Below are 72,089 nucleotides of genomic sequence, written 5' to 3' on the forward strand. Positions count from 1 at the left end.
GCAGGTCGACAGACCAACAATTAGACTCAACTGTAATTTGGTCGGTTGGGACGGGCCGACCCGCAATCCGCCACAACCCAACATTAAGCGAGACACGACGACCCGCCATTAGTTGCATTGAGAAATTGTTAACTTAACCTACTTATTTTATATAGCGAAACGGACAACCCAATGAACCTAATTCTTTTTCGACAACTCGACTCGTGTAACCCTACTCAACACGAAGGGGGTTGGCGGACGGGGCTCGAAATGCCAGCCCTGTTATCAAAATTTCTTTTAGGAAAAAAAGGTTCACAGAATATATTTGATAGTTTTTTTTTTCATAGGAACATATTTGTTTTTTTTGAACATATTTGTTTGGCAGAATATACTTAATAGTTTTTTTTAATAGGAATATATTTATTTTTTTGGTATTATTTAGTTTAATAAACAATAAAAAAAAATTCCTGTTTTTTTCCCTAGTGCTAAATTGCTAATCCTTGAAGTTGAATGGCGTGAACTCCGCCGCTCGGCTCCTTTTTCTTCTCCTTTCAAACGCACATACAAAGATTACATACACAACATGTAATCTGCGCAATCTCTCACTAGGTTTCTTCTCCTCTGCTAAAGGAGGAAGAAATTCGCTAATTCATACGAAAACCGCTGTTGCGCACGCATTAATTTGTCAAAGATTCAGCCAAGAGATTGTTTTTTTTCCTCTAATGGTTATTGAGAACAATGGTGGGTCCGGAATTCGGCCAAGTTGTACCGGTGGAGACTCCCATTGCCGTTGGAGGGTTGAAGAAGAAAGGGGCCGGGGCTCGGAGCTGGATTTTAATGGATTCTATGGGTGGAGAAACGGTTTTGGATGTCGACAAGTATGCGATCATGCATCGCGTGCAGATACACGCGCGTGATCTTCGCATTCTTGACCCTCTTTTGTCCTATCCTTCCACCATTCTCGGCCGTGAGAGAGCCATTGTTCTTAATCTTGAGGTTTTATTTCATTTTGCAAATAAACTTCTGCTGACCGTTTTGGTGCTTGAATTATACAATTGAAGGTCTTTTTGCTCTGATTATAACATGTTCGCTCAGTTCGGATTTATTTATTTGGAGGATACACATTTTTTTTCCCACCGTGTATCTGTTGTCATGATCGAGTTTTAAAACAAAAATTCGATATTGTGTCTGTTTGAATTCAAGATATGTATTTTTTGGATGTTAGTTTTTATGTACTTATTTGTTTACTTTTTCTGTTTGAATGAATACAGCATATCAAGGCCATCATCACAGCAGAAGAGGTAAGCTTGAAATGATTTTTTTTTATCCTCACTATTTTCTCTTCCGTTCTTCAATTAAACAAGGTTTCCAAAAAGTAAGCATTTTTTTGCGCGAGTTGGGGTAATTGAATTGATGGTGAGATATCCTTGGCTACAATTTGTTGCTCATCACTGCTGAACTCTTTCACAAATTCTCCTTGCCAGATTATATATATATCTTGGCTGGATATTTACTTTGTGAACATTGTTTGATATAATAAAATATGCTGATGCTGAGGTAGCTTATGACTTCCAATATCCAAGTGAAATTGAATTTTGAATCTTTGTTCTTGTGGCCCAAAACTTCAAATAATGTGACTCTAATGTGATTATGACATTCCCAAGATGAAAAAAGAACGTGTTTCTCTCTTGTTAACCAATATCTGGTAAAGTTTTTGAGGGCACATTGTTGCAGGCTGATGCTGAGTTTGCTATTGGTTAGGTGTTACTTCGCGACCCATTGGATGAGAACGTTGTTCCTATAGTTGAGGATCTTCGAAGGCGACTGAAATCGTTAAATGCAATTCGGGATGGTAATGGAGATGGGATCAATTTGACTGTGCATCATGATGTTGAAACGGGTGAAGAAGATGGTATATATTAGAGATTTTCCACCCTTTTTTGGAGAAGTATATAACATGTTATTCTTTGTACTTGTGATGGCTGAGTTATGACTCCATATTGCAGACTCTCCATTTGAGTTTCGGGCTCTCGAGGTTGCATTGGAAGCAATTTGCAGTTTCCTGGCTGCCCGTACTATAGAATTGGAGAGTGCTGTTTACCCGGCTTTAGATATGCTCACATCAAAGGTACATTTATTTTGGTTTCGTGTGAACAAGTTGTTTTGATCTAAACAGAATCCAATCAGGGAATGAAAGAGGTCTAATTATATGCCTTGTAACAAAATTATTTGTCTTCTGCATTTGCATATTCAACTTCTTACTTTGAAAATAATGTATCTGGCTTTGGAGGAACTTGTGGATGCATTCCATTTTCCAGGTGACTGACTGAATCAAAAGCTTCTTTAATCCCGACACGATACTTTCCTCTTTGCCATTTATTGGTGTTAATCATATGTGCATTCCGAGAACTGGATTAATTGTCTCCTGAGCTTTCTTTCTTTGTGTGGTAATGAACTTCTAGTATTATTGGTTTTCATGCATTACCCTACTTGTTTGCAGATTAGTAGCCGTAATTTAGATCGAGTGCGTAAGTTAAAGAGTCAAATGACAAGGTTGACAGCTCGTGTACAAAAGGTGGGGCTCTGGTTTTGTTGACAGCTAAACAAATCCATTACGTAATTCTTCTCATTTCTTAAGTTTGTTGTGGCCAAAAAACTTGATTATTTAATCCACATATAATCCAACCAGTTAATTATTGCCAGAATTTGGGCACCTGAGGATATCAGTTAGTACTTTATTATCCTCTTATGGATACATCTGTTTAACAACAGATTTATCGAGTTCTTGACGTTATTTAGAATATTTCGTCAAGTATTTGATGCAATCTAACTATTAATCCAACACTGCCATACTGGGTAGTTTAAAGACTGCCAAACAGGGATCCCATGAAATTCTGTACGGTGTTTGTTAGTGCCTTTTCTTTTTACCGTCACTTGTCATTTCATATGGAGTGTTCACTACATTGGTCGTTAGTTCCAGTTTAATTTTACAGCTTTCATGCAGGTGAGAGATGAGCTAGAACAACTTTTGGATGATGATGATGATATGGCAGATCTTTACTTGTCTAGAAAGTTGGCTGGTGCATCACCTGTGAGTGGCTCAGGAGCTGCGAGTTGGTTCCTTGCATCCCCTACCATAGGCTCCAAGATATCCCGAGCTAGTAGGGCCAGTGTCGCAACTGTTCGAGGAGACGAAAATGATGTTGAGGAGCTTGAGATGTTGCTTGAGGTGGTATTAATTCTGCTCATTTTACGGTTGATTTTTATGAAGTTGTTTAATGAAGAATTGTCGCTTATATCTATTGCAGGCGTACTTCATGCAAATTGATGGAACATTCAACAAATTGACCACGGTATGTCAATTACAATAATTTTTAAAAGTTAGATATGTATTTTCAAAGTCCAGAATTCAATCTCATTACAATAATTTTTAAAAGTTAGATGTGTATTTTCAAAGTCCAGAATTCAATCTCATTACAGTGCATGCATAGAATTGCATTGTCATCGAGGTTATTATCATGTATGGAAGAGATAACTGTGCTTAATTTGGAAACGTTAATTTTTCTCTGTTTTTGTTTTGAATGGAACCGAGAACGTCTGGTCTTTGGTAAGTATGTAACATCAACGGTAGCATACACCTTCTCTAGTATAATTTGCGTTAAATATCATGCTGTCCAATTATATATTCTCATTATTTCCATGCCTTCCCTGCTATACATTTGCAGCTGCGTGAATATATTGATAACACAGAAGATTACATCAATATTCAGGTAAAATATTAAACAAAACTAGGTATTTCATAAGTATTTTGTTTTCGGATCGATCTAAATCCAAATATATGCCTTTTCATTCCAGCTTGACAATCACCGGAATCAGCTCATTCAGGTCCGTCTCCTGCAACTTTCATGTAATTATCTAGTGCTTGCCAATTTAAATTTATTTTTGTTGCTGCAGTTGGAGCTCTTTCTCAGCTCTGGAACTGTATGTCTATCCATTTATTCACTGGTGGCTGGAATATTTGGTATGAACATACCCTATACATGGAATGAAGATCACGGCTTTATGTTCAAATGGGTACGATAATTTTACATTTTGTTTGATACTATCATTTTTAGTATTTCTCTGTGAACGATTCACGGATCTGGTTCGATCTTTTCAGGTTGTGATTGTCGCAGGGGCGCTTTGTGCGGCAATCTTCGTGCTAATAGTCGCTTATGCTCGCGCCAAAGGACTTGTCGGATCTTGATGCCAGGATGATATAGCGATACTAATTTTATCAACCTTTGAACAACTTGTACAAAAGTTTCCATACCATTTTTGGATGCTCATGCTAAAACATAATTTCAAGATTCGTATTTCATGAAAAGCTCAACAAGTAGCTATCTCACTAGTCAGACGTGCCTTGTGGTGGTCTATACTTGGGTCACAACTCTGTAGTGTATTTTGAATTAGTTAGGCTTGAATACTTACGTTTAGTATTCTTCAATGGTGCCACCACTTGCTGAAATGTAAACAGTGATTTGAATTTCCTTTTAAATTCTGAAATTTGGAGAATAATGTACAATTATTAAATTGTTTTTCTGGACATATGTATTGTTTAAAATCTTATTATTGCATGCTAATGCATATGAATCATACTAATGACTGCACACGCAGTTTTGATGCTGTAAATTACTAATATTTTTATGTAATTAATTTAGTAATATTTATCAAAAGTTTGAAAAAGTTGATTAAGCAAAAGTAAAGTTCTTTAAGAAATTTCTAGCGGCAACAAGTCAAATTAATTATTGACGCTTTTGCATAAAATTTGTGATTTTTCAAAAGAAGTAATTTATATTTTTATATATATTTGAAAATAAGTAATTATATTTTAATTATATATAAATATATATTTTTTCCATGCATCCGTTGTTTGAGTGATTAAATTAAATAAATTTAAACTAAATAATTTCAATGTTCAGAAATATCCTTATCCTCATAAATTTTCTTCACATATAATTATATCAATTGTGTTGGTAGATTTTGAAGGGTCCCGGCAGAGTGCTGAACTCGTATTCTCGCCGCCGAGGCTGGGGACTTCTCCATATTTTCATCTGTTATAATTTCTACTTGTATAATTTCAGTGTGGGCGGAATTTGAATATGGCTATCACCTCTAGCTATCAAATTTATCCTAGAAAAGCCCTTTCTTTGGATTCATTACAGAGCTCAGTCAGCAAACTCCATTTCAGAACAACCTTACAGTTCGTCCGATATAGTTCCTCAATTCCATTCAAGAAACAATTTATTTGTGCAGCCCATGATACATTCAACTCAGACTTCAATTCACCTGAAAACCCACCGAAAAGATCCAATCTTTTACCGAAGATTAAGAATGACAGGCCACACTCAGCAAGGGATATAAACGTGTCGCCTAGTAATTCTTGGTTGGATAAATGGAATGAAACCCACAAGCCAAATTGGCAAAAAAGGCCTCAGTCAGTATTGGATTATAAGAATAGGGGGCAGAATTCGGATTCCGAAGAGAGTACTAGTACTAGTACTGGTGGTAGTACTATGGAGAGGATTGTTGAAAAGTTGAAAAAATTTGGTTACGTGGATGATGTCAGTGAGAAGGATGGGAATGCCGGGAGAGTGATTGAGAAAGGGTCTATAGAGGACATATTTTATATTGAGGAGGGGCTAATGCCTAATACAAGAGGTGGATTTTCCAAAGATTATCCTTTTGGGGATAAAAACTTGGTTAAAAGTGGTAATGGGAAGGTAAGATTTCCATGGGAGAAAAATGTAGTGGATGATGAGAAACCGAGTCTGGATAGCCGGAAGAGCAGGAGCCTGGCGGAATTAACACTTCCTGAGTCGGAGCTCAGGAGGTTAAAGAATTTAGCTCTTCGAATAAAAAACAAAACAAGGATTAGCGGCGCAGGGGTGACACAAGAGGTTGTGGAGATGATTCATGATAAATGGAAATCATCTGAGATTGTCAGATTGAAAATTGAGGGAGCACCAGCACTAAACATGAAGCGGATTCACGAAATTCTGGAGGTGATTTTCTTATGAAACTTTGGTGGTCTAACTTATGTTAACTTCTTCTTTTTTTATTCGTTGCGGAAAGTTTAATGTTTTCTGTTGTCTCTATGCATTTTCCATGAATTCATGGAAGAGTTATGAAGATGATAGAGAATGATGGTATGGGTTGTTGATCTGATTCTTCCAATAATTTGTTCGAAAATATAGAGAGTGCAAAAAATTATATTGATAGGGTTTCAATTTAATAAACCTCTATGTTGTAATTCAGAAAATAATTTGTTAGAATGCAGGAGCTTAGGCCTCTGCAATAATTACTATTGTGAAGTGGAGAACTTGTGAAATTTTCTTCTATTAGGTTTCTCAGAGACGAAAAAATGGCAGATGATATTCGGGACATTAAGCGGTGCCATTTGCCTCCTAGTACTGTTATACCTTTTTAGTCAAGCTTCAAGGGGCAAAGGTGTAGTTTCTTCTAATGATAAATTCAGTTTAGAATCATTTGCTGCCAAATCCGCTAAGACTTTCAGTAAGCATTTGCAAAGCCTCATAGCTGCTTTTGTTGTAGCTTATATTTGTATCTCGTGTCGTATGCACCAGATTTTTAAGAAAAGTAATTTTCACTTGTGTTACAAATTCCAGGTGTCAAAGTATTTAACACCTATAATCATTCTACTGATTACCGATTACAAATTTCAACTGTCAAAGTATTCACCTGTGTTACAAATTTCAGGGGTCACAAATATTCAAAACCTCTATAATCATTCTAATGATTATTGATTACAATGTTAAGTGTCAAACTAATTTTACCGGATTTTTAAGGAAACTAATTTTCAATTGTGTTACAAAGTTCAACTGTCAAACTAGATTTACAAATTTTTTGGGAAACTAATTTTCACTTGTGTTACAAATTCAAGCTCCTGCTGTGAAATTGTTGATGGTTTCTTGATTTTTTGGTTCAGCGAAAAACTGGTGGACTGGTTATTTGGAGATCTGGCACTTCCGTGTCTATTTACAGAGGTGCAACTTATGAAGATCCTACGCTGAAGTTAAAGAAAATAATTTTCACTAAAAATGAAATTTCTACTGGTTCTGATAAGGCTGGTCAGGATTCTTCCGAATTTGGTCCTTTGGGTCACACTGATGGTCCACAAGAATCAGTTGGTGGTGACATGGAGGATAAAAGCCCTGAAGCACCATCTGTGGTGAAATATGAAGACGAAGTTGAGGAACTATTAGATTGCCTTGGCCCAAGATATACTGATTGGCCAGGAGAAGGTCCACTTCCCATTGATGCCGATTTACTTACAGGAGTTATTCCTGGTTTTCAACCTCCCTTTAGATTACTCCCTTATGGTGTGAGATCGACTGTTGGAACGAAGGAAGGAACTGCTCTACGAAGGCTTGCCAGAGTTTTGCCACCACATTTTGCACTAGGTATGCAAGTTTTCTTATAAACAGGACATTTAGTGAGCAAGAACCTTTGCGTAATGGTTGGCATCTTCAGGAAGAGGCAGGCAACTTCAAGGGTTGGCTGTAGCCATGATAAAGTTATGGGAACGGAGTTCAATTGCAAAAATTGCATTAAAACGGGGAGTCCAGCTAACAACAAGTGAAAGAATGGCTGAAGATCTCAAGGTAACATGCGATGCCCATTTTGAGACCTTAACATTGAAATAAAACTCAATTTGTGAAACCGTCAATGCATAGTAGTGAAGGTTGTTAGTATATGGGAGTGTTATTCTCAATAATGTAAAGGTATATCAATTGTAATGCAAGAATACTCAAATTTGAAATTAATTAATTGTCTTCTGCTTACAGTGATTGAAGATATGCTCTCCAATATTTGATTTACCGTAAGCACTGAAATAGTGCATGTAGACTTACAATACTTGAATATGCTCGATATTAACTTGATGCAGAAATTAACCGGTGGCATGCTACTGTCAAGAAACAAGGACTTCCTGGTATTTTATAGAGGGAAGAATTTTTTGTCACCAGATGTTGCCGAGGTATTACTGGAACAAGAGAGATTGGCGAAAACTTTACAAGATGAAGAAGAACAAGCTCGGTTTAGAGCATTATCCTTAGTGTCACCAGCTTTGAGAGAACCTAATGAACTTGGAACTGCGGGTACACTCAAAGAAACTTTAGATGCAGACTCTAGATGGGGAAAGCGATTGGATGATGAAAGCAAGGCAAAAGTGATGAGAGAAGCAGAATTGGTGAGGCATGCCAACCTTGTTAGAAAGCTGGAGAAGAAGCTTCATTCTGTGAGTTTCATAAATTTAAAATCGTATAAATCCCGCCTCCTTTCAACTGTTTTATGCATCATACTTAGCAATCAATAAAAAGCATTACTAATTTCTCATGTTGTTCCTTCTTCTCATCTATTGATGCAAATTTGATAAATTTCTCCGACCAGGCTGAGAGAAAGCTAACAAAGGCTGAAAGAGTGGTCTACAAGGTCGAGGAATCTTTAAATCCGGCAGATTATCCGCAAGATCCAGAAAGCCTTAGTGATGAGGAGAGATTTATGTTTCGGAAACTTGGTCTTAGGATGAAAGCATTTTTACTTCTCGGTAAAAAGATTCGTATTTTTTCCAAGAGTTGTTTTTGGAATCAGTAAATTTGTTGTCACACATTATTTTCTTCAGGTAGGCGTGGAGTTTTTGGTGGTACTGTGGAGAACATGCATTTGCACTGGAAATATCGTGAATTGATCAAGATCATTGTGAAGGCCCAAAACATTGAGGAGGTTAAGAAAATTGCACTCGCTCTCGAAGCTGAGAGTGGTGGCGTGTTGGTCTCGGTGGACAAAATATCAAAGGGCTACGCAATAATTGTTTTTCGGGGTCGTGATTATAAAAGGCCCTCATTGCTAAGACCCAAGAATCTCTTAACAAAGCGAAAAGCATTGGCACGCTCAATTGAACTTCAAAGGCACCAGGTACCCCAAGCATTTTCGTAATGTTTATGTAAAGCTCGAAGAAGAATACTTACGGTGCAGCCTATGCTGTTCATTTGCAGGCCCTCGCGAAACATATGTCGACGGTCCAAACACGAGTAAGCCAGCTGAGAAGTGAACTGGTACATCTTATCATTTTCTTTGTCGGCTCATGTTACTGTCGAGTGCATTATATGTTTTGTACCTTTTTTAACCCGTATTTGCATTTCCTTGGGGAAACGTTTATAGTAGAATCATTATCTTGGAAATTACAGGAACAAATGGCCGCTGTGAAAGACAAGGGAGACGAAGAACTGTACGATAAACTCGACTCGGCTTACTCTACAGAAAATGAGGACAGTGAGGTTTGTAGCTGATATCATTCCCATTACAAAATCACAAAAAGTCGTCGATCTCCATCTTGTGGAAATGATTTTCAACTTTTGCTCCAAAAATCGACTCTTATTCCTTTTCCTTCTCTTTAATCCGTCGCAATCAGGTGGAAGGAGATGGCGCTTACCTCGGCTCCTACGACAGCGAGAACGAGGTAGTAGATGAAACTAATGATCCTGATCCCAACGACTGTGAGGAAACAAATTTTTCGTATGATTTTGACGAGGATTCAGAGGCGGAATCTGAAGAGATGTATCGACAGAATAACATCAGCAACACAAGTAAAAATCTGAAGACGTTGTTAAATGGAAGAGATTAAGTGCTGCAGAGAATTATGCCATAAACATTAGTGAAGCTAGTTTTGTAGAATTTACCAAGAAATCTTGATTTCCAACTTGACTACGTACTTGTTTTGTCATTGTTGTACAGAGCTTGAAAACGTTCTTGTATATCAAACAATAGATATCGACAATAAAAATAATATTCGCTAAACTTCTCATAATTTGTTTCACATTTATTTGGTGGTTGCAAAAGCTTATTTTAAGTGTTTATCAGCTTCTGGCATATAATTTCCAAGCATTTAATCGGCTATAAGTTTGAAAATACCGCCTTTAAAACCCTGTTCACCATAATTTGATGAAGCTAGTAGAGACTGTAGAGTTTGTATACAACTACTTCAAATCCACTCCATTATGATAATATAATATAATATTCAATAATAATTAACATGATGTTTTAAGGATAAATGATTTAAAAATCCCTACCAACCCTTCAAACTTTATCTTAACTCCCTAACCACAATTTTCTTTATTTCAACTCCCTAGTGATCCCCATTTTTAAATTAAATATTATTTAGCAACTAATCCTTTGTACGTGACATTGTTAACCTATCGACTATCAGTTACGCAAGGTTTCCAGCCGATATATTCCGAATTAGGGTCCAACATGCTTTCGTAAGATGAAATAAATTTAAATACCTCTTTGACCAAAATGTCGTCGGGTCATACCTGCCGAGTTTTACGAAGTATTCCTCATACTCCAACCACGCAGTCGCAACAGATGGTTTCTGCACAAGCTCCTTCAACGACACCCAACACAGTCTTAATTCGTTTTCTACCTTAAGACGTATGACATATAAATTTAATTATAAAATATGAGCATGAAAGAACAAGAGGCTTTAAAGAAATTATTCAGACATGATATTATTACATAAATCAACTCCTTTGAAAAGGAGAAGACAACTTGTTTAGCTACTTATAGTAGCCTTGTTCTTGTAATACATAAAGAAAACTTAATACAATAGAGAAAAAAAATATTACAACAATTTATTTGTAAGAAAACTGAAGGAAATGATCGATATCTTCAGCTTCCTTGAACGCTTGTATTTATAGCTGAGGTTCCACTCGTTTCACCGAGAAACTTCAGGAAATCTTACAGCTATCTTCTATTTCTTTATGCCATTATTGATGGCATCTTTTACTAGTGGAGGAGGCAACTGTCTTGTATTTTTTATGTCATTATTGATGACATCTTTTACTAGTGGAGGAATCACATGCCTGCCACTTTTTTTTGGCTTTATTCTCCTCACATGCCTGCTTTATTGTTGTCGGGACATCTTTTGCTTTTGAAGTAGGCCCCTGTGAAAACGCATCTTTGGTGGTCCTTGTCCACTTTTGCTTGTCTCGGAAAAATCTTTTCGATCTGTTCAGGGTCTGAAGTTTTTTTCGAATTCTGGCTCCTTCTGGTTGGGACACTCTGGGCAGATGTTCTCTGACCATCTTCCGATATGAGCCATGTTACAAAATTTTCGGCAAGTCTCTTTACTCCCCGGCAGCTTGTTGTTACATAAAAAGTTTCTCTTCTTTTCGAAGAGTTCTTCCATAAAAGTCGTAGTTTTTCCTGTCATTGTGTTTAACAGGAATGATCCGTGCACAGAATTCTGATAAAATTTGAACGTAAACTTGACCTTGTCCATCTCGGTGAGACAAACCCAAATACCCCATGCCCTTCTGGTTGAGATTTTATTTTCTCCAAAAGTGGACACTAATGGTATTTCTTCAGGAATAGGGTCCTTAATGAATCTTTGATTATTCATGTCAGGTCTCCTTAGCTTGATGAAATAAAAGGGTTCGTGTGATCCTTTCCCTGTTGGTTCTGGAGCTGCACTAAAGAAATATAATTCAAGCACATCTCCTCTGGACAAATGGTCGTTATTTGCCCATATTTCTTGGACTGTTTCCTAAATCCATTTGGGTAACTGTGATATCTCCGGGAAGTTTGGTGACGTTGTATAAACTGAGGCCAAGGCTCCAAATTCATACCAAAACTTTACATCCTTAGGATTGACATTGTTTTTTAGCCATACCCTTGGATATATCCCTGCAACATCAACCCTGCAAGTGTTAGGGTTAATTTCACTTCTTGTACTTAATTTCTCCCACCTCTGTTGATAAACCTGAAATGGAGAAATAATAGCTGGATTAGTATCGATCTTAGATTTGCCCTTGTCAGTGTTGGACCTAAGATTGATCTCTTCCTCTTTTATCTCAGAGGCGGAGGGTTGACTTGATGAGGAATGCTCATCAATTGTTGCTTCATCTAGATCATCAAAAGCTGATGATAGATTAACACTTGTTTCTTGAGTTTTAGCTTCCTCAACATCTTGTTTTCCAACCGGTGGTTGTATTTCTTGTTTTTGTAAAACCAATAGTTTTAGCATATCTTGTTTATGAGAAACCAATGGTTTCTCTATGGCCTTCACAATTGGCCCTTGAATAACAGCCCATAGTTGTGTTTGAGCTTGCATACATCCTGTAATTCGATTAGATACTTTGATCCGATCCACTTGTTGTAACCTGCCGGCCATTTAGCATTAATGGCTAACTGGTTGAACTTGGTTTGAAGCAACCCAAGGTGTTCCCTGAGATGCCTCTGCATATTCATGATGGAATCCACGTCACTGCCTTCCATCTCTTGTTAAGAAATCTGCAAGGATATTTTCATGAGATTTAATAATAACAATATCAAAAATATAATTTTGACATAATGCTTGCCATTTTAATAACCTAGCTTTCTCAGGTTTAGATTCAATCTTATTTTTTAAGAAAGCTTTTACCTGGGTGTTATCAACTTTTAGCGTGAATTTTTTAGCAAGTAAAAATAATGGCCATTTTTCGAAAGCCCTTTTAACTGCATAAAATTCCTTTTCGTTGATATGCCATCTGATGGCCTCTGATTCTGAAAAAAGACCGCTACAGTATCTGCATGGTATTTCTCCATCCGGAGTGATCTTGGTAAGGACTGCTGCCCACCAATCGTCCTTTAATTGGTTTACCCCTTGAGTATGGTCTTCTGTCCATATAAACCTAGCATCTTTTTTTAACAAAGGACTGAGCACCTTTCTGTACATTGCTAGGTTGTTAATGAACATCCCTGCGAAATTAACTACTCCAAGAAAACTCTGGAGTTGTTTTATGTCTTTGAGTTTATCTGAAAAATTCTTTACATTTTCCACAATATGGGGTTGTAGAATTATTCCAGTTTCATCAATCTCAATACCAAGGAATTCAATTTTCCTTGTTGCTATGACTGCTTTCTTTTCAAATAAGACCAGTCCTTCTTGTTTACAAATTTTAGAGAAAATCTCTAAGTGTTTAACGTGTTCGTCTATATTTTTTGATGCTATAAGAATATCATCAATATAAACAAAACTAAAGTTGAAATAATCTTTAAAAATGTTATCCATCTTTCTTTGAAATATCTGGGGTGCATTAGCCAATCTCATAGGCATAACTTCCCAAATATAGTGTCCTTGTGGAGTAGAGAAGACTGTGAATTTCTTACTGCCTTCTTCCATTCGAATCTGGTAAAATCCAGACTTACAATCAAATTTTGAGAACACTCTAGCATTTCGTACACAGCTAATTAGGTGTTCTCTACTCGGTATGAAGTACCCATCAAACTCCAGAATTTTATTAATACCTTGGTAGTTAATAACTAACCTGAGTTTCCTTCTTTTTATTTCACCATGATTTTTGACCAGAAATCCTGGGCTGCTATATGGTGAAACTCCTTCTTTGATTAGACCAAGGTCCAAATGTTCCTTGATAATTATTCTCATATCCCTTTGATCTGTTATGTTCATCGGGATAGGCTTATATCTGACGAATTCATACTCTTTGCCTTCCTTTAGAGTAAGACTAGCTTTGAGTTGATTTCTATCCCACCATGCCAAAGGATGCTCGTTGTAACTTTCTTTGAGCCTCTTTTTGACATCTTCAAGGGATACCTTATTTTCTAACTTTATATCTCTGTAATTTAGAGTCACCTTGAGAAGCTCCATATCCTCTGTTTGGAGTTCTTGTTCTGTTGTTATTTTCAACATGGTTTCTCCAAACCTTCTTGGATCTTTCATTTTTGGGTGAAAAAGTTGTCCTTTATCACCACGCTGGCTGCGAAATATTATCGGCAATTGTCGATAAAAAACAACTTTGAGTCTTTGAACGATAATTTTATGATCACAAATTGTAGTGAACATAAGTCTTCTTGACTCATTGTCTTGTGTGTACTTCTTAAACATTTGTAAGAAGTTATTTCCCAACAGGATATCAGCTCCTGTATCATGGAAATAGATTTGTGGTGTCTTTATCTTGGACCAAGGTGTTTGACCTGCTCCTCCCATGAGGATTTCTGCTTGTTTTATTCCTTTGCAAAGAATTAAAATTCTTCTAGAGAAATCCCGTCCTGCAATTTTTGGCAATTCTTCTTTACATTCTTTAGGGAAGACTCCTCTTTTTGCTGTACAAATTCCTGCTCCCGAGTCAATATAAGCTACAAAGTATTCAGCCTTATATTGTTCATACAACATTCCTATTGGAATGTATATGGAGAAAGGACTTGTTGTCATTTTTTAACGGGATTACTAAATGGCCCTGCCATTTTTAACAGACTGTGTTGCAACTCAGTAATCCGATTAAGACTTTTCACCTTTAGTTTTCCTCAGGCTTCAGAAGGTAGAGTATGGTTACTTCTTTCTACTTCTTCGATGCGTCCTAGTAAATCATGTTCATGACTTACTAATTTCAATAGTTGCTTCTTCTTCAGTTTGTAAACAGAGTTTTTGAATCTTTTTAAGGGATTGTCCCTTATCCAATTCTCTTGGTTTTCCATCTCGTAGAATTTTTATTGAATCCTCCAAGTCTTCTCTTTTGCCATAAACTCTATTCCTTTTTCAAGGCGTTTCCATGGTTTATGGTCCTCCAGAAATTCTAGACCAAGAATGAGCTGATCCATTTCTTTTCCTGGAATTCCACATATTTGAACTTCTAATTTTCCAATATTTATCACTTTTTGGTAAGTTCCTTTTTCTTGTTGTTCCAAATAGTAAATCGAGTTACAAGGGAACTGATTCCGATGACTTGTAATTTCGAATACTATTTTCACTTCTTTCCATCCTTCTGGAGATCTAAGTTTTCCTATTATAGAAAACTCATTTTCTTTTGGTGGAATTTCTTGAATAGGAGATTTGTCCCATCTCCTACTTGTTATTCGGTCTCCTTGGAAAGATAACCTTCGGGGTTCTATTTTAAGTTCTCTGTATAGAACAGGTCTGTCTTGAATTTGAATGTCTGTTTTCTGAATTAAAGGAAACTCGATTCTTTTCGGGTATATTGCATGAGCAACTTTCCCAAATATATCTGGAATTTCAATGAACTCATTTCTAATAAATAATTCAGAATGGTGAGTATTAGAAAGAGCATATGAAATTTGATATGTAATAGAATATGACCTATTACCTTCCTTCATTAGTCTTTTTTCCTTGAAGTTTTGATGCAACGTCAAGGCTCGACTAAAATCTCTATCAGTTAAATTGTAGGCTATTCTTGGATAAATAACTCCCACAATTTTTCCTGCGCACAAATTTCCTAAGATAGTTCCTAGAACCGCATCTTGTATATTCCTTATTTTTTTATCGCATACTACGATATCTATGGGTGAATCTATTCCTTCTTTAAAAGTAGCTTTGATCTTAATCTGAATTGCTCCAATATGAATCCAAGACATTGTCTTTGCTACTTCTGCTTTTAATTTCTGTAATTCCTCTCGAATTTCTTCAATCTCGCTGAGGGATTCTCCTGCTAAGATCGATTCCTTCGTATCTGGCATAGTCATCTCCCATGCGATCTTGACAGATCCCATTAGACTCATTTCTAGAAGTTTAATGAATCCTTCTTTATTGAGATCTAATGTCTCTGCTGCAATTCTCATAGCTGACGTCCAATTATCTATAAGATCTTCTCTGTTTTTGAAGTCCAAAACATCAAGGTTTAACATAACCCCATAAGGATGTATCGGGTCTAAAACAGTTTTTCCATAAGGAGTTTGATGTAGTGGTATTTTACTCCTTCTTGATCTGGTTCCTGCTGGATGTGAATTTTCTCCCACATGGAACTCACTATGTGGTTCTTTTGTTTTTACCACATTTCTTGGGGGATTTACCATGGGTTGTTCACCCTCAGAAAAATTCATTTTTAGATCTACAACTTTGAGATTCGCAAAAGAATCCGCAAAATCTTGTAGATCCTCGAGATTTAATCTTTCTAAAGTATTCATCAGATAGTGTTTTTTTCTGATACTGTTTTTATAAGATTAATCATCATTTCATTATCAATTAAAGATTTTTGAACTATTTTGGTTTTACCTTTCTGATGTAACAAAGGTTCGGTACCAAACGAGAGTGGTAACCTTCCTCCTGTATTTCCTTTTCTAGAACCAGAAGTATGTTCTAGGTTTAGGATTTTATTTTGAAGATCCTTTAGAGTTTCAAGAATTTCTTCTTGTTTCTTAAGGATTTCTTCAATTTGGCGAGGTATTTCATACAACTGATTTCTGTAATATTGTACCGTCTTTTGAATTTCTCTAAGATCTCTGGAGAGTTTAGAGGAATCTGGGGTAATCACTAAAAATTTAGAGTTAGAAATCATTTTTCTTTATCTCTTCAAATTTGAGAGCATTAGTCGCAACCTGTTGTAAGTAATCTATTGTGAATAGATTAACTTGTTTATAAGATTTCGTATGAATAAAATCCTCTTGATTCAAACCTTCGTTTGAATCATTTTTTTGTAAAATCTTCTCCTCAACAAAGAAAAGCATGAATTAACGAATAATATTATGTCTGAATAATTAACCTAAAGCTCTGATACCATTTTTCCGCATAATTCTTTATACTGCAAATGAGCACAAAATCTCCAGATTCAAGCATAAAACCTTTACAAGTTAAACATAGAACCTATAGATTTCAAACATAAATTAGCATAAATCCAGCACAAGAATTAAATATTAAAATATTCAAGTTTGGTGGTCCTAGGGAGTTATAGTGAAAAATCTTTGGCCTAGGGAGTTATAATAAAGTTAGGAAGGATATTAGGGATTTTAGGACAATTCACTCATGTTTTAACGTAATAAAAATCTATTCACACGTTTTTTTTTTATTTGAATATATCAGATTTTGTTCTTCAAATAATACAGACGAGTATAAATTTATTGTTTCTTGGATAGAATTCATTCCAAATTTACATTGTTATTTTTATTTATTTATTTTTTTTGATAGAACTGTGAAGAAAAATTTATATCTAGTCTAACTATTATCCACACACATAAGATATCTTTTAAGAAATTGAACTCGTACCTAACACAATCCAAAAAGATTATCTTTATCTATATGTTAAACTCCAAATATATTAACCACCCGACATGAGATACCATTAACACCAACAATTAGACTCAGACCTAATTCGATCCAAAAAGATCATATGGATCCGAGAGCCGCACTTCAGTCCACTAGACCTGTAGATTTTTGACAATTAAATGTTAATTTATATAATAGAAAATTGTCTTTCTCCATGACGTGTAATGTATTCTCACCGAAAAAAACAATTTCCTGTTATATAAAACTAACGACCGAATTGTGGAAATGGAATGAATTCTATAATTTCAAGTCAACCTTCGTTGCTCTTACTCGTGTACGTGTGACATATATATAGCTCTTACTCGTCCCCCGGCGTTCCTATTTCTCAGGGGAGCTAATCAATTTTAAAAAAAACTGAAACTATTATTACATATTATATATATTGGGAAAATGGCATTTTGGTTTTGTATATTTATATTTTGGCTTTTCGTGTTGTCAAATTTCGATAATAATTGTGTATTTTTCAAATTTTATTTTATAATTTCGATCATTTTTCGACGGGTTGCTGATCCGACACTTCTATGTAAGCACCAAGTCGAAAGAATGATTAAAATTGTAAAATAAAAAAAACACACAGAGAATTAAAATCGCAATGAGATAAATATAAAAAAACCAAATATATATCCTCTCAAAAAAAAAACCAAATATATATTTTTCCTAAGTCATCATAATTTGGAATCGATGCAACAATTTATTATTCTCGCATTAAAAATATATTAAAATCGAAAAAATTAATTTTTTGGTCCATTAACTTATATATATTTTTTGTTTTGGTTAATTAACTTTTCAAACTTTTGTTTTGGTACACTAACTCAGCTATTTTGGTCAAAATGCTGATGTCATGTGACACCGAAAATACTAACGTAGCATCGAAAAATGATGATATGACACCAAAAAATGTTGACATGTCAAACTTACACGTTAGCAATTAGAACAAAATAACCAAAAATAAAAAATTAGTGTTTAAAAAAAAATATTTGGAAAAATCAATCGATCAAAATCAAGAATAAACAAGTCAATGGATTTAAAAAAAAAGTTCATTTTCCCTTTAAAATCTACCATCACATATAAAACAACGTTCACGAATATATATATATAATTATCATTTTCAATAATAAATTTACTCATGTTTTTTTTATAAAAACAAAAAAACAAAAAATAACGAAGAAATAATTTAGTCACGTTTAATCTGTGGACACGTTTACTGGGAGAAAGGTCCACACAGCGCGACATGGACATTGGACGCAAACCAAATTCCTCTACGTATAAAAGCCCTTTGATATGCTCCGACACTGCTCAAAATAGCTAGCCGTTAAAATTATGAAAACACTCTCTTAATTAAAACAGAAACAAAAGAGAATAATTAGCCGCCATCGAATCCATGGACGAATTCTTGCACCTCTCTCCAGGCAGTGTGTCATGGATTCAAGAGGTACTCACCATGAACCACCACAGTAGCACTGCTTTTTCAACCTACACAAACGAACCCATTAATATTGCATCGAATGGATCCACGACTCGCGGAAATGCGAACAAAAGGATGATTCAGTTCTTGAAGAAGAATTGGAAGACGTCTAATACTACTGCAGGAGAAATATTCATGATCAGTAGAGGGAGAGGGAAGAAGCACGTGATCGGTGAGAGGTTAAGAAGAAAGAAGCACAAGCGATGTTACGAAGCTTTGCATGAATTGTTGCCACCAGGAACTAAGGTACGTATAATTAATTACCTTGCCTTGCCTTGCATAGCATTCATTATTAATTAATTATGTATACGAAAGCATGAATTATTTTATGTTACATCTGGAGTACTTCTCCCCTCTATGATGTGGTCAAATGTCAATCATTGGATCATTAACACACATATGTCAATTTTTATAAGGGTCCCACGTGATCTAATGATATTGAAATAAGGAGAAAAACACTCCCGGTGTAGCATAGACTAACCCCAAAAGCATGAACACACACACACATATATAATATATATATAAACATTTTTAGGATTTTCTATTTAGATAAAATCCGGGTTTTCTCCATGCAACATCCAAGTTCACTATCTCAGTTGATTTAGATGGTGTTTAATTTGGAATTGTTTTAAAAAAAAAAGAAACTGATTACGAGCTTAACATTTCCAAACACTACCTTAATTGATTTAGCGAGAGTAGACTCGGAAGTACATTGTGTGTTAGATATATGTGATAGTTGTTAACAAAGCTTCTTTAATTTATCATCTGCACTAGCTAAATATCATCGTATATATTCAGCTTAAAATTTGCATCAACTGTATAGTTTATTTTTTTCTTTCTTGATCTCAGAGCGATCAGAAATCGATACTGGAAACGACGATCAAGAAAATCAAAGAGCTGCAGGATATGAAGGGAGAGTTGGAGAGGAGAAACGGTGAGGCAGAGATCATTTTGGGTGCAAGGGATGAAAATGAGGTAACATTAGAAAAGGCTGAGATACAATTACAAGTTGGGAATCCAGCTTCTGGGATTGATTCCATGTTGGGAGTTGTCAAATCTTTGAAATATACCAATTCTACGGCTACAGCCATACGCTCCGATTTTTCCCAACATCAATTTTCTGCAGTGCTGGAGTTTGAAACAAAGGTGTGTTTCGTCCTTTATGTCATTATCAATGTTTTAAAAAACGATATGGGGTAGGCGAGCGGTCACCTATCGTCTAGATGCTTAGACAGTTTTTTTTTTTTAGGCTAAATATATAATTATTCTAATACGATTCATCTTAATATTTCTCAAATAATTTTTTTTATTTAATTCATGTCTAAGTGGTGTTTTTTCAAGTCTAAATATCTAATTATTCATGTTCATTTTAGGTAGTGTTTTGCAACCTCTAAAAATAAGTGATTATGAAGATTCTCTTAGCAAATTTGTTAAGAAAATCTCTATAATCACTTATTATTAGAGGTTACAAACACTACCTTAATATTTCTTCAAAAATTTCTCTTTATCAAATTCAACTCGAAATACATGACACATTTCTCGTTTTCATCCGATACAACTCGACATACAGATATGTCAAAGAATCTTTTTTAAAAAATTAAAATTAAAAAATATATAAAATGTTATATGTTAATTTAAGCTGATTTTGAGACTTCTATGCGGCCTAAACGATCATTTAATGCAATAAATAACTCTTAAAATCTTTAATTGTCTAAAAATCGAGACGGTAAGCAACCGCCTAGCGCCTAAACAACGCCTTTTAGAACATTGGTGGTTATTATTATTATTTAGTACTATAATTAATAATATATAATATAAATATAACTATTATAAGTTTCTGAGACGCGTAGTACTGGAGTAATTGGGTTGGTTTGACAGATGAAAGCAGTGGACGTGGAAAGGGAGGTGCGGAGAAGTTTATTTCAAGTGGAGAGGAAATTTCTTAGAAACAGATTTTGAATTTTTGTCAATAATATATATTTTAATCGGAGCAAAAATTGTGGATATGCTCGAATTTCGTATACATCACTGTATGATCATTTGTGTTCTACTACAAAATTTTATTAGTCACATCAGCTTTATCTTTCAAAAAAATATACATTTATTCCTGATTTTTCTGTTTTCATATTTGTCTATCGTTTTCTCAGCTTACTGCAAATTTGTACATATTTGTCCTTTGTGGCCTTCTTGGACGCGAAGTCATCCATGAGGCGACTGATTATAGCTTTCCGAAGCATCAGTCCTCCGGCATCCAGATTCATGGCACAAATCACAACATTCCATGAAAGTGTTGATTTTAAATACATTTTTTTGTTGATACAACCTATAATTACAATAGTAACATAGGTGTAAGTAATCGTAGTAATATTTGAACACAGATGCATTAAAAAAATTACATGACAATGCTATTATTATTAGCAAGTGACTATCAGACTATGAGAAAACTATGGCATTAATGTTCTCTTTTTCTTCTTCCACCATAGAACAAAGCATAAGCTGACAAAAATTAGTGTAAAACCAAAGAAGCACGTGGTGTCAGCACCTCAAATGAAAAAAATTAAACTAAAGAATATATTTCAAAACTTTTTTAAGGTATATGAATATCCCTCCTCAACTTCCGACCAAAGATTATACAAGACATAATGTCAACTACCAGTCGTGATAATTAAAAGATCCCATAATATCAAGCCATTTCATATCTTTAAACTCTATTAACTTATTCCAAACAGTTTACTTCTAAAGTAAAATTGGCTAAATTGGCTTGATTCTTTTTACTTTTTCCCGGGAGCTGGGGTGCTATCATCATTCGATTGATCGCAGCCACGCTCCAAATGGTGACTTAAGAACCAATCTATTTATTTTCTTACCAATGTGCAATGTAAATAACAGAACATAGATCGCAAATAGCAGTAGCATTTTTCATTTATTGACATCACAATCCAAAATCTGAGATTTTTGAAACAGAAACGAGGTACAGAAAACAAAGGCAAAAGGAAAATGCAGAAACCGGAAGAAGTCCAAAAATCAAAGCCCAAGATGAAGGACGATGAAATTAAGTCGATTTTGCAGGGACATAAAATTTGATTTTTTTCCTTAACTTGTTGGGCCGAAACACAAACACCACCTAACCAATGTAAATTCTTCAGCATTTGCTGCTGCTAACACCCAAAAAGGGAGAGAAAAATATGCACGGGCATCACAAAAGGAGAAGAAAAAAAGACCCAGCAAATGAATTTACCAAAGCATTAACTAAATATACATCTTTTAACCATTCTCAAAGAAATCACGAGGGGGAGAATCAGTGAACACAGTGAAAATTACACCCGATTAAAGCTAAACAGAAGAAGATTATATTGCCGTCCTTTAAGTGTTTTCTCTCTTCTGGTCTTCTTTTTAATTCAATAGATAGATCTTTGATCGAAAAAATTATATTGCCCTTGCTTTAAGTGTTTTCTTTCTTATCCTTCTCTTCTTTCACGTCTCTTTTAAGTGTTTTTTCTCTCCTCCTTCTATTATTTCACGTCTCTGCGTTGTTTTTTTTTTTTGTGTTCTTTTTTCACTCTCCTTCCTCATTTTCCCTCTTCTTCTTCTTCTTTTTTTTTTATTCACCAAGCGGTCGATTGCCTTGAAAAAACGGTCGACCGCCTTGGGAAAGCGGTCGACCGCCTTCCCTGCCCAAGTGGTCGATCGCCTTGGGAAAGCGGTCGACCAAGGCTTGGGCTTGGTCGACCGCTTGTCGACCAAGCCTGGGTTGACCCAAGCTTGGGTCGACCAAGCCGGGCAACCATTGTATATATATTTTATTGTGTAGTATTATTATCAAAAATATTGGTGGTTTAGTGGTTAGAGTCCAGAAGGATAGAGGTGAGTCAGGTTCGAATCCTGGAGAGGAGAGAGGGAAGGGAGAGAGAGGAGGAAAAATGAGTATTGGACATATGGCCTCCCAAAAGTGGATTAGGGCAAAATGGAGATATTAACCCGGTGTTATAAGGGAAAAATAAGGGATATAGACCTGGTCTTGTTTTTAATTCAATAGATAGACCTCTGATTGAAAAGACTATATTACCCATGCTTTAAATGTTTTATCTCTCCTCCTTCTTCTTTCACGTCTCTGCGTTGTTTTTTTTTTCTATCTTCTTTTCTCTCTCTCCCCTTCCTCATTTTCCCTCCTCTTTTTTTTTTTTTTGTTATATTCACCAAGCGGTTGACCGCCTTTCCTGCCCAAGCGGTCGACCAAGACTTGGGCTCGGTCGATCGCCTTGAAAAAGCGGTCGACCAAGGCTTGGGCTCGGTTCACTGCCCAAGCGGTCGACCGCTTGGGTCGACCAAGCCTGGGTTGACCCAAGCCTGGGTCGACTTAGCCGGGCTGCCCGGCTTGGTCGACCCAGGCTTGGGTCAACCCAAACCATTGTTTATATATTTTATTGTGTAGTATTATTATCAAAAATATTGGTGGTTTAGTGGTTAAAGTCTAGGAGGAGAGAGAAGTGCCATGTTTGAATCTTGGAGAGGAAGAGAGGAAAGGGAGGGAGGAGTGAAAATAAGAGTTGGACATAATTTTTTTTTTTTTACAAAAAAAAGACCAAATTACTCTTAATTGAGACCATTTGACTGAATTAAAAAGTCAAGAGTCCCTTTTATTGAATTAAAAACAAGACCAGGCCTATATATTTAAATGGCTCGTGTTATAAGTATGAACAAAAAGATTATATTGTCCATTATTTAAAATATAATATTTTTAAAAAAAACTATATTGTTTTTCATTTAAAATATTAAATAAAGTGGGTGCATGTTTTTTTTCTCTCCTCCTCTGCTTCTTTCTTCTTCTGTGCGTTCTTTTCTTTACTCTTTCTTCTTTATCATATTTTTGTATTTTTTCTTACTATTGTTCTACGCATTTTTTCGGTTTTTTTTTAAATATATTTTTAGCAAAATCGTGAAGAGATCGATCATCATTGATTTTTCAATTCACATGAAATTATTTCTAATTCATATGAACTGATTTTTGAATTTTTTTGGTTCACAAAGACTGATTTTCGACCGATTTTCAATTTATATCGAATGATCTCGACCGAATAGGTTGAGTTTGACTGATTTTGAAGAAATCTCGACTGGTCTCGACCGCCTTGTCGACTGATCTCGACCGAGTATGTTGATTTTGACTGATTTTGAAAAAATCTCGATTGGTGTCGATCGTTTTTCACTGCTTTTTGACCAATCTCGACTGCCTTATAATTGTGTATATATATTTTTGTTAGTAATAATAAATAAAAGCATTTGTGGTCCAGTGGTCAGAACCCAGGAGAAGAGAGGATAGCAGGGTTCGAACCCCTGAAAGAGCATTATAAAAAAAAAAAATAATAATAATAACTACCCATAAATTAATACCATTTGACTGAATTAAAAATTCAAGAGTATCTTCTACTAAATTTAAAACAAAACCAGGCTTATATATTTAATTAGCTGGTAAAGTACCTCCGATTTACCAATTTATTATTTTTTGTATTTTTCCCATGAACCTGTAACCCGGTTTCCCCTTCATCCACAAGTCGGAACACCATTACATAATTTTATGGGGGAAAACCTCGGTTCAGTTTTAAATGTTTGGACACATTCCTGGTTCAGTTCTAAATGTTTTTACGTTCCCGGTTACATCCCAAATGTTTCAAAAAAATTCTCGGTTCAGTTCTAAATATTTTTATGTTCCCGATTTCGTCCCAAATCTTTCACAAAAGTTACCGATTCGGACCTTTCGTCTACTCGTGGTTAAAACTAACAGAATACATCACGTGTCATTCAGACGTTGTAAAAGCCCCAAAATCTCATATTGAAATCCATGACTTTCGTTTCACTTATTCCATAGTTTTGTTTCTCACTCTGTTCACAATTCTCTGTGTCATAGTTGTCTTTCTGGCTCCTTCGACACCGCAAATGGCTCACATGAACACGATCATCATTCAAAAACTCCATGATTTCTTCCTCGACCTGTCTTCTGGATTCAAATTCCATAGATGGTTTGTCATATATGGACACCATGGATGGTGGAGGGGCGGGACAAGCATAAACGATGGAATTCCTATCTTTTCGGAGTTTTTAATGTCTCGTGCAGTCATCTTGGCATTCTTTTCTACCGAGTATCGCACGATTATACTCCAAACCTTAAGATCATCGTGCTCTCGCAAGATCCATATGGCCTCCTCGAGCTTCATAGTTCCTTCATTTGACCAATCGACGACAACATCCGTAGCTCTCTCCACACGAAACCAAGCCTCTTCAAGCCTTTGATCCAAATCGTGTTTTTCCTCTCCAAATAACGGATTTCATCTCGCAGTCCTTGAATGTTGTCTCCGAGGGACCACCAATAACCAACATGGCGTTTGACGAAGGCTAGAGGCCATATGTAACTAGGGATTTTTCTACTTTTGTGAGAAAGAAACAAAACTATATATGAAACAAGTGAAACGAAAGTCAGAGATTTCAATATGGGGTTTTAGGGTTTTTAAAACGTGTGAATGACACGTGATGTATTCTGTTAGTTTTAAGTTTTAACCTACGAGTAGACGGAAGGACCAAACCGGGAACTTTTAAGAAACATTTTGGATGAAATCGGGAACATAAAAACATTTAGGACTGAACCAAAAACTTTTGGAAAATATTTGGGACACAATCGGGAACGTAAAAATATTTAGGACTGAACCGAAAATTTATCCAAATATTTAGGACTGAACCAGAATTTTGTCCAATTTTGTGACGTTTAAGTTGGAGTGGTTCGATTTTTTTACGAATATTTTATTGTTATAAAAAAAATAAATTAAAAATCAATAGATCAATGTAGTTCTATGTTTACAACGCATGCGTTTTTTTTTTTTTTTTTGCGATTGATCATATTTATTTATTTTATATAGTAATCTTATAATCTTAATGGCACAGACATTAATGCAATCTATTTGAAAACCAATTTTCAGTATCCAGAAAACCCTTTTATGTTTTCGAAAAAAAAAACCACCCCCCTTTTATTTATTGATTTATATATTATATATTCTCAATTTATTCCATGTTTTTTTTAAAAGATGTTTTCAATTCATTCGATGCGTTTCAATGCACATTAAAGACAAGTTGGCAAAAATCCCATTTAGACTAGTAAACTGCAAATTAAAACACGCTTTAATTTATTTGATTGAAATGCATATCTTTAGGGCAGTGGGGTTTCAATCTTCTTGACCACAGTTTTGAGCTCCAGTTGAAGGCTGTGTCTTGTAGGCAGCAACACTATATCTTTCCAAACCGAACCCGGTTTGTTTATCTGGTCCGGGTCTAATTTGTTAAGCTCGTATATACATTCCGCTTCATCGTTCAAATTGGTTACTAAATCCAAACACTTGATATCGTCTGTGTCCACTAATATTTTGCTGGTTCCATCTTTCCATGCTATCAGCTGCATGCCCATACAATATAGTCAGTAAAAGAAAGATTCATGTACGGGGTCAAACGAGTGTTTGTAACCTCTAAAAAACGATTATATTGCAAGGAAAGAAAATTAAACTATCGAAGTATATATATATGTATATACCCTTGGTGGACCTCCAGGAGCATTTGTACAGTATAGTCTTGCATTATCCACAAGTTCACAGTATCTGGGAAATGCACTCGCGAATCTCTTGTGGGATTTCAACTGCGAATTCACCCTCACTGCTCTCCCTATTTGTATAGCTCTCCTGCACCACCATTAATTGAACCTTCTACATCTCAAAAAGCGGCCTCGATCGATCTTTTTTTTCCAAGAACACCGAATTCTAATTCAACCGCTCGTCAAAATACGCATGTTGGATCACTTAAAATTTTTGTACCTGATACCTCTGACGACAGCTAAATAAGCATCGCAAATGACTCCAACTAGCTCGATCCTATACGGCTTTCTGATCATGTTTTCTTCTCCCAGCTCGTCTTCTTCCAACGGAACCCAATAATTTTCGATAACCGTGCCGTCATCTGCAACCTTGTATCCTTCTCCCATTCTATACCGGTGCTTGTGCACATTTCTTGCCATGGTGATGGTCTGCTCGACGAAGGGAATCCATGATAAGGTCCCGTCCATGATCACGTCGCGCCCTTCGTTGAGTGCGGTCACTAGCAGTGATGATGCAGCATCAGTTGATGATTGATGTACCTACATATAATATATCATCAAGTGGAAGCATGCATGCATTGCATTGCACTTCAAAATCAATGCTGTCACAGTTTTATAATATCTACTCAAATGTATTATATAGTGTTGGTATATTAATTGTGTCCTACATCGGTTAAGTAAATATCCTGAGAGCCCTTAATATAGACAAGGGCAACCCTCACCTCTTGAGCTAGCTTTTGAGGTGAGTTAGGTTCAAGTTTAATTTCTAACATGGTATCAGAGCCCGAGTTCTACCATTATGTGTTGGACAGCCCATAGTTGGCCTCACCCGTCCCAAAGTTGGACACCCGTTAATATCTCCACGCTCTAGCTTTTGAGGTGAGTTAGGTCCAAGTTTAATTTCTAACATATAGTGAGTTAGGTTCAAGTTTAATTTCTAACATACAGTGATATGAAAGATATCATGAGACATTAATTGAACTCACAAGTTCAGCAGTTTGGAGCATGTCTCCATGATGACCACTTGAACTCAGAGCTTTGTATATTACATCCGTTTCTTTAAACGCATCCGCCTCCACAACCACCGCATTCGCCGCTGCTCCCGACCAAAATGGTCTAGTCCGAATGATCAAAATCAATAATGACCGAATAATTATATATATTAAATCGTAAAATAATTATTAAGAGTATGAAATATTTAATTAATATATATATGTTACTCTTTCATGATGTCTTTTAGAACAGTGCTCTTGCCGGCTCCCATTCCGCCGCCCATGAGTAGAAGAACGGGGCATCGCTCACTTAGAGCAACCGGTGCCATCACAGAAGAAGTATTCAGATCACTTGATATGTTGCCAATGGCTTTCATCTCTTCCACTAATGTGGAGAAAACCCTCGTCACTTTCAAGTTCTTTGTTATTTTATCGAACCTTTGTTTCCTGAAACCACTTAATTAATTCATGGGCAAAAGGAAACGTAAAATTAACATTCATCCAACGCGCAAAAATATGTACCGAGTTTTCCCACCAAAAATAATCGACCTACTTCGACCAGAATTTTGGAGCTCGAGTCAAAGTCCAATTCTAATTAATTCGAGTATTAGTATAATATTGGTTTCTTAGAGAAAATCACTCGAAATTAATTACGAGATGGAGATGGAGCTCGGGTACTGCTAAATTTGTTTTCAAGTCGAGCTCAAACAGTATTAATAGTATTAATTGTATCAATGCATGCATGGTCTAATAATCAAGGTTCTAATTAAAAGCGCAAAACATGACCAAACATTACGGTCAAGCTTCAAACTTCACAAGTTTAAGCGAGTTTAGAATAAGTTTTAAGCGTGAAGAAGTGTTTTTCATTTTTTGTATAATTTTACTTATATGAAATTATTTAATAGAATAATTAACATAACTTAAAGATTTTAAGAATAAATACACAAATTTTCAAGTTATAAAAATCGTAAATCTCAAATAACAAATTATCTAAAATAAAATGTTTGTGTTATGTCAAGTTTTATCTCTGGTAGTAAAAAAAGAAATGTATGAATTAGCAAATTTGTTTTTGATGCGTTGAATGTTTTTTTTTGAAAAAAAAACTTATGTTATTAAATATTTATCATTTAAAATAAAATTTAAAATAAAAATTAAAATTAAATATTATTTTTTTAAAAAAATTAATTTTTTTCAGGTTTTTTTGTACTTAATATGGTCTAACAAAGGGTTGACTACTTTTTTCACGTTTTTGTCAAAAGCGAAGCTTTTTGCTCACGTTTTACGCTTAATCGTATTTAAACAGCACTTTTTTGCGTTTTTTAGAACACTGCTAATAATTGATATTTGCACAAATTTGTTGGGCAAGAAAATTTTTAAGTGAGTTTTTGAAAATGCACAACAAGTGCATTGATTTCAAACCAAATTAAATATGAAAACAATATATTAAGAAGTCGCGTTTTCGTCCCGTGATCCCGTCCCTGAGTTGATTCCAATTTTTACTTCAAACTTCTCTCTAACAGAAAAAAAAATGAAAAAAGAAAACACAGAGTAACGGTGAATACGCTTGAAGAAAAAAGATCGAGTTTTCAACGAAAACTAATATTGAAACCACTTTAAAATGTGGATTCTTAAAATGTGGATTCTGATAAAGTAGTAGTTGTTTCTTTGCTGCATTCGTAACGGTTTCAATATTAATAGGGCCGATCAAGTCTTAGCCCATTGGCTAATAATGAGACTATGAGACCAACTAATGTCAAGTTCGATTCTCGTTTGTGAGTAGTTTTTTTTTTAAATTTATTTAGATAGATTTGCATGTTTTTTTTGTAATTTATCTGTTCGAGATAAACAAATCTTGAGTTCATGCTCAAATCTTATCAGTAGTGTAAACAATTATATTTTTTGTAATATGAATTAAGATTATACTTGTACTCTCAAAAAATATATATCATTAATAAGGTTGTTCAAAATATATCTATAACGAAGATCACACAATACATGGTTATATACTTTTGAAATTAAAAAAATTATTTCAAATGCACTAATAAAACGATCTTTTCCATGAAGAATAACTTTATAATTTTAAAGACAATATATGTAGGGATGAAAATTTTTCTTACGATTTCAAAGATCCGCGGGAAAAACCCGAAATGAGACGGGTATGGGATAGTTTTTCGAATATGAGTTTGGGTTCGGGGATTTTTAAAAATCCCCAAAATATTTTGGAACGAGTATATCTGAACCCGCCCCGATAATAATAATAAATATAAATATTTTTTTTTTATTAAATTTTATTAAATCTTTGAATAACATATAAATTATACTAAATAGTAAAATTAAAAATAATTGTATTTATTAGTTTGTATTATTTTTATACATTATATATAATGCATGAGCGTATGATAGAATAATTTTTATAATATAAAAATATTATTTGATTACGTAATATAAATAAACTATTAAGATTAATCATGTATATTTATTATTTATTTGAAAAATTTTGAAAAAAAAATATATTCTTACTAAAATTTTGATAATAATATTCTATTTTTTTAAAAAAAATTCATTCACTTAAAAATAAAATCTTGATTGATAGAGATATTTCTTATTCAAGATATTGTGATTAATTTTAAATTTTAATTTTACAATTAAATTTTGACACCAAATTTTTTTTATGTATTTTACAATAAAATTGACTAATAATATATATAAAAATAAAAATATATTTATATATATTCGGATACGAGGACGAACATGAAGATTACGGTAAGGTCGATGTCACCCGCAGGGTACTACCCTGCGGGTGACGTGACGGATCATGATTGAGTAAAATCAATGGACCCCACGTGAAACCCACTGATTTTAACCAATCATGATCATCCACGTCACCCGCAGGATAATACCATGCAGATAGCATTTACTAAACCGAAGATTACATCCCCGTATATAAAAATGGGAAATATTCTCAATTAAAAATAGCAGGGATGTGGACGGATTTTGTAACATCCGAAATTTTTAATACTTAAATTCGCATGCATAATTAGGGATTTTATTTATTTAGAATTTTAGATTATGGGTTAAATAATTATGTGAAATTATTTGTGCATGTTTTAAGTTATTTTAAGCATTTAACCCATAATTAGTGATTTTCATGATTTATGGAAATTTAATTGTTTTGATCGCGGAGACGGGACCGTGGACGGACGAGATACCAAAATATTTAGCCAAAAATATTTTATGAGTTCTATGAGCCTTAAAATAATATTTTAAGATATTTTGTCAAGAAAATTTTAGTATTTATTTATATATTTAATTAAGGATTGATTTTTAGTCAAAATTAGTCCCTTTATTGACTTTTATTAAATTTTAAAATTATCCTATATTAATATTTCGAGATTTGAGATATTTTATCAGATTGTTATTTTTATTTAAGAGTTTAAAATATTTTGTTAAGGTATAATATCTTTATATTGAGTAATATCTATTATTATTCAATTATCTACCAATATTTTAAACCTAAATCACTCCCTAATCTATTCTCAAAACCCCATCAGCCGACAACCCTTCTTCTCCCACCCCAATCTTCAATCTTTTCATCGGCTTCCCACAGAAAACTCCATAGCCTCGTTTGTTCAAGCTTCAAGTTAGGTTGTTCGTCGTCCCGGAATCGTCACCTTCGCCTTTTTTCTCTTCAAACATCGGTGAAAGGCATGTTTTTCTTCCAAATTTTTGTACCTATCAGATATTATAGAGTGTGTATTGTGTAGCATCGATTTTTCTTCAAATTTTCAGATTTAAGGATCGGTTTTGATGTTCATGACATGTTTATGCATTTGTTTGATCATGACTCACGTTTTCTTCCAACATGGTACGACCAACTGCTGGTGCATGTCTAGGTGGGTGTGTTAGGGTCCCTAGGGTCGAGATTGGTCAGGTTTTATGGGTGTAACAGGCTGGAACCGAAGCCATCTATTTCTGATGCGCAACAGGTTGCAGTTTGAGCGGTTTTAGGAGAATGGTTCGTGTGCACTGGTGAAGACGAGTTTGAGGGTGATTCCAATTGGGTTAGAACCCCAAGACCTTGGGGAAGGTTGTACAAGTAATTTTTCCGGCCGGTGGTTGCCGGAGATGAGCGGCCGAACGGCCTGAAGCCTCTGGTCGCGTTCTGCGCGTGAGCAGAAACTAGGGGTAGATTGTTTTGGTTCGTTCTCCCTCTACAGAGATCCGTTTGAGGTAAAATTTATGGGGTTAGAACCGTCTTGATGTTGGTTAAGTATGGGCGGTAGTTTCATGGCCAAAGGTGGCCGAAGCAGGCGGCACGGTTAGTTTTTCTAAAGCCGTTCAGGGCTGCTCACGGCCGCAGCACAAGGAGAGATAGAGTTTCGGGTTTTAGGGTTCTAGGTGCTTTCCGGGTCGGGTCATGGGTCCGGGTCGGTTTCAGTAAGTCATGGGTCAAGTCTAGTGGGTTCGGGTCCGGGTTAAGTTAGTCGGGCTCGGGTATTTTATTTTTAAGTTAATTATTAAGTTAAAGTGTTTTAATTGGGCTAATTAGATTAATTAAATTAATGGGCTACATTTAAGTTTCTTAATGGGCTTGAATAATTTTTTTAAGTTAGTCCAATAATTTTTATGGGCTTTGGAGCCCACGGAAATTATTGGGCCAGTCTTTGGGCTTTTAGGCCCATTGAGCCAGATTAAGTTGTTATTGGGCCAAGTATGTGCTAATGGGCTTTAATTAATTAATTGGGCTTAGAAATATAATTTTGGGCTTAAGTATGTTAATGGGTCAGTCTCAGTATTAATGGGCCAGATTTAAGTAATTGGGCTTGAGTGTTAGGGCCAGCAGTCAGTACAATCCATGAGAAATTTGCATGTGTCCTGAATATATATATTTAATTATTTTTATGCATGGAAGTTATTTTAATAATTATATGTTAGTATGAAATTTAAATTAAATATATATGAAGGACACACATTTTATTTAAGTACATGTATTCATGAAATAATTTTTATGCATGATTTAATGTTTAAGGTTGAGCAAAAGAAAATATTTTATGTTGGAAGTTGAAGTAGTGTGACAATTTAAGGGGGACTCGTCCCCATATGTGAACTATTGAAGGGCAGTTTACTGCCAATTTGAAAGGTGATTCGTCACCGCCACGTACGTTGGTTTCCACGCTGATCAGTATTTAATGTATGATTTAAGGTTACACTATGGATACAACCATGCGATGTTAGAAAATACTTTGCTCAACAATGTTTATGTATTATTATGATATTCAAGTTTAATTTAAGTTTATGTTATGTTCATGATATTTTAAGCATGCTCATTCATGTATATGTTATGTATTAGTATTAAAGTGATTTAAATTATTTTAAACCCTTGATATGTTAGCATGTTGGGCCTCTAGGCTCACTACACTGGTATGGTGCAGGTGAGTACGTAGAGGACATAGTACCCACCGGAGGCGAGGACATATGAGTGGACATGCAGTGATCCCCCGCGGCCGTCGTCTGAGTCTTTATGATTATGTTTTTATGGAATATTAAACATGTCGTTCTTTTTATTCATTTTCAGTGGTTGGTACTAGTACATATTTTTATTGAAATATTTTCAGTGCATGCAAACTTTTATTTAATTGTTTAGAACAACATTTTTATTTAATGCATGACTCAGACATTTAATTTATTAAATGCTGCATTTTATTTGAGCTATTTTTAAATCTGTTTATTTTTGTGCATATATATATGGACATGTATGTACATCTATTTTAATTAGTATTTTAAATAAAAAAAAATTCCACATTTATTAATATTAAATGTTTCAGATTTTGTATTCGGGCGACGCGAAATACTAAATAAAAAGCATTAATAGGCGCAGTTGACTAAGGGCTGGGGTTGTTATTTGTGCCAACAGCTAACCACTTCGTACGTTGAACTTTATTGATCACAATAATTTTTTGTACTTAATTCTGAAAATATGCGTGGTCATTTTTGGATCTATTTATTATCAATAAATTAGATGTTTTTATTTGGTTTGAACAGAAAGATCAATGTAACATATAATATTATGAAAGTTTTTGTGCTTCACAAGGCAGTTCGGATCGATCCTTTATTTGAAACAATATTATCTACTTCATTCAAAAATAAATATCACAATATTCCTATAGTTTATTTCATCAATTTTTAAAGAGTAATTCCGAAAAATAAAATCATAATAAGATTAATATTAATTTGTCATAACAATATTGTTTGCGTCGTAGTTAATGAGCTGTCATTTTTATATTTTATTGTTTTGGTCACATCAAATGGTACCGTGCATTAATTGAATTTGTTTGAGTGGATGGATTTCAGATAGGGACATCCTAAGCTTTATGACCAACTTTTATTTAAATTTTATTACACGCCTATATATATTTAATCTGGAACTCAATAATTACAATTATAAATCAAGTTATTGGCAGCTAATCAAGTAATTGACTTCAATCTATTCTTTATTTTCTTTTGAGATTAGTTAAATAAATGCAGAACAAAAAGGTGGGTCCCTTCTGCCAACCAACTTGTAAAAATATTACTATAGTCCGAGTATAGACACATTTTATTTGTTGATATTATAATATATAATTTATGTACCAAGATATTCACGAGTACTATAAATAATTTGAATATATATTTTTTAAAAATAAAAATTCATGAAGAATCAAGACTGCTAATGAAATACTAACCTTGTAGCTGCCAGCACCAAATTTTTAAGCCTTTTCTGATCATAATCAGCACTCAATACCTAACGAATAAAAAATATATTAAAGTTAATTAACAGCACATGATCAATTCCATTAATGATTAATTATTATATATCAATCATTCAAGAATATTATTAATTGATCTTCTTCCTTCTGAATCTTCAACATATGAATATCCTAGGAAAGAAAGAAAATCAAAGATATGAATGCAAATACGTAAATTAGAATCAATTCAAGAAACTATCTAGAAACCTGATTGATCATAACAGGAGCTTGACTCCAATGAAAAGCGAAATATCCAACGATGCATCTCTCGAATTCTTCAACTAATTTGACATACAATTCCTCAGCATTTGCTTCATTGTTCAAATACTCGTATATCTTCTCGTCAACTCCTTTGGACCTTTTCAAGTATTCGTCCGCTAGTTTTATCAACTGCGGACATTCTTTTCCATCTTCAAATCCCATTTGCCTTGCTGCAAATTTATTAATAATATCATGTCTATATGTATAAGCTGATGACTGTTTTATAATTTATGATACTAAAGTAGTGTTTTAGAGAACTAAGCACTTTTCAATTTTCTTTTTTACAAATTTTGAAATTTTGTAAAGGAAAAGTTGAGAAATGTTTTTTAAAAGTTCTCTGGAACGCTACCTAGCTAATTACCAAGATAATGCGAGAATCTTTCGATCTTGGCAAGGCGGCCGGACCCCGTCCGGTCCAAGAGCGGAGCAAGGAGGTTATCATGATGATGCTCGGCGGGTTTCTCCTTGCGGCGGTGGAGATGTATAATCACGGCGGAGAGCAACCCAATGGATGCCGTAGCTGCGAGAGGAGCAAAAAGCCTCCCGCCGCCGCCGTAACCTCCATCTGCAAACAAATTAATTAAATCGCACATTATCTCTGAAATCAATGGATTATTGCACATAAAAATTAATCAAAGAGATAAAAAAGATTAATACCCCCATGCATGGCTACTGAGTTGACTCTCTTGGATGGGAATTACTCTTCAGATCTGTGGTGATGTTAGAAATCTTTAATGGCCTACACACAATGATTTTGATTTTTGAGACACCATCTCTTATCCAATTTTTATGCCCAAATGATAGAAAATAAATAATTAGTCTACGTTCTCCGGGTGTTCACCTGATATTTTGTCAGGTCAACTTCACGAAAAATTTGATTGGTTTTATTTTTAGTAAATCATTAATGATTTCAATGAGAAGTTCCTAAAATAATTATCTAGACTGTTAATTCCTCAAAAAAATTATGGTTAAATTCGTTTATCATTAAACGCAAAAGTAAATATAAAAAAAAAAATTAAAACTAATTTTTATTGATATTTTTTGTGTTAATTTATATACGTTTGTCCAAAAAAATAAAATTTGACGGTGTTTATCAAATTTCTGTAACAAATGATGTTCCGTTTTTACTTTTTAAATTTTTATTACATATCTTCGTAAATTTTTTATTATATCTTAAAAAACTAAAAAAAAATTAATTAAGCATAATATCTGTTGGGATACAATAATTGTCCTCGTTGGGTAGAGCGATCGAATCATGGTGCTTGGGCTGATGTGCGGTCTAAAAGATTTGAGTTCCACCATTACCACCAGTTATAACTTTTGGTAAAACGACAAGTATTCGGTCCTACAACATCTTCAAAAAATTATTAATGTGTGAAAAAAATTATTTATCATAGTCATAGTTAATATATTTGTATATTTATTAAAATTTTATAAAATAAAAGCAAAAATAAACAAAAATTAATATTATTATTTATCCACATAACGTAAATAATTCAAAGGAGTTGACGAGAAGATTTAATAACATAGAAATCTTAATTTTATCTTATGTTAAGATAATGTGTATAATATATCAAATTTATATAATATGTCAAATTTAAAAACAAATTTGATATATTATTATTATACACAATATCTTAACATAAACCAAAATTTTTCACATCCATTATTTCATATATTTTCGTGAAAACAAAAATTTGTCTAATATTTTGTATAACCATACCTTAGCAACATTTGGGATCAATTATAAATAATTTATGATCAAAATAAAATATTTTTTATTTTATTTATATATGATAAAATATTATGGAAAACTTTTACAAATATTTAACTTTAAGTTGTTGACATATAAAATTATTTAATTTGATGGTTTTTAAGGTCAAAAAAGATTTTATTATATAAGAAAAAATATTATAAGGGTAATCATGTCTAATAATATATTATTTAAATAAAGTGTAGTGTTATTATCAATTTTTGGAATGTAAATATTAACAATATCCTAAAAATAATAATTTAACCTAAATTTAAGAGTTTAAATTTGGTTTGAACACGTGTAATTTATGAAAATATAAATTTTTAGATATCCAACTATTATTCTTAATCTTAACCTAAAAATATATTGCCAACTAGAGCGGAAGGTTATTTTTTTTATCGGTGATTCAGGGGAATTAATGATATGTTATAATTCCCAGCTCATAAACGTTAATGGATTAAAAATTGCTTTTGCTTTTGCTTTTGCTTATGCTTTTTCCGATTAAAGCTATGATTTGTTTTGTGCATTATTGTCCTTGAAGCTTTTATTAAAACAATATATTGAATTTGAATTGGTGCATTTAAATAAATCAATTCCTCGTCAACTAGCTATAGAATCATAAGCTAAGACACCGTTCTGTTCACCATATTATGTATAATTCATATCATCTCATCTCACGTTTTTCTTATCATATTATTTATCTATATATTAACTATTTATTTTACATCATCAAATCATTAATTATTTATAATAAATCAATCAAATCATTGAATTTAAATTACTATATTACTCTTATAAATAATATAATTTTTATTTTATTTATTGTTAGAAGGACAAAATAGTCATTTAACATATTTATATAAAATTTAATCAATCAAATCAAATAAACTATAATCTATCAATCAAATCTAATACTATTTTAACTATCATTTCTTATTACATTATATTATTTATCTATGTATTACTTATGACTGACTGATTTTATAATATTCTCTGTGTTTCGACCCGAAATGACCCTTTTGGATTGCTTTCCATTTCTTTGTCTGGGAGTTTTGCAGTCAAGGGCGGAGCCACACTTGTGGCTAGGGGTGGATTTTCGGTATACCGTATAAAAAAATATTGATATGAAAAAAATTCATACTGGTACCGATATCAAAATTTTGAAATTTTTGTATAGAAAAATCCAGTCTCATACCGTATAGATATAAAAAAAAAATCGATATACAAAAAAAATGTCTATATATCGAAAACATTTCGGTACGGTATCCCAAAAATTCGGTATTTTTGTTCGGTATCCCAGCCTTAATTGTGACAAATTTTTTCAAATTTTTGTATATATAAATTTTGAAAATTTTTGGATTAATTTAGTATTAGCCCGGGTAGCTCAATTGAAAATATTAAAGGATTCGAAAGCTTAAAATTTTAGCCCGGGTAGACTAGGAATCCTGGCTCCGCCATTGTTTGCAGTGATTCTTGTTAATAAGGTGTATTCCGAATTCTGAAGAACTTGTACAACAACAGCAACAATAGCAGCAACTAGTTGAGGCGAGAGAATCTCTCTATCCGCAAGACGAAATTGCCCGTTAACAGTGCTCAATGTTGGCGACAATCGTCCCTAAGATACAACGACTAACGATCGTGATATAGCAGCACTACAAATATCACGAACTTCAGCGAACAAAAATAAGTTTCAACTTTTGTTTTTTTGAAAGTGAGGGAGAGATTTTGCAGAAATCTGATGTATACGTTATCAGATGTTTCTATATCTCATTATACGTTATAACTGATCATATAGATAGCCTAAGACTTCAAACAATACGTCTTATGGCCTAAGGATGCAACCCATGACAGAAAAAGCCCAGAAATAGATGCAACTTTTCGGATTGTAGAGGGCGCGCTCGGTCGGTTATTTTTTACCGATCGAGCGCCCCACTTTTGACAGACTTTCTGTCTCGCTCAAATAAGGGTGCGCTCGGTCGGTAAAATTTGGCGGACCGAGCGCCCAACTTTTCTGAATCCCACTGTCTCGCAAGGTGAGGGCTGCGCTCGGTCGGTCATTTTTGACCGCTCGGGCGCATTAAATTTTTTTTTTCTTTTATCAATTAAATTTTATCCAAAAAGAATAATTGATCATAAGATCTCGCCGAGCCGAGCCGAGCCGAGCCGGCCGGCCGCGCGTGTGTGTTTGTTGCATCGATTAGCGTTTTTCCATTTTACAAAACATCTAGTGCCCTAAGGGCCCAATCCCATAATCCAAAGTTGGATTATATAAGGTGAACAACAAATTGGAGTTGTTCTAATGTGGGACAACCAATTCCCCATTCCCTCCAATTTATTTCACCAAATTCAAATTATTTGTAACACTTGGGACAAACTTTTCAAGCCATTTGGGACAAGCTTTTCAAGCCCATTATTTCCACAATTCATTCAATAACAATTTTCAACAATCCCCCACATGAATGAATTTCACGTATATTAGCATTCTCACTAAAAAGTCATTTTGAGTTATTGTTACATCAGGATAGGTAGCTTGTGGCTTTGAACCTACCGTAGTAAAATACTATCGGATTTACTAGTTGCATAGTGACGCGATGTCTTGAACTAGTCAACCGTTTACGTAAACCAAGACAATAGTACTTACATAACAATACTCTAACATATTTTGTTCTCACGTTGTGTCCATTTCGGCCCTGGACCATATCTTAGATTCATAAGTGTTGCAATAAAAGCGGCCAATACTTTGCACTTATATAGGTGATCTCTTATAAAGAGTATCCTGCGTTACTCCACCTCATATATATAGGAATCATTAAAAGAAAACTTAACCTCACCACATTTTGCATGTCATTTATACTTGGATATTTCAGGAATGAGCAAGTAACAATTCCAAGCACTCAAACTAATATTTATAACTTAGTTGTCCCATTAAACCAAGGTTTTGGGATCTCCAATTCTCAAGGTTGGGTTACCACTATAAATATTTTAATTTGTGGATTTTAAACCTATTCCTCCAAGTAGTTTGTACATTTGATCTCTATTTATACTTTTTTTAAGCGGATCCGCAAGGTTTTCCTTCGACTTCATATAGTCAACCGAAATAAACCCATTCGAGATCAATTGTCTTATGGTATTATGTCTCCGACGAATATGTCGAGATTTACCATTGTATATACTACTTTGTGCTCTTCCTATTGCTGACTGGTTGTCACAATATATCGTAATGGAAGACACCGGTTTATTCCAACATGGAATATCTTCGAGAAAGTTTCAAGGCCACTCGGCTTCTTCTCCAGCTTTATCTAGAGCAATGAACTCGGACTCCATAGTCGACCGAGCTATACAAGTTTGTTTAGAGGATCTCCATGACACCGCCCCTCCACCGATTGTGAACACATATCCACTCGTAGACTTGGAGTTTTTTATGTCAGAAATCCAATTTGCGTCACAATATCCTTCTAGGACTGCAGGATATTTTGTATACATTATTCCATAACTAGAAGTGTATTTCAAATATCCAAGCACTCTCATTAGTGCTTTCCAATGATCCTCACTTGGATTACTCGTGAACCGACTAAGTTTGTTTACAGTATATGTAAGATCAGGACGGGTACAGTTAGTTAAGTACATTAAAATTCCTATCACCCTTATATATTCCACTTGTGAAACATGTTCTCCTCTATTTTTGGCTAAATGTGTACCCAACTCCATAGGTGTTCTAGCCGGAGCACGATTTGTGGCATTAAATCGTTCAAGAACCTTTTCTACATAATGAGTTTGGGATGACATAATTCCAGCAGGAAGTCTAGAAACTTTAATCCCTAGAATTATATCACACAATCCCAAATCTTTCATATCAAAATGTTGTCTCAACATCTTCTTGGTTTTCACAATCAATTCATGGTTGTTTCTCATGATTAACATGTCATCTACATAAAGACAAACAATTACATATGCATTTGTAGTACCTTTAATATAGACACATTTGTCACATTCATTTATTGTGAAACCATTTGACAACAAGCAGTGTCAAACTTTTGATGCCACTGTTTAGGTGCTTGTTTAAGTCCATACAATGACTTGACAAGTTTACACACTTTTTGTTCTTTTTCGGGTACAACAAACCCTTCTGGTCGTTTTATATATATTTCTTTTTCCAACTCTCCATTCAAAAACGCTGTTTTAACATCCATTTGGTGTATCTCAAGATCATGCAATGCTGCAATAGCTATGAGAATACGAATGGATGTTATTCTAGAAACCGGAGAGTAGGTATCGAAGAAATCATATCCCTCCTTTTGTCTAAAACCTTGAACCACTAGTCGAGCTTTATATTTATCTATAGATCCATCTTCTTTGTATTTCCTTTTAAGAATCCACTTGGATCCCAAAGGTTTACATCCTGGAGGGAGATCAACCAAATTCTATGTATGATTATGCATGATGAAATCTATTTCATTTTGTATGGATTCCTTCCAAAAAGGAGCCTCATAATTTGATAAAATCTCTTGAAGAGTTATTGGTTCATTATCTAACATGTATGATAGAAAATCAGGACCAAACGACTTTTCAACTCGTGCACGCTTGCTGCGTCTTGGTTCTTCTTTGGTTTGTGGAGTTTCAATTGTATTTTCATAAGTTCGCTTGTTCGAACTTATTTCTTTCCTTTCTTTACAAGGAAATATATTTTCAAAGAATACAACATTCCTTGATTCCATGATTGTGCCTTCATTTACATCAGGAATTGTTGACTTATGCACTAAGAATCGATATGCACCACTATTATATGCATAACCAATAAATATGCAGTCAACCGTTTTAGGCCTAATTTTTATTTGTTTTGGCTTAGGTACTTCTACTTTAGCCAAGCACCCCCACACTTTGAGGTATTGGTAAGAAGGTTTACAACATTTCCACTGTTCATACGGTGTTTCATCTTTCCCTTTGATTGGAATCTTGTTTAGAATGTGAGTTGCTGAGATAATCGCTTCACCCCACATATTTTGAGGTAAGCCAGAATTTATTAACAACGCGTTCATCATTTTCTTTAATGTTCGATTCTTGCGTTCTGCAACGCCATTAGATTGAGGTGAGTAAGGGGCTGTCGTTTGATGAATGATATCCAAAGTTGAGCAAAATTCTTCAAAAGGAGCCACATACTCTACACCTCGATCACTTCGAATCATTTTAATCTTTGAACTTCGTTGATTTTCAATCTCAGTCTTATATTTATTGAAAGTTTCAATTGCTTGATCTTTTCTTTTCAATAAATATACATAACAAATCTGGTGAAATCATCAATGAATTTTATAAAGTACTTATTTTCACCTCGTGTTTGTACTATTTTTAAATCACATATATCAGTATGTATTAATTCAAGTGGCGTAGTACTTCTCGTGACATTATGAAATGGAGCTTTAACAATTTTCGCTTCAACACAAATCTCACACTTATGTTGTGGATTTCTTTTAAACGTATGTATTACATTTAAATTTGCAAGTCGTTGCAACGTATTGAAGTTAACATGTCCTAATCGTTCATGCCATAATTCATAGCTTTCAAGCAAGTAAGCAGAACCAACAACTTTATTCTTCGGCTCAGGGCGGATAACATTCATTACATTCAATTTAAAGAGACCACTATCTTGGTACCCTTTACCAAAAAATACACCAGATTTTTTCAACACAAACTTATCAGACTCAAACACCATTCTAAACCCTGCCTTGCTCAAAAGATAGCCCGAAACTAAATTCTTACGAATGTCAGACACATGTAGCACATTTTTTAGCGTCATCTCCTTTCCCGACGTCATCTTCAACACTACATTGCCAACTCCAACGACATTCGAAGTTGCAGAGTTTCCCATGAACAATGTTCTATCACCAACGGTGGCATATGTGGAATACATATCTTTATCGGCACAAATGTGGCTCGTAGAGCCGGTATCAATCCACCATCCTCTTGGATCATCCACCATGTTGGTCTCACAAATAACAACACTAATATCAATATCAGAAATTTCTAAAGGTAAATACCTTTCTTGAACCATGTTCACTTGCCTTGGTTTCTTATTTTTGTTGTTTTGCTTTGGAAGTCGGCAGTCTCTTGCCATATGATTTGGTTTGCCACAGTTGTAGCAACTTCCTTGAAATTTCTTCGCTTTTCCCTTTTGATTTCCATCATGGGGATGCTTTCTCTTTTGACTCGTACTAGACTCCGCCAGATTTGCTTTGGCCTCGGTTTCCATCTTTTTATGTGACTTGGCCTCAGTATTTCTGTTGTCCTCCTCTATGCGAAGTCTCACGATCAGATCTTCAAGTTTCAACTCTTTACGTTTGTGCTTAAGGTAGTTTTTGAAGTCCTTCCACATCGGAGGCAACTTCTCAATGATAGACGCGACTTGGAATGGTTCATTGATTTCCATCCCTTCGGCCAATAAGTCATGCAAGATGATTTGTATCTCTTGCACTTAACTCGTCATAGTTTTTGAGTCTACCATCTTGAAGTCCAGAAATTTGCCAACCACGAACTTCTTTATATCGGCGTCTTCAGTTTTGTATTTCTTCTCCAAGGAATCCCAGAGTTCCTTGGCCGTCTTGACAAAGAAGTAGACACTATAGAGAGTGTCATCAAGGTCATTCAATATGTAGTTTCTGCACAGAAAATCGATGTGGTTTCATGCATCAACTACGGTCCTCCTTTGGGTGTCAGAATCGCCTTCAACGACGAGAGGGGGATCCTCCTTCGGGAATCTAGACAGATTGAGTGTTGTCAGATAGAACAACATCTTCTGCTACCAACGTTTGAAGTCGGCACCAAAAATTTTGGCGGATTTTTTCCATGTGCAGGGGCGGAAGCGAGAGGAGTGAATGAAACGGTAGGCATCTTCAGAATCTGAGAAAAACAAAATTTCGTCTTGCGATTGTTAATAGGGTGTATTCCGAATTCTGAAGAACTTGTACAACAACAGCAACAATAGCAGCAACTAGTCGAGGCGAGAGAATCTCTCTATCCGCAAGACGAAATTTCCCGTTAACAGTGCTCAACGTTGGCGGCAATCGTCCCTAAGATACAACGACTAACGATCGTTTTATAGCAGCACTACAAATATCACGAACTTCAGCGAACAAAAATAAGTTTCAACTTTTGTTTTGAGAAAGTGAGGGAGAGATTTTGCAGAAATCTGATGTATACGTTATCAGATGTTTCTATATCTCATTATACGTTATAACTGATCATATATATAGCCTAAGACTTCAAACAATACGTCTTATGGCCTAAGGATGCAACCCATAACAGAAAAAGCCCAGAAACAGATGCAACTTTTCGGACTGTAGAAGGCGCGCTCGGTCGATTATTTTTGACCGATCGAGCACCCCACTTTTGACAGAATTTTTGTCTCGCTCAAATAAGGGTGCGCTCGGTCGGTAAATTTGGCAGACCGAGCGCCCAAATTTTCTGAAGCCCACTGTCTCGCAAGGTGAGGGCTGTGCTCGGCCGGTCATTTTTTACCGCTCGGGCGCCCTAATTTTTTTTTCTTTTATCAATTAAATTTTATTCAAAAAGAATAATTGATCATAAGACCTCGCCTCGCCTCGCCTCGCCACACCGTGCCGGCCGGCCGCGCGTGTGTGTGTGTTTGTTGCATCAATTAGCGTCTTTCCCCTTTACAAAACATCCGGTGCCCTAAGGACCCAATCCCATAATCCAAAGGTAGATTATATAAGGTGAACAACAAATTGGAGTTGTTCCAATGTGGGACAACCAATTCCCCATTTTCCTACAATTTATTTCACCAAATTTAAATTATTTGTAACACTTGGGACAAACTTTTCAAGCCATTTGGGACAAGCTTTTCAAGCCCATTATTTCCACAATTCATTCAATAACAATTTCCAACAATGTCATACGAGCAAACCTGGTTGGTGATTAGCTCTGAGCTTCTAGCGTTCTGATATGCTCGAAAGCCAACATGTAGTTTCTTGTCACTTCCCCACATTCCATGACGCACGCCAAATTCGGCAACATATTTTGGGATTCCCATGTCTTCAGGGTGGAGATATATGACCTGCACATGCGGATAAATGGTCATCCCCTTTACAAACAAAATCTTCAACGCAAATCAATCTAGCATCATGGTGTAGATGCCAAGCAAAAAAAATATTGTTCTGTTCGAGGAAAAAAAAAACATTCCCTTTAAATATGAATAAAATTAAGATACAAGCTTGGTATGGAGCATTCATAGATTTACCTCGGGTTCGTGGCGCCAAGCTTGGTATGCGAAATTTGATGTGGAGTGCTCCATCATGATCAGTTGCCATGCCATTTCCCCATCTTTCCAGTCCAGCAGATGTAACAAGTGATGAAGATCCTTTTCTATGATACTACTAATTGGTCCCCCATCCGGAGTTCAAGTGACAGGCCTATAGAACCAATTATCAGGTGTTGAGTCTTGTATGACATTAAAGAGCAATTCAAAGTCTTTTTTTGATCAAGCAACACACATAGTTCATAGCATAAAGAATTAATGGATGTTTTTTTTCACAAGACAACAGCTTCTGCATACAATAAAACTTTATTATCTCATGAGCAACACTTAAAATATATGTTTATTTCAACCAAAATAGTGTACTGGTTTGAGCAAGAAAAGAGCGAGAAATCATGAAGGATATCGGTCTGGAAATTATTTGGCGATTTTGGAAGGAGATGATGGTAACACCGTACAACATTTCACATAGCCAAAAATAGAGTCAGTAATCAATCACAATGCAACAGCGATAACTTGTTTCTTTCATTAGCCCACGGGGATTAAAAGGCTGAGTTGGCCGCGAACAAAGATTTTAATGTATTTAGATTACAAACTTCCAATAAATAATAAAATAAAAAATAATAATATTTTCGTTAAAATTTTTTTTTAGTAAGACAAACAGTCGAAAATAAATATATTTTAAAAGAATTTTGATATACTTAATTTCTTAATTTACAGGGCGTGTAACCCTCTATGTAAGAGTAGGACTCTATGTACACATATCATTATCCTTTCAACAATGATGATGATGATTACATTATTTTGGGAGTGTCAAAATTGGTACTAAGAGGGTGTTTGGCTAAACTTATTAAAAAGAGCTTATAAGCTCCTAGTGCTTAAAAGCTGTTTTACGAGCTTATAAGCTGTTAGAACTTATTTTAAAAATAAGCTGTTAAAGTATTTAGGTAAACTTATTTTAAACAACTTAAAGATGTTGATATGTTTGGTATTATAAGATTTTTTTATTGTTAAAATTACCAAAAAAGAGTATAATTCTATGAAAATAAAATTTTGAGTTATAGTATGCATACGAAAATAGTTTTAAAATAAACATATATTAAAAAATAAAATTATTTTAATATTTTACTTTAGAAAAATTTATGTGATTTGTAAATTTTTTAAAAAATAATATTTAATATTTAATGGGTGGAGGGTATGATGGAGATTTATGAAAATATTCAAGGATATTTTAGAGAGATAGAATATTAAAATAAGATCTTTTTGAAAAAAATACCTCCCCCCTTACTTTTTTAAAAACAGCTTATAAGCTGTCAAACAACTTATTTTGACAGCTTATAAGCTGTTTTTAAAAATTATTGACAAACAAAATTTGAGAGCTTAAAAGCTTTTAAACAACTTATAAGCTGTTTGCAAGAGCTTTTAAGTTCTCACAAACACCCTCTAAGAGGGTGTTTGGGTGAATTTATAAGCTCTTCAAAACAGCTTATAAGCTATTTTGGAGCTTTTAAGCTCTCCAAAACTATTTGGTAAATTTTTTTAGAAACAGCTTATAAGCTGTCAAAATAAGTTGTTTGACAGTTTATAAGTTGTTTTTAAAAAAGTAGATATACCCCTACTTTTTAAGAAAATATCTTATTTTAATATTTTGTTTCTCATTATTATCCTTCTATATTATCCTTTTATATATATATTTTTTCAATTTCATAATATATTCAATTACAGTTTTCTTTATCAATTTGTTATATATATTAAAATAATATTTTGTTCCCGGTCAAAAAAATAATGTTATGTTCTATAATTTTTTATAATTTAAAAAACTAAACTATCGAGATACTATTTTAACATTAAATATTTTTTTAAATAAAATCAAAGCATACGATTTTTATAATTAAAAAAAACTATACTATCAAGATATTATTGAGTAATTTTAAAATAATACATATATTTTTTAAAAAAAAAAAATTCATAGTGTAAGATTTATATAAATTAAAATATAAAATAGTTTTTATTTACTTTTAACATGTATCATAAAATTTTAAAATTATTTTCGTATATATGTAATATTTACATCGCCTTCATATTATTATACTCTTTTGATAATTTTTACAATAAAAAGATCTTATAAAGCCAAACGCATCAACATCTTTAAGTTGTTTAAAATAAGTTTATCCAAACACTTTAATAGCTTATTTTTAAAATAAGATCTAACAACTTATAATCTCCTAAAACAGCTTATAAGCTCCTACAACTTATAAGCTGTTTTTAATAAGTTTAGCCAAACACCTTCTAAGTAAGTATTTGACCACTTAGATATTTGATTTTTCCCACCAACACTTTTTTGTCAAAAAAAAATAAAAAAAAAATTCAAAAGATCATCATAGCTCTATTTTTACAAAGCATACGATTTCTTTCACGAAAGATCATATTTATTTATTTTATATAGTAATCTTATAATTTTAACGGCAGAGACATTGAATATACAATCTATATGGAAAATCATTTTTCCAGTATCCAAAAAACTCTCCAATTCCTTTGGGTTTTTTTTTTTTTTTTTTTTTTTGTGTTTTGAATAAGTTTTCAATTCATTCGATGTTTCACTGCACATTAAAGGCAAGTTCGGTCAAATCCCATTTAGACATGCACTCTGATCCAAGTTAAGATTATAGACTAGTTAAAAGCAAACTAAACTTTCCAAACCGAACCGGGTTTGTTTATCTGGTCCGGGTCTAATTTCTTAAGCTCGTATATACATTCGCCTTCATCGTTCAAATTGGTTACTGAATCCAAACACTTGATTTCGTCTGTGTCCACTAATATTTTGCTGGTTCCATCTTTCCATGCTATCAGCTGCATGCCCATACAATATAGTCAGTAAAAGAAAGATTCATGCACAGGTCAAACGAATGTTTATAACCTCTAAAAAAGATTTTATTGCAAGAAACTTTCAAAACTCGCAAACGGAGAAGCTAGCAAAGCTCAAGTTTATTAAACATAAAATTCGGCATGAATGAAACAGATTTTTTAGGCCCTCATCAAGAAAATGAACAACGAACACGGGCTTTCCTGTGATTCCAAATGCACGATGATCATACAGGATCGATGCATAAAGTACTTGTATGGCTTAAGCTAAAGTAAACCAACACCCTAATGATAATGGCTTGGCGCATGGAACAGCAAGTTTTCTAGTGCCGAGGGGAATGAAGCCTGGTCTGAAATCATTGAAAACCATCGAAGTATATACGATTGTTAACATGAATTCATGCATGAAAGAATGGTTTCGAACCAGACAACATTCCCCTCAACCATATAAACAAGAGAGAGGCGATTGTTTCTTCATGTGGCCATTCATTTTGTTTTCTTGGACCCTTAATTTTGTATATATATATACACATATATAGACGTAAAGGTGAGAGGTAGCTAGTAATTAGTTGCACTTTACATTTCAACATATCATGCTTTTCAGACACAAGAATTCACAATGTAGCGTGCGTTTGTCACAGCCCTTTGATGCTCACACTTAATTAAGAAGTTGATTATATGCCTATGGAGTTCAGTCGGTTGTGGAGTCATGAAAACAAAAGAAGCCCAAGATGGAGTTTTGTCCACGTGGTATTGTTTTGTGAGGCCCAATCCAGTAGTTTTCATGTCATGTTCATAAAATGATGATGCCCAACATAAACATTGATGATGCCTTTTTTATGAGATGTTTTGGTCTTTCTGATCCTAAATTGGTGGGATATATAATATATTAGATGTTTTCTTATGAGTTGCATTAGAAGATATTAAAAATCATGGTATAGAATCTTTACTGCTTTCACAACAGGAATATAATTGCAAATACTGGGTAACATCAATCAATTCTTTTTTACAATTTCACATAATAATTTAAAATGGAATTTTCAGTTCATGAGTATACCAAACAAAGCAACGACCAGTCACAACTTACAAGGCTCAAAGACTAAGGAATTTTAAGCCTCGAGAAGTTAAACATGTTCACCATTAATTAGATAACTTACAACAGCTCAGTAACAAGTTTCAACATGTTTATGCTCTAATTTAGCATGAAGGAGCACGATTTTGGATATTAACCCCAAATTTTTTGTTTGTGGAAGCCCTAGGAGGACTATTCCTGCAGGTTGTGAAACCATGACGGGCTTCTAGAGTTCCCTTGTCTGCACATTTTGCATCATGGCAGCCCTTCCTACGACCCAACTTTGGCGATTTTGCACGAGTTGGAGGTGGCTGGTTTTTCAAATAGGAAAATCAACGAGTCAATATTTGTTTCTCACCTACAATATCAAATGCCTCAAAACCAGGATACGAAAGCCACATAACACAATTTGTTAGGATGACTAAAAACTGTCGTACCTTTTTCAACTCAACCTTGGGTGGCGGTCCCTCGTTGTAGAAACTAGGCATAGGAGTTGCCTTAAATAACAAATTCTTTCTTAGTTGCTTGATCGCGGCATCCATTTCTTCCTACGTGTTTTAAGACGAGATATAACTAAAAGGGATGCGCCTTAGTAAAGAGCAGAAAGCACTTTTGATAACATTAACAAAAGTGGAGGCTTTGAACTTCAAACTTATAGCAGTTGACAACATCTCATCAGAGAATAAAATTACCTTAGTCCTAGCCTCACATTGAGTTTTCTCAGACTCAAGTGCTTGATGTTTCTCCTCCAATTTTGAGTAGAACTAAATATACAAACATTGTTAAACAAAAATCAAAATCATGCATTCTAGTGTGCTTTTCTAAGCACGGCGATTATCATATACAAATAAATTAATAGAAAATAACCCCCTTCCTTCTCTCAGCACGTTCACAGCTCTTAAACACAGGTGCTGAGGTAACAATTGTCCTCAACTTTCTTGCAGATGCCATTGTTTTTTAAACATGGAAAATTAGACAAAAGTGTAACTATATAAGAAAGAACCTTAAATTGAAAAGATAATGAACCAGCCCTAGTGAGATTGGATACCGTGAGGCAAGATAACACTTGTCTTCATCCAATTGTTTCTTGTTATCAGGTTGCAGTGGCTTCCTAGGTACAACAGGCGAGCTTGTCTGTAACAGAGAGAATACGTAGCTAATGAGTAATGATATTGTTATCCCATAGGCCGTGCAAACTAGATGTCTCAATTTCTCAAGTTAAAACTACTAATTTGATTTCTCTACAACGTTAGCATTCTCATGCAAAATATTTACATTTTATAGAGGCTTCGATAGAAAACACAAACAACAAAGTCATGTAAAATCAACAAAACCAAGAAAGTGAACATTCTGTCTCACCATTTCTTCTCTTTTTTTGGGGAAAAAACAAGAAGAAGAAGAATAAGAAGAAGAAGAAGAAGAAGAAGAACAGAAAGATGAACGCAGGTGTACAAGTTCTAGTAATTAAAAAAATCAATCATTATTCTTCAAAAGGACTATATATATAAACTTAAATATCTAAAATTTGGTTCAAGAAATTTACTAGATCCTGCTTTGCAGAAGTTGGGTGTTGGGAAGCACGAATTGGAGATAATTTCTCTCCAGAAGTGATATTGTCAAGATCAACTCCACATGGGAGAGTTCCACCTGAAGCACGCTTTTCAGTTTCCAGAGCAAAGGGATGTGGAACTGTGCATTTAGTTTTACTGCTTCCGCCAGCAGATTTGGTAACCTTTTTTCCACAGATCATTTTCTTCTCAAAACAACCTGCCACCTTTTGACCTTCTGATGATTTGCAATCCTCAAACATTTTTATATCGTCGCTTGGCAAATTTGGCTCGTGTTGGCCAGCTTGGACAAGTTTGGAATTTTCAACCAACTTTTCATCATTGCATTCCTTCACTTCGCATTCCTTTATTTCAGTGAATTCGTCAAACACATCATCAAGCTGTGAGCCCAGATTATTGAACTCATACTGCTGAACCAAGTCAACTTGACCAGCACTCACTGCAGTAAGGTTGACACCATTTGTGCAATATGAATCATGGGGGACACCATTTGAGTATATTATAACACCATCTGGCTCCTTGTCAATATGAATGTCACTGCCTTCGAGCCCCATAATTATGAGATAACAGGAAAGACATTATATTAAGGTGATAATGTCATTCAAGAACAAGTACTTAAATTTGCCTATCTCAACATAGTCAGTATGCACTAATAAGAACCTTAATTCATGGTAGCAAACAAGATTACGAAAAGCTTATTCCACAAAAAAAACGACCCGAAATCATTGACCAAGAACGTATGTCATCGATAATTCATTCGATCCATATTGCACATGCTAACATTCATAACAGTGAAAGATCTTTCTTCCTCCTCGATTTAATTTTCTTTATGCAGTCTGGACAAATGCACTTGATGGAAAGGCTGGTTTCTTAACATGACATAAGAGCATGCTGAAAAAGGTACAATCATTAATATTTGAGGCACCCCGTGATGGAAGTTAGGAAATCTAGATTATATTCTAACAAATTGTATCATGCTGCTTCACAACAGCAAAGACAATTTGAAATGCAAAAATGGAAACAAAAATTTACCCTTGCTAACATATGTTTTCCCTTGATATACTAACATAATCATATGTAACTTGCACAAACAAAATAATGACAATTTTTTTAAAATTAGAATCTCTGGTTTATTCAACAAGAATTAAAGAAAAGTTTTACAAAATAAAAAATTTGATCAATTCAATCTCAAATGAAGAAAAATTTTCTTTCAAGTATTGATAAAATATTCACCCATTTTCGTTTTTCTTTTAAATTTGAAGGTAACAAAAACAGAAAAATTTCCGAATCCAGTTAAATTCACGAAACGTACAACTAATTGATGAATGACGATAGAATTCATTGAATTATACGAAGTTCAGCAAATACCAATTTCATCCTTGTGAGTTGCTGAACACTTTAGTATATAAATCTAATCAAGCGCAATAAATATCCCACCACGATTGGATAAATCAACTTCGAAATTCCAAAATTCAGCCAAAACAGGAAATGGAAAAAACAAACAAACAAACAGAATACAAATGCAGGTTATTTTGAACAAAGAAAAAATAAGCAGAACAAAGACGATCTTCTTGCTCAAAACTCAAAAAATGGGAACACCGGAATGAACATGGTTCGACCAGCCAATAAATGGATGCACAAACAAACACATTTTTACATATACAGAACTCAAATGAGGCGATTTTTCTCACAGAAAAGCGTGATCGTGATCTTCCGAGTTCGATTATCTTCTGGGTTAATCTTGTCTAGAGGAATCTCCCTCTCCCAATTGTGTGCGTATCACTGTGTGTGCAGATGCGTCTTCTGTTCTGTTGCAGATAGTTTATAGAGGGAGGGTTGGGAGAATAAGATAACGGCGTTAGTTGACGGCGGTTTGAAATTTTGAATCGTTGCAAAAGATTTTTGAGTGTGGTTCAAGTTTTGTCCCAAGATGTTGGATGTGGAATTACTACTTTAGCCTTTGGATTGGAGGCAAAAGATTTTGAATAAAATTTCAATCCATACATTAGTTTTTTTTAATATATGATGAAACCGCTGTCGTTATCTTCGAGTTGACGCAGTGTAGCCTGCAAATCACAGTAACAGCTAGCCATTTAAATCTCACAAAAAAAAAACTCGTCGTTCGAAAAAATATTAGTAAAGAGAATCGATATCATGACTATTACATTCACTCGAATACCGAATAAAGAGTGTAGTTGAAATGAGATTGTGTCGATGCTACCCCATTGAAGTAGTGCCCAATGAGATAACAACGGCTCATATTTAATGCAAAGGAGATGTTCACATGAACATTTCTCTTGTATTAAAAAAAAATGGACCGTTAAATACAACTCACATGTCAGCATCGACATTACCTTGAAATGAATTGCCTTCGATATAAGCCACTAGCAAAACTCATATCAAGACTGCTTATTAGGATGATTACAAAAATTGTTGGGCAACACTCTCATCATCAAATATAACATAGATTCAACGAAAGGTCTATAAATTTAGAGTATTTTTTCTTCCAAAATAATAAGATTCAACAGAAACACTAGACTATAATGGCTAGGGATGAAATTGTCAAAACAAAAGTTTAAGCATCGCTCCAAATGATGATTAGGGAGACAGCTAATTGTAACCAAAGAAATGCTTCGGACCCCATGTTTGATTACTATTTGGTAACCCTTTTGATAAAGCCAGTATACCACTTAATTAACTCTCAGTCTCTCACACACACGCATATAAATAATATATATTAAATTAAAGAAAATGAAAATGTACTGTACTAAGAAATAATAGATAAAAATTTGATTAAAAAAGATTCAGTTGTGCCACGGATTATGGACAACATTGGTGTCACCTCCTGTTTTAACATCATTTTCTTTTATATTACACTTTAATGGTAGGATTTTAAATTCGTGGATTTCGATTTTATTTAATTATTGACAATGAAATAATAGATTAAATTCTAAATCTATACACTACTTATTTAAACATTAGTTATATAAATTAGAATGCGTTTCAAATGAATTCATTATTGAGTGGACTTGAAATCTATCCTAACTAACACGAAATATCATATAAACATTAAAAGAGTAGATTTGAAATTTATGTTGCTACTTCTATATACAACAAAAATACATTTGAATATATATGAAACTCATTGATTTAAAATCCTTGTATCCAAGCACAACCTAATGTATTTTGAATTCATATTTTTTGGAACTTTTCTAAATTTGAATTTAAACGTCGCATCCCTCCCAATATTTTTGAAGTTAAATTTTTCTATGGTCGTCTCATGCTTCCATTTTGATCCGGGACCATTCCTTTATTTGGCAGTAATTTTATCAGACTGAAAGTGAAATTATAGCTAGACTGCTTGAGGCCGAACCACATTATAACTAAAGCTTTTTGGAACTCAGCCATGAAATTTAAATGTTTTTTTTGTCATATGCCACAAATGTAGATTAAATTTAGTTTTTGGAGCCTTCAAAGTTTATATAACTTCTAAATTTGTGAATATATTCGTATCAGGTGTCGCCCGTAAAAAAATTTTGGAATTATTTATATAGCAATCCCAACAATAGTTATGCCAATGTTTCTAGGTTGCTATAACCAGTGCAACTTCAGATGATTAATTGTATTGTAAATTTGTCCTACTTTGTTCTCTTGTAACCCATGAAGTGGACGTATGACATTTTGTGAAAATGACTATGTTTTTCCTATCTCACGTTAGGTGTCTTTGGATCAAATGACAATTTTTTGGATGATAATCAAATAAGGCAGAGGATTCCTGATTTTTGGATTTGGTGACCATAATTAAAGATAACGATCGATTGAATGTGATCACTAACTGGAAACCGTAAAATATGAAATAACATCCTTTTAAGGCAGATCACCGCGCCGTAAGCAAATCAAAAGATTCTAGACTCTCATGAGTCATGACTAAAAATCAAATCAAATTATTAAAAATAAAGCACAAAATACAATACACAACTAGATAAAAAAACTATATTCAATAAAAAAAAAAAATTGATGGATGGTTGAGCCAATTTTTCTTTTGATCAAATAGTTGAGCCAATTTGAACAATCTAATTCACGTGAGTGGAGCAATTTAACGAAAAAGATAGTTTTTTTAAAAAATAAAATAAAGAGGCTTTTAAGAAAAAGTAAAAAATTGACCACAATTTCAAATTTTTTTTAAAAAAAATATTTAAGAAGCTCTCCTAGATAATAATAATAATAATAATAATAATAATAATAATAATAATAATAATAATAATAATAATAGGTTTTGACAAATTTGAGGCTCTAGGCGATTGCTTAGGTGGCAACTCTTTGGAGTCGTCTATATCAACGAGCCTCATTAAACGAGATCAAACGAGTTTTTATCGAATCGAGTTTCGAATAACTCATGAACAACTTTGTTCATTTACATTCATAGAGAAGAGTACATTTGACATTATATAAATCACGCAAGGTCGTTAAAATTCTGAAAGTAGTTTGCTTTGTAATTCAATTATTATTGATCTCGCTTTTTAATTTTTTTTTCTTCGTATTTAAGATTCCATTTACTTGTGATTAAACAAATACATGCACTCGCAGTTTTCTCATATTAATTACAATCTACGCTTTCTCCAAGTTTATAAAAATACTATATTAATCAAGAACACTATAATTGAGTTCCCATTTATATAATTTCAACCAAAGCATTGAGTTCGCTTCAAGAAAGTGATAATGTATGTATGTATGATGGAAACAGTTTTTTTTTTTTAACAAGATGATGGAAACAATATTAATTGCTTTACACCAAACAATATATTTATCTATGCTTCAAGTCAATTTTTCAGTGATCAAATACGAAATATTCAAATTAAAGTGATGGTTCTGGGTCGGATTAAGGCCCAATTGATAATCTCAGGCTATGCTATACTAAACTTAATAGTAACATTTTTTTTAAAATAATGCTATAGAGGTACAACTAATATATTGTACAATGATATTTACAATAATTATTTCGTGATATTTTGCTATATCTCGTGAGATTTTGATATATATCGTGAGATTTTGCATTCAATGTATCATGATATTTGATAAATTAAAATTTTGTATTGAATTTTTTGTGGTATAAAAATTGTTGTACAAATTTGGTTGTACATATAGCATTGCGCTTTTTTTAAATGTCCCAATTGTATCTTCCACCACGCGCAACGCAGCACAAAACATAATTTTTATAACTTTTATCGGGCCAACCTCTTTGGAATAGGAGTTAGGATTAACTAGGATTAAATAGGATTATAACTAGTATCTTCCACCATGCTCCGATACGTTAGTATATTATTGAAATTAAACCCTTTTGTAGTACGTCGGTGAAACTTTTTTAAAAATTCCCTTACCTTCTTTCATATTTCGCTCCCCTTAATTTTCGAATTGAAATATTGGATGCATAGAACGGCATCTTAGTATATATATATATATATGTGAGGCCTCGTTTCTAATCATCTTATCTCGAATAATACAATCATACATCAATAATTAAGGTCCAAAGAAATAAAGAAGAACCAATTAATAAAAAAAATTATTTTTCTCTTGCTACAGGCCTCGCTCGATCGGAGCAAGAAAAACCCTGCCCAAGATTTCCAGGACCTCTCGCTCGATCGGTGAAAAGTTACCGATCGAGCGAGAAAAGTTTTGTCTCGCCACAAAGGGACATCTCGCTCGATCGATAATAAACTACCGATCGAGCGGGCACAATTCTGAAGTAAAATCCAGAACTTACTCTTGTGCTCAACCTCCAATACAACATCAACTCAACATGCATCCAACAAGTGTAATTAACTCAAAACAACAAGATCCAAAACATAGAAGTTTAGAGTTGACAAACATTCGATCTAGAAAAACATGCTTCAGTTCTAAGTTATACAATACAACTCAAAACAAGTTCAATTACAGTCTAAGTTCGATTAAATAATCGACTTCTAAAAATACCAATTTCTCACTATATCTTCACATCCCAACTATCCATGCGATCTCTGACTCGGTCATGCTCCACCTGTTGCCAAGCACACATATAAAGACAAGACAACAGCCGGATAAATTCGATGAGAATAATATTCCCAGTAAAAGAGACAAACATGTTATATAAAATAGGCATCTCAAAATGAAATACATCCACTTCCAGATATTCAAACATGAGAGTAAATGAATGCATGACTTCAAAAGTCTAGATTATCAATCCGGATATTCAAAAGGTAAAATGGTTCCTCGATTCTTTGGTTGGGATCCCGAGGATGAAATATCATAACAATCACACTGATTTTCCCTTTCGAGGTGAACGATGTATACTTCAATTCTCCAGACTCCGGAGCATTCAATAGAAAGTTGATCGGTCACTGTAGTAAATCGCCTATCAGTGCCACTCTACTATAATCCCCAGACCGTCTTAATTCAAATGAAACGAATCGTGACCAATATGAATGCATATGAAAAACTAAAGCATTCAATCATGTAATTCAAGTAATTCACATAGACATGCAAGTATGTGATTCCTCTAGGACACTCGAATCAATGCGGATTCGAGTTAATCGTCATATTCCATCTCATCACAATCCAAACGAAAATCAATTCAACAAAAAAGGTAAACTCGATACCAAACCTCGATCGACTCTTCGATGATTCGAACTTTAAGAACTTCGAGTCCAACGATGTTCAAACAGTCTGAAAGGAGATAATTAAGAACATCAACGTCAATCAATCCAAAACCACATCAATTTCCCCAAAATCTAAAAACTCAAACCGGCGGTATAACGGCTAAAAATCGACTATCCGAAAATCACAGACAGCAGTACAATATCTCATTCAACTCATACAACTCCAATCTCATAAAAAACAACTCAAATCAACCAAATCTCAAATATCCATTTTCGAAAAACACAAGAAAATTATTAACAATTCCGAACGACATTCTTTTTTCGATCCGATTGAGAATAAACAATACATGCAAGCTCAGACACGATATCTCCGAAAATCAATTGATTCTAGCAACGTCTATAAAAGGAAGCTTCGTAGAAATCAAAGAAACTTACTTCAGAACAGAGCTCTCAATGTTGTGATCTCGAATATGCCTTCAGATTTAATTTCTACCGGACGGATCGAACAATAACCCAAATCTGAAAGCTTGAATAAGCGTTTTGCTCTTCAACAATGGAGGGAGGCGGATTGGAGGAGAAGAAGGAGGAATGAAATGGAGACTAAGTCAACTCCAAGTGAAATATAATATAACAAATCCTATTTTTGCATTTTAGTCTCTGAAAATTTCAAAAATTGCAAAATAGTCCCTGATCAAAATTAAATCGATCCTCGAATTTTATAATCTCCGATTATCTCAAATAAACTCAATTAAAATAAATTTGGGGCGTTACAATATATATATATATATATAGAATATCGATGCCTGAACATATGTTCAAGTGACGTTTACTTATTGGAGAAGCTCTTTAATTTAAACATGATATATGTATATTAATAAATAAGATTTATTATGTAAATGAGTGTTCAAGTAGGTGGATTAAACACACTTGATTAATTATTAATATATTTAATTCATCATACCAATATCTTCTCAGTGATGAGCATATCGTCACATAAAATTTATCCAACCTGATTTACAAACTACTACATTATGTAAGATGTTTTCGCGCATGCAGGGACGGATCTTTTCATGGGCTGTAGACTGTAGTCTAGCCCAAAAAAAATTTTTTACTACTAGCCTACTCCAGCCAAGCCATCTACAGCCCAAAAAAATTTGTTTACTACTAGCCTACTTCAGCCAAGCCCAGTCCACCCTTTCAAATCCAGCCCAAACCTTAATTATCACTTTCCAATTTGTAGTTGGTGGCCTTTTCTCAATTGAGATTTTATTTTCTCATAAGTTGTACTCTGGACATTGGACAACAGTCCAACACTCAACAACCCACCCTTCTGAGCAACCCCCCTCCACCTTCTTTTAAAAATTTTTTGTCTTTCCTGTGTTTTTTTAATGTTATTTTTTCTTCTTTTTTGCTTTTACTTTGAATTATCTATCCATGTTTCTCTCATTTTCTTATTTTTTGCTTACGCATTTTTTTAATTTGGAATTTTTGAAATTTCTCGTTCTTTCCTAATTTTTTTTGAAAATATTTCTTATTTTTTTTATTTTCTTAGTATTTGTTTATTATTTATTTTTCTTTAACCACTGTTATTTTATAAAACTGAAAAATTGAATTTTTTGTGATTCAATTTAAAATTTTTTAGACTTTAAAATTTGTGATCCAACCCACAAATTGATTATTCAACCCAAAAAAATTATCAAACTTTAAATCAACAATATAACAATATGAGACCCTTTAATCTCAAAAAACAAAAACAATATGACACTCCTTGCACAAATCCAAATCTAGCGTTCTTTTCATTTTTCTTTGTCATTCAATTTTCATTCTATTTGTTTTAAACAAAATTATAATTACTTATGTTTATAATAATTATTATTTAATTGATTAATATGTAAATTCAGGGAAAATAGGAAAACAAAAAATCTGTGTCTTGTTTTGTTATATTCGTTTCTATTTACTTTAGAAACGAAATTTATAGATATTTATTGTATTCTATATTTGGTGTCTTTGATGTTGGAGTACAACTGTGTAAACTCAAACTTTAGTGGTATATTGAATCTCGTAGTATAATTTTATAACACTCAATTTTATGTTTCAAAATCTCGTAATTACAAATACGTTGACCAGTATAATATAATTAATTAATTATATATATATCGATAATTTTTTATATTTTTTTGTTAATTATATGTAATTTATTTATTATATTAAGTTCAAGCTCACCCCAACTCAAAATCTTGAATCCGTCCCTCATGCGCGCATGGAAGATTAGAGGCTACGGTGCGAGCTATCTCGCGGCATTAAAAACAGGAAAAGCAGTTCTCCAATCAAATATCCAACTTAAAATTTAATAATTTACAAAGCTACCGATAAACATAATAGTATTCAACCTGACCGTGTAGCTTCGGCCCCTCCTATATTTTAATTTAATTTGTTAATATATACAAATTAAATTAAGCGGTACGTTAATTCCTCAGGAAAGTTGGTTAAACTGTGTGCACCTTTAATTCGTTCACAAGGTCTGGACAAATTATATATCTACGTTTATTTACGATATACACGAGTATTATATATGTTAAAATAATAACATAATTTGAGATGAAATCAAGGTTCATAAGTCATAACCCAATTTAATAATCCTCTCTACCAAATCGAAAAAAAAAAAACAAAAAAAAACATAATTATTAATTAGAAATACTTTCTAATTTTCGAATGAAATCATAGGGGCGTATTCTCGGATTGAAGTTTACATATATGCACTGCTTGGGATAAATGGAAATTCAAAAAAAAAAAAAAAGAAAAAAAAAAAGGCAAAATATCCATTTGGCATTTCTCCCTTCTTTGTGTCAAATATCAAATACTCCACATTATTATTTTTAGATATACACACACACATTATTTTACCATCTTATTCCTTAACCGAGATGTATGTAATATTGTTTTTGCATGTTTAGGTCATCTCCAACCCATTACGTTATTTTAGTATAACACTAACTTCAAAATAGTGTAATTCTTACATCAAATACAACACTCATCTCCAACCCATTAACTCTAAACTCTATACTAAAAGAAATATTCTCGAAATATTCTCTATTATTTTATTCACAACAACTAATTTATTTCACAAAATATTTTTAAACACAATAATTAAAATATCAATAATTTCTAAAATAATATCTTCTACATAGAAATATTAATGAATTAAAAATTTTAATAAAATATATTTTCAAAATAATTTTAAATTTTTTTAAATATTTTATTTTATTTATTTAAATATTTAAACTCATTATTTAATTTATGAATTTTAATTTTATTAATTTAAATAATTAAAAAATTAATTAGAAAACAAAAAAAAAATAATAATAATAAGATAGAGGTTGGTGCAACGCTATAGTGTTCACCTTCGCCAAAAATGAAGCTGGGTTGGAGCAACAAATCAGGCGAAATGGTGTCTGATTGGGAGATGGCCTTAGGACCCAGACTCACAAACACCTGTCAGCTGTCACCTTGGGCGCGGCGATGTTGATGGGAGCAACGTGGTGCGACTGGTATTTGAGAGATAAGAGGAGGAAGCCTATTTTTAAGAATAATAATAATATTAATCATAAAAATATAGATCATAAAAATGTAAATTTTCTATAATGATATAGCGGAGTTTGATTTACACTTTAAATTTTAATGATCACATAATCATCTTGTCTTTTTAATTAATTTGATTTGATGGTTAAAATACCCTTTATTGCACTTATATTAATGGTACGTATTTAAAAAAAATTAACCTTTTAAAAAATTTATAATTTATTCATATCTTATTCACAACAGTCAACATGATCTATCGTTGGAATTTATTTTCATATAATTTCAATACAATTAATGTGTTCGTATTATTATTATTACTAGTGATCCGAAGCACGCTTACAGTATTTTTTTAATAAAATTTGTTTTTATTTCTGGTTTGGGAGAAAAAACGTTCGTTTGGGAGACATGTGATAAAGACGTGGAATGAAATTAGAATTATGAAAGTTGTCTAAATGTTATTTTGCTCTTTGCCTTAAAAAAAGAAAAAGAAACTGTGCAGATAACTTTCAATGAACAGAGGTAAAATGGAGAAGAAAATTAGTGTCATCTTGACACACCAAAAGTAGTTATTATATGGTGTACAAGTTTTATATAATAGTATAGATAGTATATGTAAGGCCCGAAAATATTAAGTTCTTAATTACGGGATTTAAGATTTAAATTCCGAATAAAAGTGAAAAGATGAATTGAAGAAGTTAAGAAATTAGAGATTTCAATTCCGGGTCAGAAATATTTAATTTGAGGATTTTTGGATTTTAAGATTTTAATATCCGGAATTCTTAAATTAAAAGATTAAAAACATTTGAATTGATATTTATGGAATTTAAGATGTGAATTTCAAGATGACAAATATCAAGGATTTAATTTGAGTATGAAATCCGAGAAAGGACCCATTTGCAAATATTGAGAAGTGCAAGGACTAAAATGCGATAAGGTCCGAAATGATTTAATTTTAATCCGAGAATATTTAATTTGAGAATATTTAGAGTTTAGATTGGAATTCTAATATTCTTAAATTATTTAGGATTGAAATTGAATTAAAATATTGGTCGAGGACCAAATTGCAATTATTAAAGAATTCAGGGACTAAAGTGCAATTAGGCCAATATATATCTAAATTAACATATTCCTAGCCCTCATTCACGTGGGATTCAGAGGGTAATCAGAAAAGAAACCGTGAGAAAAGAAAAGAGAAGGGTTAAGACATTTTTGCCTTTTCAAACTCCGATATCTTTTGATCTGTCCGGTAGAATTTCCAATTGAACATATATTTGCGATCACAGCTCCGAGTGCTATGTTTTGACGTAAGTTTTATGAAGTTCTACCATGTTTGAATTTTAAGTTTTTGTTAGAATTAAGATTTGATTGTATAAACATGTTCTAGCATATACGACGATAGCATATCCAAGACGGATCGAGAAAAGATCGTCGTTTGGACATGTTTTGGAATATTGAAAGATTTCTCGAAAATCTGATTTTTATGGATGATATTCACGTGTATAAGCTGTTGATATTGTTGATGTTATTATGTTAAGGTGGTAATCATATTGATGTTTAAGCTTTTGGAAAGATCGAAATCGTACCGTTACGCCGCCGGTTCAAGATTTTGAATTGTTATGCATTCTAAATGTCTAGAGCTCATCTTCAAGTTTATTGTGGATGAATTGAATATGAGATTATGTTTAGAATGAAGATATAATGATATTTGAATCGAAAGATTTATCGAACTCGAATAGTTGCGACGTCGATAGAATTCCGATTGTCTTAGCAAGATTTGAACTGAATAAGTTTTAATGAAACATCGATTCAGATTTGAACTTGATGTTTAGCTATGTTATAAATCATTTCAGATTTGAATTGAAGATTATCGAAGTCGAATCGACGAGTTCGAGTTCGAATGACTTGAAGTGTTTGAAGTTGAATCAAGAATACCTTCAAGTAGCACTGATTGAAATGAGCAGATTTTGATTACCGATTTGGCTAGCATTGAGATGACAGAATTGGCAAGTTGTTATTGATCAGCATTTGCAAGACTTTGCAATGATTCAAGATGATTGAATCCCGATCACAGGTATGAATCGACATTATTCCTGCCAGGTAGAACAACTCGAGAACGTGGTGGTTTTCGAGTTATCCTGAAATCACATACGTAGTTGTTTCAGTGCTTTTATGTGATTTATATGAGTTTTGATGCTTTGATTGATTATGTGATTATATGTTCAAGATGTTTTACAGTCTTTAATGCATACAGCTTATGTTGCATTCATCTTGAACTCCAGCCTGTAAAGCATAAGGGCAGATTAGCCTAGAGTGCGAAATGACGTTTGGAGAATTATAGTTGAGTGGCATGGATTGCAGCCTTCGCTTTCAGAGCCAGAATACTCTCTATAATTGCACCAAAGTCAGAGGATTAAAATACTTGATGCCGCCTCGATTGGGCGTGTCGGTGGTTTGATAGTTATTTTATTCCTCGGGATCCCAAAGAACTAAGCTTTATTGATATCAGATTTGATAGCCTATTCCTTGGCACATGCATTGCATTTATGCATGAACCTAGAGTTTTCTATGGTTTAGATTATGCAGTTATAAATGCTAGCATGTTGTGATACACTATTCTAGATATGAATGTGTATTATTGCTTTAGATGAATCATTATGTGTTAAGAGTTTAAGCGGCGATGATGATTCTATGAATTACATGTTATTACATGTTTTATGATTTTAGAGTTTTATAGCATATAGATTCCATATGCTTTCATGATGTATATGCATGTCTTTCATACTGAGATTTATTTTCACCGGAGTTATCCGGCTGTTGCTTTGTTTGTATGTGTGCATTGCATTAGGTTGGGGCAAGATCAAGCTAGAGTTGGCTTGGATAGCTTGAGAAGAGAGTTAGCATGTGGTGATTCGGGTTTTAAGCAGATGACATGTATTTAAGATTTGGTAAACATGTTAGAAAGCAAGAACCTTTGTATATATTATTTTTGCCAAGTATTGATTTATACTTGAGAGTTCATGTATTCTAGATCACTTAGTATGAGTTTGAATGCATGTAAATTATGTAGAATAATTTTGAGAAATTTATATGAAGTTTGTATGAGATTTGGAATCAATTATACAGCAAAGAAGCATTTTTATTCTCTGGACAGGGTGCCCGCTCGATCGGGTGAACTTCACCGATCGAGCGAGGCCTGTATTTTGCCAAAACAGAGGAGTGAGTTTTTGGGCTCGCTCGATCGGGAGATTTTCACTGATCGAGCGAGGCCAAAATGGATTCAGACCGAGAGCTGCAATTTTATGCTCGCTCGATCGGTAACATTTACCCGATCGAGCGAGGGGCCTTATTTAAAAAAAAAAAAAATTAGCTCTTGGTTTATTATTCTTGTATTGTTTGATTAATTGTTAATTAATCATTTATTGCCCTAATATGAGATTAGCAACCCGGGTCCCCACAACAGGTGGTATCAAAGCGTAAAGTCTTGGAGCATAAAGTCTTGAACTCAGATAGAAGTTGAGCGGGGTAGATGGAGTCGCATGCATTTATAGTATTGCATGATTATGCTTTACTTGATTTACAGAATTGTATGCGACGATGATTGTTTGATTGAACACGATTTGCTTTATTGAGATAAGAATTACATGCTTATATGCTGATATGTATGCCTGAGTTATTGAATTCATTAGAAATAGTGAATTCGTCTTAAGCATGTACTATGTGAAAAAAACATGAGTATTTGCAAGTATGTGTTCTATTCAGAAGCATGAGATTATATGTATGTTATACTGCAATTGTATGTTATAATCTCTGTCATATATATTGCTTCTGTTATCGAATAAGACAGCTTATGCAAAGAGTATGAGAACCTCAGATAGAACAGAACCGCAGATAGAACAGAACAATGTTAAGGTATGTTTTTGAGCCGATTGCACTGAGGAGTATGTTAGTTGAACAACTCCAAAGCTATGAATCATCAACTCAGAAAGATACAAAATATGATATGTCTAGAAAGGAGTTTATTTGAAGAGCTGGATCAGTTGTTCAAGAGAAGCATATTCAGATGAACATAGAACCAGCCTGATTTTATATCAACTCCAGGACTTAGCAAGAAGTTGGTGAAATTGCCAGAAAAAGTACTGAAATTGTTTGGCAGGTAAGTAAACAGAATTGTTTCTTTCCGTATATGCTAAAGATGATAGAATAGTAGAGACACATAAGTTGATTTCAAGCCAGTAAGAGAAGAACGAAATCATGAACCGGTAGTACGAGGCAGAGTTGAATTTTATTCATGCCTCTGTAATTGTGGAAACACTATGATCATCACCTCCACTACAACTTCCATAGCAGTATAGCTATGAAGCAAGAGATAGTGGCAACAACAGCAAAGATTGATTCAGTCTAAACGCCAGCAGATGAAGACATATAAGCATAGCTTCCTTAGCTGAAACAGATCGAGAGAACATGTGAATGACAGATAAGGTCATAGGCAATGCAAGTACAGAAAATAAGGCTCAAGTTGTATCAGATAAGAATATTACAGGTAAGTGAGTTAATTATAGTTAACCGCTTATATATTGATTGCATAGCATACATTCATAGATCAGTGATTTGTTATGCTATAATCTGTATCTGATGAGCCTGTATTCATCGTATTTGCTGAAATTTTGCCTTTGAGTAGATGGAATATATTTGTAAGATTCTATGAAATACAGACTTGAGGAAATAAAATTGAATATGCTAATATCAGACGTGAGATATTAAGCTAGAATGCATTATAGATATTAATGCAATAACTGAGTATCAGATAAGAATTGATTGATTCTGTGCAGTGATTAAGTTAGATCAGCAATAGCAATGAGTAGAGATCTATTTGATATGAGGTGCAGAAATAAATTTCTATTATGTCGGTACTGTTTATATCACGATGACCGTAGAAGAATGTCAGTAGAAGTTTAGTCGATATATTGAACTAGTACAACAGTAACCTAGAATTGACAGCTATGTCAGTGGTTAGAATGTACAGAAATAGTTTAATGTCATATTTCGACCTTTCTACGACATGAATGCAGTTCTATATAGAGTGTTGTCTAGTACAATGGTATTATGACAATTAGTATAGAAGAGCATTACTTGAACTGAAGAACTTCAGAAACAGCTAGCAGATTTAGTAGAAAAGAGTTATGTAGTACCGAAATGATGATTAATTCTATGACAATAAGTTAAGTCGAAAAGAGTATATTCGACTATTGTCAGCTGAGAATTAAGAATTAATAAATGAAACTATATCAATAGAGAATAAGAAAAATCAGTTACAGTTGAGCTTTTTCTTCAATTTTGCTGAAGCTATTCCATCATAGAAATCATGATTCTTGAATTTCTTGCTATCGATTCTGAGGTTTTTGTATTCGACCTCGATCGATTTTGATTGACTCTTATTCATTTGCTAGAGTCTGATTTGATTTACTCGCTTTAAGTTTTGATATGCAAGTGAGTTGTTTTCACTGTGCAGATTTTGTCATTCAGAATGTTTGATTTTGGGTGACCTTGACTTGAGCGAGTTCCTTTGATTTGAAATTTGAGAATTCTGGATTATTTGATGTGAATATTCAGTTTATCTTGAAGAATTTGGCTTGTAACTGATAGAAATTCAGATTCAGACTATTAGCAAGATTTTTGGGTTTTAGCTAATTGCTGGATTTATTGGGTACAGATCTGTACTTGTTGTATGTTTATGCTTGACAAATACTTAAACGATCAGAATTGTTGCGATCCAAGCTAAACTTGAATTAGTTTGGAAAGATAAAAGCAATATTGATCTTAGATCAAGCAATAGAATATTGATTGAGAATGCTAGATTAAGATAAGAGATAAGACAGCAGAGCAGAACAAATGAATGTTTGTGGTGATTAATCGTTTGATTATGCCAGATATTCTAGACATGGAATATCAGATTCTGAAAGAGGCATATGACAACAGATTTAATATCCATTCAGTTGTCTAAACATGTATGAGGTACATGTAGTCTTTACTTGGAGATGAGTATTGGTGAAAGAAATGAAAGCAGATACGACATAATTGACAGTACCAATACGAAAATTCCAGTAAAAGAAGCAGAAAAGAAGAACGCAAGTGGTTTATGTAACAGATTAGTTACATAAGAGTTGAAATCAGATCAAATTTGTGAACGACTTTAGTTCGAATCTACTCGAATCGTCATGATTTTGAAATTTAGATTGTAGTTGTAGTGACCCTGCATGGAATCACCTACTAACTGGCAACTAATAGCATGCATTAAACTTAATACAGCAAAAATACTTAACAGAGTAAAAACGTGCGGAAACTTAACCATAATTTACATATCAGCTTAGTATTATAATCCAGGCTTAAATCTGTAGTGATACAACCAAATCGAAATCTTAAACAGTAAACATTATACAGCTATATCGAATCCTGCTGTATAATAAAATCCTCAAGGCTCCTGCTCCCTAATCCTGCCTTGAACTACCAGTTCCGTCCATCCTGCGACCTGCCCCATGGAATAGGGTGTCCAAGATAACAACTAGGACGTGAGCGCTACGCCCAGTACATAGACATGAGTAAACATATGTATATAATGCATGCAACATGATGACTGGTACAGGGTCATCTGAAAAGTCATGCTCAGAACCGGCGCCACATGAGTGCTGCTACCGCACGGATCAACCTCTGGGTGCAACCACACTCGTCTAGTACACCAGAGTAGACAGACATAAATGCCCCCGCCGTCGCGGTACTCTCAGTGACAGACTATCGAGTATAGAGCTGAGCGGCTCTATAGTCAGGTATAACAAGGTATAGGCTCAACGTGTATATGCACATGACATATGGATATAGAAAGCGGTAAATCATATATCATGCCATATAATAATGCCAAATAAATGCAACATATAAACATGTATACTCGCTGGAAATCTCAGTCAATGTGTACGTACCTCTAGGCTAGTTCAAGTATAAAAGGATCCTAGGTTCCAAGCCTATATTCAAAAGTTCACCGTATCACTACATAAATTCTATAAGCCTTAACTAAGCTAATAAGTACTCCCAAAAATTAAATAGATTCCCGGACCATACCTTCGTCCGTCGATGGCCCTTTGAAGTCGCTAGTCCCGGATGACTATAACCACACCGTGGTTATTTCAGAATCTCACTATTAACCAATAGGGCCCTCAAGTGTATATCTCACACTATATAACTGAAGAAGGAAACGCGGGAATTCGTATTTCAAAACTGAAGCAAATGAGCCCTATTTATAGCCAAAATCTCGGCAACGATCGGAACCACCGATCTCGGGATCGGAGCTTCCGATTCCAGCTCATTCTGTGCATGTCCGACACGTCGGGATCGGAACCACCGTTCCGGGATCGGAACTTCCGATCGAACCCCCGATCAACACTTGTCAAAACTCACGGCTGAGTCATCGAGCATTGCTGGCTGGCTGAGATCGGAACCTCCGTTCCTGATCGGAACATCCGATCCCCGTGCATCCGATCTGCTTCCGAAGTGGTCAGGATCGGAGCATCCGAACTGGGATCGGAGCTTCCGATCTGGTCCAAAGTCAAAAGCCCAAATTCCTCTTCCGAAGTCCAATATCACTCCGAAATAGATCAATTACCAACCCTTAATCATGTTTAACATATTATTATCTTAAAATGGGTTCCGGGTTACTACATTCTCCCCACCTTTAGATATTTCGTCCGCGAAATAACATCTAAAGATAAATCAAGATAACAATATGAAACATCAAACCATGTCTTATTACAATAACGGTAATTACATCTTATATGGTAATCAAAAATACAAAGCAAACAACTCAGGATATTCTGCTCGCATACGACTCTCAGTTTCCCAAGTTGCTTCTTCAACGCCTCGGCGCTGCCACTGTACCATCACAAGTGGTATAGTCTTGTTCCGAAGAACTTTCTCCTTCCTGTCTAGGATACAGATTGGTCGTTCAACAAAAGACAGATCTGGCTCTAGCTGAATATCAGTAGATTGAATCACATGAGATTCATCAGCTATGTATTGTCGAAGCAACGACACATGAAAAACATTGTGTATACTGGAAAGAGATGGCGGTAAAGCCAAACGATAAGCAACATCTCCGATCTTCTCCAGTATCTGGAAAGGCCCAATGTAACGAGGAGACAACTTGCCTTTCACACCAAATCTCATCACCTTCCTGAAAGGTGATACTCGCAGAAAAACATATTCACCAGGCTCAAACTGAAGTGGCCTGCGGTGAATATTCGCATAACTGGTTTGTCTATCTTGAGCAACTTTGATCCTATGCTTGATCAAATCTACCTTGTCTACAATCTGCTGCACCAATTCAGGACCCTCGATTTGCCGTTCCCCGACTTCATCCCAGAATAACGGAGTACGACACCGTCGACCATACAATGCCTCGAAAGGTGTCATATCAATACTACGATGATAACTGTTATTGTAGGCAAATTCAATCAAAGGTAACTGATCCTGCCAAGATAAGCCAAAATCCATGACAGAAGAACGTAGCATATCCTCCAGCGTACGAATAGTGCGCTCTGACTGCCCGTCAGTCTCCGGATGATACGCAGTGCTCAAACTCAGAGTGGTACCCAACGCCTGCTGAAAACTACCCCAAAAACGTGAAGTAAATCGCGGATCTCTATCACTGACGATACTTACTGGAATTCCATGTAATCGCACAATCTCCTGGATATATAAGCGTGCCATGCGATCATAAGAATACTCCCGGTTATAAGGAATAAAGTGTGCTGATTTCGTCAAACGGTCAACAACGACCCAGATAGCATCACACTGACGTGACGTCATAGGTAAGTGGGTGACAAAATCCATAGTTACGTGCTCCCACTTCCATTCGGGAATCTCAAGATTCTGCAGTAATCCACCTGGTCGTCGATGTTCAGCCTTGACCTGTTGACAAACCAAACATCTCGAAATAAATTGATATACACTTCGCTTCATCCCCTTCCACCAGAATCTAGTTCGCAAGTCCTTATACATTTTCATACTTCCAGGATGAACTGATAATCGACTTCTGTGAGCTTGAGATAGAATATCATTCCTGAGCTCCGCAACATTAGGTACAACCACTCTATTGGATAGGCACAATAAACCATCTGCCTGAAAATGGAATCCAGATGTATTAACTCCATTGGCTAGACGTGCCAATCGCTGAGTCTTAACATCAGATATCTGAGCATCTCTGATCCGAGAATACAATGCTGGCTCAGATAGAATAGTATACAAACGAATCCCATTCCTCCCTTTCTTGTGCTTGAGCGTAAAACTCAATGAACAGCACTCTTGAATCATATGAGATATTTCATTAGTCTGAAGTGCAGACAGTCTCACCTGCCGACTCAAGGCATCAGCAGTAAGATTAGCAGAACCTGGATGATATTTGATTTCACAATCATAATCCTTCAGGAGATCCATCCAGCGTCTTTGTCGCATATTCAACTCTGCCTGAGTGAATAAATACTTCAAACTCTTGTGATCCGTAAATATCTCAAATTTCTCGCCATAAAGATAATGTCTCCAAATCTTGAGCGCAAATACAATGGCGGCTAACTCGAGATCATGCACTGGATAATTACTCTCATGCAACTTCAACTGTCGAGAAGCATAGGCAATAACATGTCCATGCTGTGTCAAAACACATCCTAACCCCTGCCCAGAGGCATCAGTATAGACAACATAACCTCCTGATCCAGAAGGTAGAGCTAGCACAGGTGCAGTAGTAAGACGTCTACGCAGCTCGTGAAATGACTCCTCACAATCCGAGGACCAAATGAAGGCAACATCTTTCCGTGTAAGCTGAGTCAAAGGCCTGGCCAACTGTGAAAAATTCTCGATGAACCGACGGTAATATCCCGCTAGACCCAAAAAACTACGAATCTTAGCAACCGTCGTCGATCGAGACCAGTTCAGCACTGCCTCTATCTTACTAGGATCAACAGATATCCCTTCATTAGAAATCACATGACCGAGAAATACTACCCGATCAAGCCAGAATTCACACTTGATTAATTTCGCATATAGCTGCTTATCTCGTAACGTCTGTAGAACAATTCTCAAATGCTGTGCATGCTCATCCTTGTCATGAGAATAGACAAGAATATCATCTATGAAGACGATGACAAATCTATCCAGATAATCTCGAAATACCTGATTCATCAGATTCATAAAGACTGCCGGTGCATTCGTCAAACCGAATGGCATCACCAGAAACTCATAATGTCCGTATCTGGTCCTGAAAGCAGTCGTAGATATATCTGAGTCTCGTACCCGCATCTGATGGTATCCAGATCTCAGATCTATCTTCGAATAAACAGAAGTACCCTGTAGTTGATCAAACAGATCATCAATCCGCGGCAAAGGATACTTATTCTTGATGGTGACACGATTCAACTGCCTGTAATCAATACATAATCGCATCGATCCATCTTTTTTCTTGACAAACAAAACATGTTCTCCCCATGGAGAAACACTCGGACGAATATATCCCTTATCAAGCAGATCTTGCAACTGCTGTTTCAATTCCCTCATCTCTGACGGTGCCAGACGATAAGGTGCTCGGGATATAGGCGTAGTTCCTGGTACTAGATCAATACCAAATTCAACCTCTCGAACCGGAGGAAAACCAGGAATCTCATTAGGGAATACGTCAGGAAACTCGCTGACAACCGGTAGCTGATCAATACCCGTACTACTCATGGACATATCAACTGCATAGATGAGGTAGCCCTCCCCACCTGACTCCAAGACATGACATGCCTTCAGAGCCGAAACAAGTGGCATCGGAGGTCGCGCACCCTCACCATAAAAGTACCAACTATCACCCTTAACGGGATGAAACTGTACCAGACGCTGATAACAATCCACAGTAGCGTGATACAAAGTCAGCATATCTATTCCCAAGATACAGTCAAAATCCATCATCGCTAATATCATCAAATTAGCCGATAACACATTACCCTCAAACTCCAGAAGGCAACCCATCACTAGACGCTTAGTTACTACCTTCTGCTCCAACGGAGTAGATACAACTAAATCCATATCTAATGATACGTAAGGTAATCTATGTCTCTTAACGAAGCGACTAGAAATAAAGGAATGCGATGCTCCCGTATCAATTAATACAAGTGCAGGAATACCACATAACAAGAAGTTACCTGCCAACATGCGATCGCTTCCCTCAGTAGCCTGCTCCTGAGACAGAGCAAACACCTGCCCTTGAGTCTGGGGACGAAAACCAGAAGAACTCTGTGGTGCTGGCTGCTGACGTGGAAAAGTAGAAGCCTGAGATCCAACCTGGGATCCCGATCCACTAGCAGAACCCATACGCTGAGGACAATCTCTCCGCAGATGTCCCTGCTGACCACAAATATAACAAGCCCCAGTAGCTCTCCGACATGAAGCTGCAGGATGCTTCCCACCACAGTGGCTACAAAACTCCTCCGTCTTCTTCTTCTTCCCAAAATGGAACATACCTCGTGAACCACGAGATCCAGATGAAGTAGTAGGAGTAAAAGAAGACGTATGTACAGATGGCACAACAGATTGAGCTCGAGGCTCAACAAATCCACTAGGTTGTGCTGGCATCATCAACTGTCCACGCCTGTTGCTGGTCTCCACAAGACGGCAACGGTTCACCAAAGTCTCATAAGACACCGGGTCATCACAGACGACAACCTGAGAGTAGATATCTTGGTTCAGGCCTTGCAGAAAGATATCATATTTCGACGCATCACTCTCATTGATATGAGGACTGAAAGGTAGCAGATCAAGAAATCGCTGTTGATACTGATCAATAGTCATTGATCCTTGCCTCAAAGTAAGCAACTCCATAGATCGTGCTTGGCGAACAGCCGGAGGAAAATACAATTTCTGAAACTCCCGACAGAAATCCCCCCAAGTCACCTATCCTCTCTCAGTACGTGCCTGAGCAACCTTGGCATCCCACCAAAAACGTGCTCTATCCTCTAGAACGAATTCTAGAACTTCCAGTTTCTGTTCCTCAGTACACTCAAAAGCTCGGAACGTGCTCTCAAGTTTAGACATCCAGCTTCTAGCTTGTTCAGGATTCTCGCC

The 72,089-nt window shown here is 34.6% G+C and overlaps 5 protein-coding genes across 11 annotated transcripts; 3 read left to right on the forward strand and 2 right to left on the reverse strand.

Moving 5' to 3' along the window:
* Positions 1-467: 467 nt before the first annotated feature.
* On the forward strand, positions 468-4,564 carry LOC140859992 (magnesium transporter MRS2-I-like). The gene is made up of 11 exons (XM_073262705.1): positions 468-975; positions 1,251-1,280; positions 1,741-1,891; positions 1,986-2,107; positions 2,480-2,554; positions 2,984-3,208; positions 3,288-3,332; positions 3,705-3,749; positions 3,835-3,864; positions 3,934-4,053; positions 4,139-4,564. The coding sequence occupies exons 1-11, from the start codon at positions 718-720 to the stop codon at positions 4,223-4,225; spliced, it is 1,188 nt and encodes a 395-aa protein (XP_073118806.1). The 5' UTR covers positions 468-717; the 3' UTR covers positions 4,226-4,564.
* Positions 4,565-4,984: 420 nt separating this feature from the next.
* LOC140863083 (CRM-domain containing factor CFM3A, chloroplastic/mitochondrial-like) lies at positions 4,985-9,828 on the forward strand. The gene is made up of 9 exons (XM_073266232.1): positions 4,985-6,023; positions 6,968-7,442; positions 7,513-7,643; positions 7,928-8,278; positions 8,431-8,587; positions 8,663-8,955; positions 9,036-9,095; positions 9,228-9,317; positions 9,452-9,828. Exons 1-9 carry the CDS (start codon positions 5,121-5,123, stop codon positions 9,662-9,664), a joined length of 2,673 nt encoding a protein of 890 aa, XP_073122333.1. The 5' UTR covers positions 4,985-5,120; the 3' UTR covers positions 9,665-9,828.
* An 8,581-nt stretch (positions 9,829-18,409) lies between these two features.
* On the forward strand, positions 18,410-20,670 carry LOC140865954 (transcription factor bHLH92). The gene is made up of 3 exons (XM_073270798.1): positions 18,410-18,803; positions 19,407-19,703; positions 20,436-20,670. The coding sequence occupies exons 1-3, from the start codon at positions 18,474-18,476 to the stop codon at positions 20,514-20,516; spliced, it is 708 nt and encodes a 235-aa protein (XP_073126899.1). The 5' UTR covers positions 18,410-18,473; the 3' UTR covers positions 20,517-20,670.
* A 4,944-nt stretch (positions 20,671-25,614) lies between these two features.
* Positions 25,615-35,037, reverse strand: LOC140860543 (calmodulin calcium-dependent NAD kinase-like). 3 transcript variants are annotated; one of them, XM_073263548.1, is made up of 9 exons: positions 34,880-35,037; positions 34,584-34,787; positions 34,169-34,392; positions 33,899-33,957; positions 27,405-27,614; positions 27,171-27,300; positions 26,405-26,724; positions 26,128-26,272; positions 25,615-25,992 (listed from the first exon to the last, which is right to left on the reverse strand). In XM_073263548.1, the coding sequence occupies exons 1-9, from the start codon at positions 34,887-34,889 to the stop codon at positions 25,750-25,752; spliced, it is 1,545 nt and encodes a 514-aa protein (XP_073119649.1). In that variant the 5' UTR covers positions 34,890-35,037; the 3' UTR covers positions 25,615-25,749. The 3 variants fall into 3 exon arrangements, with proteins under 3 accessions (XP_073119649.1, XP_073119650.1, XP_073119648.1); XM_073263547.1 differs by having other exon boundaries at positions 25,616-25,992; positions 27,405-27,623; XM_073263549.1 differs by lacking the exon at positions 34,880-35,037 and having other exon boundaries at positions 27,405-27,623; positions 34,572-34,711.
* Positions 35,038-48,091: 13,054 nt separating this feature from the next.
* Positions 48,092-51,533, reverse strand: LOC140864675 (protein WVD2-like 3). 5 transcript variants are annotated; one of them, XM_073268971.1, is made up of 7 exons: positions 51,432-51,507; positions 49,716-50,631; positions 49,221-49,306; positions 49,040-49,127; positions 48,865-48,936; positions 48,610-48,720; positions 48,092-48,483 (listed from the first exon to the last, which is right to left on the reverse strand). In XM_073268971.1, the coding sequence occupies exons 2-7, from the start codon at positions 50,292-50,294 to the stop codon at positions 48,298-48,300; spliced, it is 1,122 nt and encodes a 373-aa protein (XP_073125072.1). In that variant the 5' UTR covers positions 50,295-50,631; positions 51,432-51,507; the 3' UTR covers positions 48,092-48,297. The 5 variants fall into 5 exon arrangements, 4 of the variants coding, with proteins under 4 accessions (XP_073125072.1, XP_073125073.1, XP_073125071.1 ...); XM_073268972.1 differs by having other exon boundaries at positions 49,040-49,109; positions 49,716-51,533; XM_073268970.1 differs by having other exon boundaries at positions 49,716-51,533.
* Between the last annotated feature and the right edge of the window lie 20,556 nt (positions 51,534-72,089).

The sequence above is a fragment of the Henckelia pumila genome, chromosome 4 (assembly GCF_033568475.1).
Source record: "Henckelia pumila isolate YLH828 chromosome 4, ASM3356847v2, whole genome shotgun sequence".
NCBI classification, from domain to species: domain Eukaryota; kingdom Viridiplantae; phylum Streptophyta; class Magnoliopsida; order Lamiales; family Gesneriaceae; genus Henckelia; species Henckelia pumila.

Coding starts and splice junctions, on each gene's coding strand:
- LOC140859992 (XM_073262705.1), top strand. CDS start 718: ATGGTGGGTCCGGAATTCGGCCAAGTTGTACCGGTGGAGACTCCCATT. Junction 1,281..1,740: donor CCATCATCACAGCAGAAGAG/GTAAGCTTGAAA, acceptor GCTATTGGTTAG/GTGTTACTTCGCGACCCATT. Junction 1,892..1,985: donor TGAAACGGGTGAAGAAGATG/GTATATATTAGA, acceptor TCCATATTGCAG/ACTCTCCATTTGAGTTTCGG.
- LOC140863083 (XM_073266232.1), top strand. CDS start 5,121: ATGGCTATCACCTCTAGCTATCAAATTTATCCTAGAAAAGCCCTTTCT. Junction 8,956..9,035: donor TTGAACTTCAAAGGCACCAG/GTACCCCAAGCA, acceptor GTTCATTTGCAG/GCCCTCGCGAAACATATGTC. Junction 9,096..9,227: donor GCCAGCTGAGAAGTGAACTG/GTACATCTTATC, acceptor TGGAAATTACAG/GAACAAATGGCCGCTGTGAA.
- LOC140865954 (XM_073270798.1), top strand. CDS start 18,474: ATGGACGAATTCTTGCACCTCTCTCCAGGCAGTGTGTCATGGATTCAA. Junction 18,804..19,406: donor TGTTGCCACCAGGAACTAAG/GTACGTATAATT, acceptor TCTTGATCTCAG/AGCGATCAGAAATCGATACT. Junction 19,704..20,435: donor TGCTGGAGTTTGAAACAAAG/GTGTGTTTCGTC, acceptor TTGGTTTGACAG/ATGAAAGCAGTGGACGTGGA.
- LOC140860543 (XM_073263547.1), bottom strand. Junction 34,393..34,583: donor AAGATTCTCGCATTATCTTG/GTAATTAGCTAG, acceptor ATAAATTTGCAG/CAAGGCAAATGGGATTTGAA. Junction 33,958..34,168: donor CTCCTGTTATGATCAATCAG/GTTTCTAGATAG, acceptor TTTATTCGTTAG/GTATTGAGTGCTGATTATGA.
- LOC140864675 (XM_073268970.1), bottom strand. CDS start 50,294: ATGGGGCTCGAAGGCAGTGACATTCATATTGACAAGGAGCCAGATGGT. Junction 49,307..49,715: donor CTTCTGCAAAGCAGGATCTA/GTAAATTTCTTG, acceptor TCTCTGTTACAG/ACAAGCTCGCCTGTTGTACC. Junction 48,721..48,864: donor AATGTGAGGCTAGGACTAAG/GTAATTTTATTC, acceptor TAAAACACGTAG/GAAGAAATGGATGCCGCGAT.